At 40.6% G+C, this 72,089-nt stretch overlaps 2 pseudogenes; both read right to left on the bottom strand.

Moving 5' to 3' along the window:
• Positions 1-8,603: 8,603 nt before the first annotated feature.
• Positions 8,604-11,520, bottom strand: LOC149259977 (3-phosphoinositide-dependent protein kinase 2-like; annotated as a pseudogene).
• Positions 11,521-15,158: 3,638 nt separating this feature from the next.
• On the bottom strand, positions 15,159-52,483 carry LOC149259976 (3-phosphoinositide-dependent protein kinase 1-like; annotated as a pseudogene).
• Positions 52,484-72,089: the final 19,606 nt, after the last annotated feature.

Here is a 72,089-nt window from a genome sequence, read left to right as displayed (position 1 = left end):
ATAGCAGTTATCTCATCTTTATCTTTTCCTTCGGAATGACAACTCTTTGTTTTCACCCTTTCCTGCACAAAAGAATAACAATTATCAGTGATTAAGTCTTGCATATTAATTCACATGTTTTGTTATAATTCTTTATTGTTTTCCAGATTCATGATGCAAAAAGGTTTACAAATTCTACTGAAAAGCTATTGAAATGATCATCAAAAGCATACCTTTTTGGTACTCCACACACCCCCCTGCTTACCCTATTTCATGCCCTCATGAAAACATTGTAGTTGACATGCAAGGCAGTGAGAGAATAGGCTGGAGAAGGAATCTCATGCGGAGGCCTACAGCCATGATGAGTGACTAGATAGTCAAAGAACTGACCTGTTTGACCCTCAGGCATCTCATACAGGGCTTGATATCTGGGTGCAGGGTGCCAAATAATTGGACTGCGAAATCTATATCCTAACCAGGATGGCCCTGCTTTCAAAATGCTCTCGCCATAGAGGTTCAAACGGTTGGCAGCTAATTCAAAATTCTCATACTTAAATGGTTCCCTGAGCTGGATGTTTGGATTAGAGATTCGGTACCGAAATTTGGCTGCATCAATGGCGAGGTCTTTGATGGAAAGAAAATACTCTAAACTTTGTCGAATGAGTGCCTCATGCATAGGTCCTAACGTTTCAATGACACCCGGAGTTCTCATAAGGTTTCTATGTGCTTTCCATAACCGCAATGGGTCCCTAGGCTCAGCCCTTACCCACAAGTCTAGGCCATTTTCCTGCCTCTAGAAAGTGTTATAGGCTTTGAGCCATTTAATCTGATTAACCCCGAATGAGATGAATGCTTGCAACTGAATGTCCCCAACAAAAGGACCAGGGTTCAATTCAGTCTCCTGATCTAGCACGAGGTTATGCAAATAAAATTCACACAGCAATCTCTGGACCTTCACCCCATAATGTTTACAACAGTCTATAAAGTCATTGACAGTGTTGATTTGTATAGGGGTGCCTGCTTTAACAGCTTTTATTTTTAATTGTAAATATCGTTCTAGTAAAAACAAAGCATAGTTTTTGGCAGGGGCCCTACATGCTAAAACGTCATTGTATAAAGAACACAGGGTATCCATCTGCTTGATAACAATATCTAGCCTACGGGTTACCTTTGCAACTTTCTCTTGTTCCTTTTGCCACCCTTCAAAGGCCTGGCTTTCGGATTGATTGACGTTCCTTAGTTGCTGCTGTAACTCTTCATATTTCTCACGGGGGACCGTTTGCTCTCTAAGTTGTTCAGCTTCTTGCTGGGCTTGCTTCATCATCTTATGCAAGGTTCTTGTCTTCGGATCTCTTTTCCATAGGTCAGTGGAGGCCGGGAGTTTTACCTGAACTTTCTTATTACGCTGTTTGGAGTTCAGAACCCTTATTACCCCTGAGGGTGGTGCCTCTGTCTGGATTTCCTTGTTCTCCTTTTCTTTTTTAACACGAATATCAGCTTGTTGCTGTTCCTTTTCAAATGGAACAGCAGTCTGTTCCTCAACATCATTTGGAACAGCCGTCTGTTCTTCAGCATCATTTGGAGCAGCAGTCTGTTCTTCAGCAGGGTTTGGAACAGCAGGGCGATCGTTGGTCCTTCGCCTTTTTGCCTTGCGGGATTTTACTGCAGTGGCCCTCTTTTTCTTCCCTGCGGTCTTCCTTACCTTCTGGTTTGCTTTCAGAATTCTAATTTGCTGTCGGAGCTGGGCTATTGTATTCAATAATTTCTGTCGTTCCTTTTACAATTTCTTAATTTCCAGCGTTTCGTTAGAAGGGACAGCAGGCTGTCTACTGCGGTCTGGACTAGTCTCTAGATCTTTCTCCTTGAGTGCTTCTTCATTGTTCTGTTCTGGATGTTCTGGGGTAGGAACCTTAGCTGGTTCCGTCTCTTCCTAGAAAACTGCTTGTTCTGCTCCTACCCCCTCCGGAATTTCCTCTGGTGACTTGGGGACAAAGTGTTCCCGTTCAGTATCTCTTATCTCCGCTTCATCATGAACAGGCAGTTTTCCTTCTTCTGCCTCTACTGCATGTGATTTTTCAGATGCATTTTCTTCTTGGGGTTTGTCGTGGAGGTCTGCTGGACTGGAAGGTTGGCCATACTCACCCATATTGGCCAAAACTGCGGCCAATTCGTCTTCTCCCACTGGATCTTGTGGTGGGCTACCTTCCTGTTGTCCTATTTCCTCCTCCTGCTTAGATTGCTCAGTCTCTGTTTCTGTTTTGGAATGCTCGGCTGCTTCCTCATTTTCCTCTTCGGATTGCTCAGCCCTCTCTTCAGATTGCTCGGCCTCCTTTTCAGATTGTTCTATCTCTACTTCTAGTCGTGATGGTTGCTCGTCCTCGATTACCACTGGCTGGCTGGTGATCTCCTGGAGCTTTTCCAACCTTCCTCTTATTCGAGCTAACCGGGCTGATTTTCTGGGCCTCTCTGGCTATTCGGGTGTATCGGTGGCATGCTTACGCTTTGCCAATTCCTGGTGTATTTCTAGTTGTTTAGATGCACTAGCAACATGTTTTTGTTTTACCAATTCTCTGCATTTTTCCGGACGTTCTGGTGTGCTTGTAGAATGCTTTTGTTTTGGGGATGGTGCTATCACTCCCCCCTCAATCATTGCAATCAGTTCATCCCAGTGGCTCTGCTACTGGGTAAGACTATGACTAACTACTAATCGAATTAGTCCATGGTGACTGACGACTGACTCTACATGTTGTGCCCATTTTAGGCTTCGTGTAGCATCATGCAGTAATGAATTCAGAAGTGCAGGTAGATTTACAGTGCATTTTTGCTTTAAAACAGCTAAGAGTTTAAGATGTCATGGCCTTACCACGTCTTTCCTCCCTTTGCAGGTAATGTAACTCTGAACTTTTCTTGCTAATTCGATCCAGGGTTCTCCAAGGGTTGCTGGCAGAACTCCCTTCCCCTTAATTGTCAAGCTCTGGCCTTCGTCCTAGAAAATTTCCATGATCTTCTGTAATCTTTCCTTCTTTAGTGTCCATACTGGTTTGGTGGCTGGTAGTCCCGAGACTTCTGCAATTATATCATCGGTGACCGCTATCCGCTTCCCCCTTACTGTGGAGTGGTTCTCCTGCAGGTTCTGCAAAAATTCCATCGCTACTGTTTCATTAGACTCCTGCAGGCGACTGAGATAATTCAGCCACCCTGCTCTTTCCAGGATCTCCCGGGCAGCAGCGGAGACTGTCAACTTCTGAGGTTCGCTTCTAATTTCCCTTCCTCCCATGGTTTCACTGTAGATCCTCAATGGAACAGCAACTGCTTGTGCTGTTTGAAACATAGAGAGGGTGCTAATCACAAGCTTTGGAAAAAAACACAGAGTATGCAACAAAAACAACTTGCGTAAAAACAGAAATGTCATGCCGTTAAGCCATGCCATACCGTCGTACGCTATCTTTCCCGAATAGTGAGCTGACACGTAGTTCAGGGAATAATGAGGTTAACCTCCCCCCCCGCAATGTGATAGGCTGTCCCAGCCTTCAAATAAAGGAGCAGCACCCGATCTGCAACCAAGTCATAAAGGAACAACATATGAAATTATGCCATGTTTAGAAAGACAACGAATTACCGAAATCGAGGCGGAGAGTTGATCGCATATTACGTAAGAGGCTGCTGTGATATGATATGAGGCTGGGGGATAGGACGTCTGTCGTACTTGCCAAATCTCAAGTGGTCATTGTCACTTCCTTTGCCATGATTGGTGGTAATAAATGTTCATGCGATGTATAAATCGGGAAATAATATATGATTAGTTCCTTAGGATATAAGAAACAAAAGAGTATTAGTATCTTACCCATTGGAATAACTAATGTGACTTCAATACCATTAACAGTGCTCTACTGCCGACAGGTGTCCATAACCTTGGCAGAGTTGTTTTTTTCACCCCTGGAACCATGATCCTTTGTGTATACTTAGGAATGTTGTTATGTCAAAGTGTAGACCATTATGCTGGCTTGATGACCAGTTAACCATAATGCCATTCACGAGGAAGGAGTGAAACGTGGGCAGGTCGGCTCGTGATGAGACCTCCTGTTCCAAGGTTCGATTTTTTTGATATACCTTTTGGACCATATCCCTAGTGTGGTGGCCATAGTGGGAATGCCACTTCACTTTCATCCTCATGATCATGGTAGGCTGGCTCTTGATGAGACCCCCTATCCTGCATTTGACATCTCATAAATCATGTTCACACACATTTTTCTTTTTCATAGAGTCTTTTCCTTATTTATACACAAAGGGTGGTTCAACACTCCTTAAGAGTAGGAATGGTGGAAGAAGTCTTATCATCTCAATAGGAAGATATAAGCCCTTTGCTCTTATTCCTAAATAATAATCAAAGAGGGTTAAAGGGATCAGCATGATAAAGATAACCAATCAGAGCAAAATTAGTAAAACAATGACAACAAAAGATAAGAAATAAGTATATCCTTCCTTTTGTCCTCTTACTAATGCAGAGCCTTATAAATATAGCGATTTATTTTTTGTGGATTTCGGTATGTTGTGATTTTATATTCATTGCATAAGTGCATGGCTGTATTTTAAAGACTTGAAAGAATATGGGCAAGAAGCATCCTCTTATTGAGATCAGCAAAAGGAGTAAGCTGTTTCACAAGGAGAGCAAAAGTATGCTAGTGGTGTTCCTCTTGGAAAAAGACGAAGAATGCAAATGCAAATGCCGTTCCTTTTGAAAAAGGAACAACAAAAATAAAAAAATGCTATGAAAAAACACTCAAAATGTCGTTCCTTTGAAAAAGGAACAGCAGCAACCAAAAATGTTGTTCCTTTGAAAAAGGAACAGCAACAATCAAAAGTGTTGTTCCTTCGAAAAAGGAATAGCAAAAGAGGCAAAAATGTCGTTCCTTTGGAAAAGGAACAGCAGAAATCAAAATATGATGTGCCTTTGGAAAAGGGACAACAAACACACCACAGCGCCGTTCCTTTTGAAAAAGGAACAGCAAAAATCCAAAATGTTGTTCCTTTAGAAAAGGAACAACAGAACAAGCAAAGCCGTTCCTTTTGGAAAAGGAACAGCAGAAAATCAAAGATGTTGTTCCTTTGGAAAAGGAACAGCAGAAAATCAAAGATGTTGTTCCTTTGAAAAAGGAACAACAAAAATCGAAAGTGTTGTTCCTTTTGAAAAGGAACAGCAGAAATCAGAAAATCAAGAATGTTGTTCCTTTTGAAAAGGAACAGCAGAAAATCCAGAATGTTGTTCCTTTTGAAAAGGAACAGCAAAACACGCAAATGCCGTTCTTTTAGAAACGGAACGGCAAAAATCAAAATTTTGAGAAAGAAAAAAAAACATTGAGTTCAAACATATATACAAGAACGTCTTGAAAAAAAAGAACTTATGTACAGACTGTAAAAAAAAGGAATGAATTCCTTAATGAATTACAGGTGAGGAAGATTTCTCTTCCTCTCCTAAAATCTCCATATCAGTGTCTCGACGTAGCTGCTGGCAGAAGGACTCCCGAGTAAGTGGTTTGCAATAGAGACGAACTCGGTGGTCATTCACTTTGAAGGCGTATCCAGAACCATCAATGGTGATTAACGTGATGGTCCCATTGTCATGCACCTTCTGGATTTCATATGGTCCCAACCAACGAGTCTGGAGTTTCCCAGGGAAGTCCTGAAATCGAGAGTCATATAACAGAGCCCAGTCTCCCTCATGGAAGACTTTGTTTTTGATGAGCGCATCATGCCATTTAGCCCGCTGCTGTTGAATCAGTGCTGTATTTTGTAGTGCAGAGAGCCTAATTTCGTCCAATTCGTTGATCTGCTGTAGTCGATTGATTTGTGCCTCGCTTAGATCTAGGCCAACTTCCTGTGCGGTTCGTAAGGTTTGGATTTCAAATTCTATGGGAAAAATAGGTTGTTTTCCAAACACTAATTGATAAGGTGAGTAACCAGTGGTGCTTCTCCATGTTGTTCTGTAAGCCCACAGTGCTTCAGGTAGTCTAGCAGCCCAATCACGCCTATGTGACGCAATGGTTTTCGTTAGGATTGATTCTATTATCTTATTGTTGCTTTCTACCTGCCCATTCGCTTGTGGGTGATATGGAGTAGTAATTTTATGTTGGACGTGATAATTGTTGAGTGTTGCAGCTAATTTATTTCCAACAAATTGTGGTCCTCCATCTGTAATTATTTCCCTTGGAAGGCCATAACGTACAAATAGATGGAACAGGAACTGTATTACAGAGTCCTCTATGGCTCTTGGCAATGCTTCTGCCTCAACCCATTTGGTGACATATTCTGTTTCCACCAAGATATATGTTTTCTGATTTGATGATGGGTTGATGGGCCCAATGAAATCAAGAGCCCATCGCTCGAATGGTTCAATGACTAATTGTGGTTTCAGAGGCATCTCGTCGGCTTGACCAAGTCGTCCTGCTCGCTGGCAGCTGTCACAGGCTTGGACAAATTTCTTTGCATCTTTGAAAATCGTGGGCTAGTAGTATCCTGTCTGCAATACTTTATGTCCAGTTCTACGCTCAACGAAGTGTCCACCACACGGTCCATCATGACAGGCTTTTAGGATGTCAAAGATTTCATCTTCTCGAACACATCTCCTGATATGCATGTATGCCCCTATGTGAAACAAATAGCCCCCAATCCACGAAAATCGAGCACTCTTCTAAACAATCTGCTTGTGCTCATTAGGGGTTAAGTGTTTTGGTAGCTTACCTTCTACAAGGTAATTGGCAACATCAGCATACCAGGGTGTTTGAATAGCAACAGAAAACAAGTTCTCATCTGGAAATTGATCTTCAACTGCTGCTGCATCGATTGGCTTTAGTATTCTTGAGAGGAAATCGGCTACAGGGTTTTCTTTGCCAGGCCGATCCTTGATTGTGATGTCGAATTCTTGCAATAAAATCAACCATCTAGTTACTCTGGCATTTGTGACAGGCTTATTTGCTAAATATTTAATGGCAGAGTGATTTGTATATAAAATAATAGGATAGCCTATAATATAATGTCTAAACTTATTGACAGCATGTATCACAGCTAGGAATTCTTTTTCAGTAACAGTGTAATTTAATTCAGCAGGGGATAAATTTTTGCTGATGTAATAGATGGCATATGGTTTTTTATCCTCTTCCTGCCCAAGGACTGCGCCTGTTATCACAAAATCACTACTGAGGGCTGCAACCAAGCAAGATTTCATGTAACTCTTTCAACCTAGCTTTAGATCAAAGCTTAGCCTCTTTGATCAGAGAGGGCTCTCTCACAAACTCTTGATAAAAATCATTCACTACAATAGATGGCTAACTCTTTATTCATTCATGAAAGCAAAAGCTAGTTGGAAACATATCAAACTGGTTCTCATTGGGCTATGGAGTCTCATACACTAAGTAAACAAGAAAAACATAATCATTTCATAGAAGTCAAGGCTCTTTGCATTAAGTGTCAAACATACTCCATCAAAACCACAGCTTGCCAAACACATAGGAAGTCAGAGCATAAGATTATGAATTCTGAGTGATTGTGTTACAACAAGGCTGTAAAAGAACATAAAATATAAAATACCATCCTTATATTTGACCACAATAATCCATCGAGAATCTTGAGAAGAAATCAATACTGTTTTACTATTACTGTCACAAGTCTTACAATGGCCCAAAACAACTCTGTTTTTTCTATAAAATGTCCAACCCTTTCTACATTCTAATCTGATCCATATATAGGCAAGCAAACTAAATCACCTCGAGCTTCCTCCTCCAGCATAAGGGGAGCCTCCAAGATGGCTATTCACTATCCCTATCTATTGCATAACTAATTTATTAATTACATAATGGCTAAACTGAAATTACAAATAGTTTTCATTTAATCAAAATCCACAATCTTTGCTCCTCGTAGCATGATGCTTTTCTGGCTCTTGACACATGTCCTTTTTCTGCTTGAGTTGAGAAGGCTAAGCTACAGATACAATGAATACTGATTTTGGATACTTGAAAGCGCTGATGGCTCATTAATTGACCAAAAGATGTGCTCCTATTTTAACGGTCTCTGTTTCCCATTTTCCTTCATCATATAAATACCACGCTCCAAACTCTTTAAACCTTTAATGACAACACATAATAACCATATGCCATATGATCTGGATGCTTCATGGACCAAACAGGTGTACCAACCGAACATTCTGGTAACCCCACCAATACCCTAGTAGCTCGGTCATAAAGTGCCTTTGAGAAAACTTTATGAAAATAAACAAAATATTTTATTTTCCCTTCAAGACCTACACCTGTCACTGTTTGAGCTGTTATGAAATCCATGTATAATCTCCCTCCTGTGTTTGAGACCTTCTTTTACCATTAGCTGACCTCATCATCAAAATTCATTGTTTTTTCACAAAACAGCATTCTACAGCAGTTTCGTAGCGCGCTACGAAACTGCTGTAGATGTCAAAACAGAACCTATGTATCTTTGAAGCGTTTTCTGCTTAGATTCATGATCTCTTCAGACATTTGTACAACTATTAGGAACCTAAATAGTTTTAAGAAGATGAAGCTTGCTTCTGTCATTACATATCACAGCAAACTTGATTAGCATCAAACCAATAAAAAGCTTCATAAATCCCAACTGGAACATAAAGTCACTGTAGTATTCCTTGCTGTCTTCAAATCTTCAAATGAGGTGGTCTTTTTCAAAGTACAGATCTTAAAGTTGGAAGAATTCAACACTTGGACATTAAGCTCCTTAGGATTATCAGACCAAACTATCTCACCCTTCTGTACCAATTTGACTGGGTCTACATATATCAACTTCGGCTTGTCTGTCAGAATCAGCTGCATCTTTTTGTTGTAAAGTTTCCGAATTTTCTTAACCAATGAAACCATCACAATGAACTCCCCTGGATCTAGAAATTTCTCCCATTTAGAGTCAAAAGCATCGATAGTAGAAAATTTAGCCTTGTGCTCCTTATTCTCTACTGCCACTGATGATGAGGCCAACTCTTTCTCTTTGGGAGGTGCTTCATCATTAGTAGAACCACATCCAGCATGTGAAAGAAGCCACCCAGCATCTTCAGCTTCATCTTCCTTGTCAACAGTTAATGGTGGGGCTAACTTTGGAGCCAGCATACCCCTAACATTATCCCAGTCAACTCCTTTGAAGAAAGGATGGCTCTTGAGAGAAGCATACCCTTCAGGGCCAGAAGCCAATCTTTTAGATGGGTCCATATCCAGCAAAAAATCAATAAGGTGTCGTGCTTCAGAAGAAAAATATTCAGGAAATTTGAAATCTCTATCCATGATCCTTTGGAATGTGAGCCACTCACTGCCATTTTTAAAGGGTGATATGTCAGACAGCATCTGATACAAAGTGCAACCCAGTGCCCATAGATCGTTTCCAATTGTTGGAGGTGCATGCTTAAGGACCTCTGGCGGAACATAGGCAGCTGTACCAACAAATGTGCAGGCCTTCTCGTTTGACGTAGTCGGAATAATTGAAATTGAGGTGTTTTCCATTGGTTTTACACTGCCAAAATCTGCAAGTTTCACATGTCCATCTGCAGTAAGAAGTATATTCTCTTTACATCTCGGTGTATCAGTCCTACTTTGTGAAGGTACTCAAGGACATCCACAATCTCTGCAATATAGAAACGTACTTCATCCTCTGAAATACGAGATTTCTTAACAGCACGATTTGAATCCCATCCCAGGATAGGAAGCAACATTCCATGACAGTACTATGAAGATTGCAAACATGTTACAGATTGCAGATTGGTTAGCAAACAAATTTGTGAAGATGACACCTTCTCAATCAAGGAATAAGAAAGATGAAAGTTCTAAATCATATCCTAGCACGGTGACCTTCCATTCCATAAGTTGAAGTTATTCCTTCATAAATGTTGTACCTTCCCAACTTATTCCCAAGCATACCAGTGAATATGGCAGCTCAATGCAGAAATAGGGGAATGGTACAACGGCAATGGATTTCCCCGAGACCTGTCATTCCAATTAAATGTGGCTTCATGGCTTCAACAATTTAACCATGCAAACTCTAGCCTTCTGTTCCCTTGGGAGCGTTTGGGTTCCTGCTCACTGACCAACGATCCAAATCTTTATTGTAAATGTCAGAAGCATTTCCACTTCAAACCCACCATGTGGTAGCCAATCTACAAGATCAAAATTCACAACTTCTGCACGATTCAATCCACAATTGAAACCCCCAAAAACGAGCTTTATTTTTCCATATCTGAAAGAAATCTAATCATAGGCATTTCACAAGATTGAAGGACCTTAACAAAAACCCTCTGATCTGATTAACTTCCACAGAATGGAATGTACAGCGCGCACCTGAGCAACACCACGACAGCAGCGATTTTATGATACTCTCTTATCTGTCAAATATTCATCAATATTAACAGTTTGCCCGAAAGACGGATTCTGGAAAACCCTGAACTAATCCTTGCAAAATATAAAAGCGCCATTCTATCTCTCCTCCAAATCCAACCTTCCTTCTGTGTTTATTCAATGCGCACTCATCTTTTAACGACATCAGTCAATATCATTCCAGCCTTTATGCCACATCTCTATCCCAGTGTCACTAGCCATGGCGGCCTTGTGGCAATTAAATCTTTATAAAACTACTTGACACTTGGCATTAATCGCTGCATTTCATAAGAGCACCTTCATGTCTTCAATATGTACATTAATAATGAACCAACGTGCTTAATATTACTCACGACATTTTCATTTATATCAGTCATTTTAAAAGCTCGTGTGCCTTGGAAAAAGGACTGCAATGCATTTCGCATAAGCCAAGTAGTTACAATAGCTCCAGAACATTTTTATTTCAGAGAATAATACCAAGAAGGAGGTGCTGTGCATCCCAGTCTAAGAAAACGTGATCCCCTGCAGAAATAAACATAACGCTGCCTATTTGTAACACTGGCTGTAATTTCGTATATTCTGCATGCAGCATAGAATCTACAGGAGCAGAACGACCAATATGAAGAAGAACCCTCAATACAGCCTTGGATGCATTGGGGTTGTCATGCCTCAACTCCCATAACAGCTTCGGAAACAAATTGACCAATTCCCTTTGAAACACTAGAAGAAGACTATCTCGTACATCATGAAAAAACATGTTTTCAATTGAAGAGAGGTATGAGAGCTTCATTGTCGAACTTGAGTTACACTCTGCAAATGCTCGTGTAAAAGCCTTCAATAGCCTTTCTTTAATCTCCAAAGCGATCTCACAAATACCAGTATTTAAGGTGACAAATCGTTCTTCAACCTTATGTGAACACTGAAGTGATGGACTAAGAGGAAACAGAATAAGCAACCGGTGTATTAGGAAAGGCAGCAAAGCCTTGAACCACTAAACAGAATAAGCAACCGGTGTATTAGGAAAAGCAGCAAAGCCTTGAGCCACTTCTCCATTACCACCTTGATTTGTATTGCTGATGTAGTTCCAGTTGATAATTCACTTGAATCATACGCTTCCATCCTTCTCATGCATTAATACCAACACCTGCATGGCGCTTACCTACCTTAGAGGTCACCTATGACAGAAAAATCAATCATCCTCAGATTGAAACGCCGAAGTATTCTTATCTTTATGCTTGAACATGGTGTGAACATGAAGTTTATCATAAATATTTTTCCAATCTTTCAATCCATTGTGGCGTCCTGTTTTGTGAAAGAGGTTACAGATTGTGAAAAGACAATTCCAAATGTCAAACACTCTATGATTTATGGAATTTAATAGATTCTTTGTCTGGAGGATTCAACACAAAATATCTTGCAAATCTCCCACATTAGTATGTACATTCTTCACAATCACCCATGAGCCAGAATTCAGAGATAACTCCCTTAATGTACTTGATGCCAATCCCACAATAGCTGCACCATCATAGGGTGTCTCCTTGAATATACTGTCCCTGCTCTCATCAACATTCCTGGAGGGAAGTAGAACTCTGTACAATAAGCATGCTAGGATTCGGGCCTCCACTGAAAACTCGAACCAATTCCCAATTTCGTAGCATGCTACGAAACCACTCAAACAGGTAGCGCTGCGAAACTGCTAAAAAGAATTCTGGCGCTGCGAAACTGCTCTGACTTTAAGCTAGACTAAAAAATTTTGACAACAGCATTTTCAGTGATAACAGTGGCTCCCCTTGGGATAGTGTGCCCTTGTGGTGCACTAAGAACATGCAGCTCCAGTACCTTATCTATTTTGACAAACTGAAATTTGCTTGACAAGCATGACTGTAGGAGAATGAAAGCTACATCTACTGAAAAATGCTCAGTTAACCTTGAGCTTATTTGCAATTACCTACCTACCTACCCTAACAATTTAAACTTCCCTCAGCTCAATCAATATGAAACTTCCAATGCAGCCAATCATTTGTTTTATCTGACATTTGATTTCTTTGACTGTCCCGGAGTTCAGATCCAATATGACAGTGTAATGACCGCTGCCACTGAAATAGTCTCTGATCTTCATAGGAAAACTGAAACACTGGAGAGTAAAACTCTTCCATGTAATCAGCTATAGGATCCCAGAACACATGATCAGCTTGTCCTTCCTTGAAACTTTCCAGCTGTACAAACTGATCTTCAACCACAGTGTTCAGTTCCTCCATCGTGAAAGAGAAAGGAACCAGCATAGTCTCCTTGTGTTCTGTCATAGAAAGCTGCTGAAAATAATGATCATGATAACACTCTTCATTTTCAGGCCCCTGATTCTCAACCACACAAGACTCCTCTGATGTACTATCCACTTTTCTATTTGACAAGCTATCCAGTTGCTTTTCTGAATCATTCCAACAAACAATGGAATTTTCCTCACTATTATGATTATTATTTGGGGTAAGCTGCTGCAAGGAATTAGAAAATTGAGCAAGCTTTTCCTCTGCCTGAGGGTCATAAAAAATTTCCTCCAATATTTCTTCTTGCTGAGTGCAATCAATTTCATCTCCATCATGATCTGAAACCTGACAAATCTGCTGCATCTCTACATCAATATCTAAGGATAAAACATGGTTTTCACAGGTAAACTCTTGCTGCTCTTCATGCTGTGCTTCATGGAATGTTATACCTTCTCCTTGGTGCTGAACAACATTGTTATGAAGAGCCTCTAAAATTTCTTCATCTGTAAATTCATCATCACCATAACAATCCTCCAAGTACTGAATAAGATTTAAAGAATGCCTACAGCAATCTTTGAGCAGCAACAAAGAAGGATAATATTCTTTATACATTTCACAGAACACATCATGGAAATCAGCAAGAGAAGATAATAAACCATTTTCCAAACTTTTATACCAAGACCATGCTTCTCCTTCTAAAGTGGCCATAAACATCCTCATGAGACAATCTTCAGGGAAATGAACCTTAAGACTGTGTACATGCATGTGAAACCTAACCAAATGGAGAGCAGCATCATCCTTCTTTTCATCTTTGAATATTGGAAGATCATCTAACCAATCAACCTTTGGCATAGGATTTGGAAAACCAGGAATATGAGACCGATTCATAGGAGCATACCTGGCACTCATTCTTGCAGTGGAATCCATCTTGAAACTTCATCAAGCTACTGATCTTCTAGCAGTGGAGTCACCTTCTAATTTATTCTTTGATGTGTGGAGTCGCCAAGGTAGTTTTGCAGCCTTGAAAATCATTTGAACTCCTGCTACCTTCAGAAATTCAATCTTAAGCTCCCGGCAGACGCACCAAAATGTTATCACAAAATCACTACTGAGGGCTGCAACCAAGCAAGATTTCATGTAACTCTTTCAACCTAGCTTTAGATCAAAGCTTAGCCTCTTTGATCAGAGAGGGCTCTCTCACAAACTCTTGATAAAAATCATTCACTACAATAGATGGCTAACTCTTTATTCATTCATGAAAGCAAAAGCTGGTTGGAAACATATCAAACTGGTTCTCATTGGGCTATGGAGTCTCATACACTAAGTAAACAAGAAAAACATAATCATTTCATAGAAGTCAAGGCTCTTTGCATTAAGTGTCAAACATACTCCATCAAAACCACAGCTTGCCAAACACACAGGAAGTCAGAGCATAAGATTATGAATTCTGAGTGATTGTGTTACAACAAGGCTGTAAAAGAACATAAAATATAAAATACCATCCTTATATTTGACCACAATAATCCATCGAGAATCTTGAGAAGAAATCAATACTGTTTTACTATTACTGTCACAAGTCTTACAATGGCCCAAAACAACTCTGTTTTTTCTATGAAATGTCCAACCCTTTCTACATTCTAATCTGGTCCATATATAGGCAAGCAAACTAAATCACCTCGAGCTTCCTCCTCCAGCATGAGGGGAGCCTCCAAGATGGCTATTCACTATCCCTATCTATTGCATAACTAATTTATTAATTACATAATGGCTAAACTGAAATTACAAATAGTTTTCATTTAATCAAAATCCACAATCTTTGCTCCTCGTAGCATGATGCTTTTCTAGCTCTTGACACATGTCCTTTTGCTGCTTGAGTTGAGAAGGCTAAGCTACAGATACAATGAATACTGATTTTGGATACTTGAAAGCGCTGATGGCTCATTAATTGAACAAAAGATGTGCTCCTATTTTAACGGTCTCTGTTTCCCATTTTCCTTCATCATATAAGTTCCACGCTCCAAACTCTTTAAACCTTTAATGACAACACATAATAACCATATGCCATATGATCTGGATGCTTCATGGACCAAACAGGTGTACCAACCGAACATGCTGGTAACCCCACCAATACCCTAGTAGCTCGGTCATAAAGTGCCTTTGAGAAAACTTTATGAAAATAAACAAAATATTTTATTTTCCCTTCAAGACCTACACCTGTCACTGTTTGAGCTGTTATGAAATCCATGTATAATCTCCCTTCTGTGTTTGAGACCTTCTTTTACCATTAGCTGACCTCATCATCAAAATTCATTGTTTTTTCACAAAACAGCATTCTACAGCAGTTTCGTAGCGCGCTACGAAACTGCTATAGATGTCAAAACAGAACCTATGTATCTTTGAAGCATTTTCTGCTTAGATTCATGATCTCTTCAGACATTTGTACAGCTATTAGGAACCTAAATAGTTTTAAGAAGATGAAACTTGCTTCTGTCATTACATATCACAGCAAACTTGATTAGCATCAAACCAATAAAAAGCTTCATAAATCCCAACTGGAACGTAAAATCACTGTAGTATTCCTTGTTGTCTTCAAATCTTCAAATGAAGTGGTCTTTTTCAAAGTACAGATCTTAAAGTTGGAAGAATTCAACACTTGGACATTAATCTCCTCAGGATTATCAGACCAAACTATCTCACCCTTCTGTACCAATTTGACTGGGTCTACATATATCAACTTCAGCTTGTCTGTCAGAATCAGCTACATCTTTTTGTTGTACAGTTTCCGAATTTTCTTAACCAATGAAACCATCACAATGAACTCCCCTGGATCTAGAAATTTCTCCCATTTAGAGTCAAAAGCATCGATAGTAGAAAATTTAGCCTTGTGCTCCTTATTCTCTACTGCCACTGATGATGAGGCCAACTCTTTCTCTTTGGGAGGTGCTTCATCATTAGTAGAACCACATCCAGCATGTGAAAGAAGCCACCCAGCATCTTCAGCTTCATCTTCCTTGTCAACAGTTAATGGTGGGGCTAACTTTGGAGCCAGCATACCCCTAACATTATCCCAGTCAACTCCCTTGAAGAAAGGATGGCTCTTGAGAGAAGCATACCCTTCAGGGCCAGAAGCCAATCTTTTAGATGGGTCCATATCCAGCAAACAATCAATAAGGTGCCGTGCTTCAGAAGAAAAATATTCAGGAAATTTGAAATCTCTATCCATGATCCTTTGGAATGTGAGCCACTCACTGCCATCTTTAAAGGGTGATATGTCAGACAGCATCTGATACAAAGTGCAACCCAGTGCCCATAGATCGTTTCCAATTGTTGGAGGTGCATGCTTAAGGACCTCTGGCGGAACATAGGCAGCTGTACCAACAAATGTGCAGGCCTTCTCGTTTGACGTAGTCGGAATAATTGAAATTGAGGTGTTTTCCATTGGTTTTACACTGCCAAAATCTGCTAGTTTCACATGTCCATCTGCAGTAAGAAGTATATTCTCTTTACATCTCGGTGTATCAGTCCTACTTTGTGAAGGTACTCAAGGACATCCACAATCTCTGCAATATAGAAACGTACTTCATCCTCTGAAATACGAGATTTCTTAACAGCACGATTTGAATCCCATCCCAGGATAGGAAGCAACATTCCATGACAGTACTATGAAGATTGCAAACATGTTACAGATTGCAGATTGGTTAGCAAACAAATTTGTGAAGATGACACCCTCTCAATCAAGGAATAAGAAAGATGAAAGTTCTAAATCATATCCTAGCACGGTGACCTTCCATTCCATAAGTTGAAGTTATTCCTTCATAAATGTTGTACCTTCCCAACTTATTCCCAAGCATACCAGTGAATATGGCAGCTCAATGCAGAAATAGGGGAATGGTACAACGGCAATGGATTTCCCCGAGACCTGTCATTCCAATTAAATGTGGCTTCATGGCTTCAACAATTTAACCATGCAAACTCTAGCCTTCTGTTCCCTTGGGAGCGTTTGGGTTCCTGCTCACTGACCAACGATCCAAATCTTTATTGTAAATGTCAGAAGCATTTCCACTGCAAACCCACCATGTGGTAGCCAATCTACAAGATCAAAATTCACAACTTCTGCACGATTCAATCCACAATTGAAACCCCCAAAAACGAGCTTTATTTTTCCATATCTGAAAGAACTCTAATCATAGGCGTTTCACAAGATCGAAGGACCTTAACAAAAACCCTCTGATCTGATTAACTTCCACAGAATGGAATGTACAACGCACACCTGAGCAACACCACGACAGCAGCGATTTTATGATACTCTCTTATCTGTCAAATATTCATCAATATTAACAGTTTGCCCGAAAGACGGATTCTGGAAAACCCTGAACTAATCCTTGCAAACTATAAAAGCGCCATTCTATCTCTCCTCCAAATCCAACCTTCCTTCTGTGTTTATTCAATGCGCACTCATCTTTTAACGACATCAGTCAATATCATTCCAGCCTTTATGCCACATCTCTATCCCAGTGTCACTAGCCATGGCGGCCTTGTGGCAATTAAATCTTTATAAAACTACTTGAGACTTGGCATTAATCGCTGCATTTCATAAGAGCACCTTCATGTCTTCAATATGTACATTAATAATGAACCAACGTGCTTAATAATACTCACGACATTTTCATTTATATCAGTCATTTTAAAAGCCCGTGTGCCTTGGAAAAACGACTGCAATGCATTTCGCATAAGCCAAGTAGTTACAATAGCTCCAGAACATTTTTATTTCAGAGAATAATACCAAGAAGGAGGTGCTGTGCATCCCAGTCTAAGAAAACGTGATCCCCTGCAGAAATAAACATAACGCTGCCTATTTGTAACACTGGCTGTAATTTCGTATATTCTGCATGCAGCATAGAATCTACAGGAGTAGAACGACCAATATGAAGAAGAACCCTCAATACAGCCTTGGATGCATTGGGGTTGTCATGCCTCAACTCCCATAACAGCTTCGGAAACAAATTGACCAATTCCCTTTGAAACACTAGAAGAAGACTATCTCGTACATCATGAAAAAACATGTTTTCAATTGAAGAGAGGTATGAGAGCCTCATTGTCGAACTTGAGTTACACTCTGCAAATGCTTGTGTAAAAGCCTTCAATAGCCTTTCTTTAATCTCCAAAGCGATCTCACAAATACCAGTATTTAAGGTGACAAATCGTTCTTCAACCTTATGTGAACACTGAAGTGATGGACTAAGAGGAAACAAAATAAGCAACCGGTGTATTAGGAAAGGCAGCAAAGCCTTGAACCACTAAACAGAATAAGCAACCGGTGTATTAGGAAAAGCAGCAAAGCCTTGAGCCACTTCTCCATTACCACCTTGATTTGTATTGCTGATGTAGTTCCAGTTGATAATTCACTTGAATCATACGCTTCCATCCTTCTCATGCATTAATACCAACACCTGCATGGCGCTTACCTACCTTAGAGGTCACCTATGACAGAAAAATCAATCATCCTCAGATTGAAACGCCGAAGTATTCTTATCTTTATCCTTGAACATGGTGTGAACATGAACTTTATCATAAATATTTTTCCAATCTTTCAATCCATTGTGGCGCCCTGTTTTGTGAAAGAGGTTACAGATTGTGAAAAGACAATTCCAAATGTCAAACACTCTATGATTTATGGAATTTAATAGATTCTTTGTCTGGAGGATTCAACACAAAATATCTTGCAAATCTCCCACATTAGTATGTACATTCTTCACAATCACCCATGAGCCAGAATTCAGAGATAACTCCCTTAATGTACTTGATGCCAATCCCACAATAGCTGCACCATCATAGGGTGTCTCCTTGAATATACTATCCCTGCTCTCATCAACATTCCTGGAGGGAAGTAGAACTCTGTACAATAAGCATGCTAGGATTCGGGCCTCCACTGAAAACTCGAACCAATTCCCAATTTCGTAGCACGCTACGAAACCACTCAAACAGGTAGCGCTGCGAAACTGCTAAAAAGAATTCTGGCGCTGCGAAACTGCTCTGACTTTAAGCTAGACTAAAAAATTTTGACAACAGCATTTTCAGTGATAACAGCGCCAATGGCTGTATCTGAGGCATTAGATGATATCTAGAATGGTAAATCTCAGTTTGGTCCTCAAAGGACTAGGGCTGTCGATACGAGCTTCTTTAGATCCTTGAAAGCACGGTCACATTTTTCTATCCAAAGAAAATCAACGTTACCAGTTAGTGCATATAAAGGTGCAGCAATGTGCGAATAATGTTCTATAAATCGTCTATAATAACCAGAAAATCCAAGAAAGCTGCGTACCTCTGTTTGAGTAGTAGGAGTGGGAATAAGCAAAAGTATTTGAATTTTGGCCGGGTCTACCTGAATGCCGGCTGCTGAAACATAGTGTCCTAGGATAAGTCCTTCGGTCATCATCATGTAGCATTTTTCGTGGCTTAAGCAAAGCCTGGTAGCAATGCAGCGCTGTAGGACTTTTTCTAGGGTGTCTAGTGCTGGATCAAAATCATCTCCATATGGTGTAAAATCATCCATATATACTTCAAGTCCATCATTTATTAAATCTGCAAAAATGCTAAGGATAGCCCTTTGGAATGTGGCAGGAGCATTACATAGGCCAAAGGGTAGAACTCGATAGGCAAATGTTCCCCAAGGACAAGTAAAAGTAGTTTTGTCCTGGTCTTTAGGGGCAATCTGAATCTGATTGTATCCACTGAAGCCATCCAGGAAAGAAAAGAATTTCTTTCATGCTAAATTATCTAATACTTGGTCTATGAATGGGAGAGGAAAATGATCTTTTTGTGTTGATTTATTTAGTTCCTTGTAATCCACACAAATTCTCCATTTTCCATTCTTTTTTGGTACCACCACAAGCAGAGAGACCCATTTACTATCAGAAATAGGATAGATAAAATTGACATCTAAAAGTTTCTGAAGTTCAACTTTTACCACATCCTTTAGATGAGGATTAAGTCTTCTTTGCGGCTGACGAACAGGTCTGGCATCTTTTTCTATATAAATGTGGTGTGTACATAATTGGGGATCAATTCCTTTCATATCAAGGTAATCCCATGCAAATTCTTCTTGATATTTTGTTAACAGATGGATGAGCTTCGTTTCTTGTTCAGGTGTGAGATTGGCATTGATGTTTAAAGTTTTTCCCGGTTCAATTTCCACAATTTTACTATTTGTAACAGAAGTAACGGGTATCGTTTGGTCATGTGTATCTTTCAGAGGATCTTCTTCTAATTCATTATCAAATGCTGCTTCTATCATGTGACACTGTGCGCGGGATCTAGATTCAGTTTGACTGATAAAATTATTAATGGCATCATCTTCTGTTTGATCTTTAAAATCAAGTGCCTCTTGTATAGTCAATGGAGATCTAATGTTATCAGTAAGGTATGATACAGGGTGTTTATTAGTTTTGATTACTGTGACACTTGGCTGCGCTGGAGGATATAAAACTAAATTTTTGATATTCGGTCCTCTGGTTATAGTCATATTTCCCTGCCGGCAGCCAATGTAAGCATCGGCAGTGGCGAGCCAAGGTCTACCTAGAATTAGCGGGTGTCCATCAAGTCGGGTTTTTGGATTGATTATCAGGAAATTGGTTGGATATTCCCAGGAGTCTACAAAGACCATGACATCATGTAGAGTACCCTCTGGTCTCACCACAGATCGGTCAGCTAATTCTAATAGAGTAGAAGTGGGTTCTACAGCTGTAATGCCAAGCTTTTGGCAAGTAGCGGTTGTTAAAATATTAATTGCAGCTCCTAGATCAACTAAGGCATTAGACAGAGTCTAACCATAAATTTGAACAATTACAATTGGATTTCCTGGGTCTTCATATTTAATAGGTGTTTCTTTCCCGGACAGTAAATCAGATAAAGTACCGGCTACTTGGACCCTTGGATTAGTTGTTGTATTCCTCCTCGGTTTCTTGATGCACAATTCTTTGATAGTTTTTGCATATATAGGAATGTCTTGAATGGCTTGGAGGAATGGGATTTTTATGTACAGATTTTGTAATTCTCCCAGAATGTCAAAGTCGGGATATTGTATGGGTCGAGGTATGACTAATCGTTCTGGGAATGGAGGAGAGGATGTGGTTGCTTGATTATAAGTCTGCTGCTTGTTTACATCCTCTTGTTGTGACTGTTGTTCTCTAGGTAACTGATCTTCAATATGAACTGTTTTATCTCCCTCAGTTCCAATTATACGTCCAGATCTTAACTGAAGATCATTGCACTCCCTCAGGTCGGGTCCTATTTCTGGTGATTCGATGATTTGGAGAGATTGGACCGGTCTGTTATTTGGATTGGGATTGGGTTGAGCTGGGAGTTGCGGTCTCAGATTAGACTGGGGATTTTGTTGTAAGGCTGGCAGAGTAGGTTGAGGGAGCGGAATAGTTCCTACTGGCTGGTGCATCGGTCTTTGCCAGTTTGTCTGCCAGGGTGAACTTTGTGAAGTAGGGGGAGTCCATTGTGGAGGATATGGGCCATTTTGCCAATATGGTGGAGTGTAAGGAAAATTCGGCCAACCAGATTGGCTTGTCTGATTCAGCCATGGGTTTGAAGAAGGAAACGATTGTGGTGACCAGTTTGAAAATGGGGGTTGAGATTGATTTTGCCACATACCATATTGTTGAGCATTATACTGTGGAGGCTGAAAAGAAGAGGTTGGGTCTGGAAACATACCAGATTGTCTCGGCTGCCACTGGCGACGCTGGTTGATCAAGTACACTGATTCTGGTTCTTCTTCCGCTTCCTTATATACCGCTTTCAATCCAGGAAGTGAGGGGCAGCTCTCTGTAAGGTGATCTTTTGTACAGATGGCGCATGTTTGAACTGTATCCAATGGACATTCTTTGTGGCTATGTTTTTTCCTGCATCGGGGACAGAAGATTGCCAAATTTTGTTCTGCCTCCATCTGCTTCTGTTTAGCCTGCACAATATCAAGTTGTGTAGTTAGTGTCCCCAGAATATCAGTTTTAAAATTTTCTAATAAATTTCCAATTTCTACACGTGTTACTCCTTCTGTTGATACTTTGTTATCTCTTGCAAACCGATCATATTCTGCCGGTTTTATTCTTGTGTTGCCTCTCAAACTCCTGATACATAAGTCAATGATGTCAGCAAAATTCTCTTGATAAATATCCCCTTTTCCCATGATGTTTAATGTTTCTATCCATTGTTCCTTCATGCCCCTTATCAATGCAGTTTTTAATACATTATCAGGTAAAGGTAGTGATGCATAAGGGGATCTTTGTAGATTGTACTGAAAGCGTTCCACATATTCCTCTAATGTCTCATTCGGTTTGGCTGTCATTTGAAATATTTTGTCTTTTAATTCTCTGGACCTACAATAATCCTGATATTTCTTTAGGAAGGATTCTTTCATTTGATCCCAATTGTTGATAACCCCACCACCTAGTCCCATGAACCATCTTAAAGCAGCCCCTTTTAATGTAGAGGGAAATAGTTTCAATTTCTGGGGATCGGTGGTGTAATCATATCCCCTGCATAACACATCGAATTCGAATAAAAATGCATCCGGATCTTCTGATGTGAGACCGTGAAATGTAGGGATATGATGAAGAGGGATAGCTTTCATGGGCACATTTGCTGCAGAATCCACTATAGGATATTGTAATGTAGAGGTTTGAGCATTTGGCTGGTTCTGAGCCATAGGATCAAATATATGCCAATAACCTTCTGGGATATCTAGGAGGGTATTCCTAGGTTGAGAGGGAACGGTTTTGACAGGGGTAGTTTTAATAGCACTTCCTTTATTTGGGATAATGAGAATACCTGATGTCTGAGGAGATTGGATTCCTTCAACAATGATTTTTGCAGCACTCCCCTTATCCGGGCTATTTAATGGCTGATTTGTTTCAATAGGAGATTTTGGTTCCTCGGTTTCCCCTGTTTCTCCTTCTCCTTCACAAAAGTTGCTGAAATTCCCTTCCTGCAATAGTTCTGGAGTAGAATTTTCAATTTCTTGAAAGTCCTGCTCTTCAGTTTGACTATGCACCTCAGCAAAGGCTACAGATGGTGATCCTGTGGCCTGAAGGGAACTAGTAGGCTATTTAGAAATGATTTTCCTAGGGCCTACTGATGGCTGAGATTCTATTTTCTTATAGATTTCGTCTATGAAGGTCGTTCGGCCAAGGGTCACCGGCCCCTTAGCTTTTTCGGGTTTGGATGGAGGTTTGATATTCTTTTCTGTTTTTTTCTGCTTAGTCATGCACTCAAATGAACTACTATTCAAACAAAGCAAAAACAAATCTATTAGGAAAGCGGACAGTGGAGCAGGGCTTTTACATGCTCCGCACGCAGGTTCTTGCCTTCCATTTTTAATATCCAACTCTTCCCTAGCAGGTTCGTACACTACTCTGAAAAAAACAAATGGCTACACTCTTTCCTCGGCAACAGCGCCAAAATGTAGAGCTATAAAAAGGGTCTCTTTCACCTCTAATTATCTCACATTAATATGTCAATCCGGGAGCGTTTGGTTATTACAAAGAGTGACTCAATCCGAGGCTATTTGTCAGAGTAATGCTAGTAGTACAGCGTTCTTACAAAAATACAAGAGTAAATGGATGCTTGCCTATAACTAAGTTACTTCAAATGACTAAAGCACACACTCTTAAAACTAGGCAACTGATCAGTCAAGGGTTCGGTGACGATAACCCATCCCTTTGGAAACTGACGGAAAGGAAATAAAAGCAAGGAAAATCACACATTCAGAAAACCAGGTAACTTACCAGTCAAGGGTTCGGCAGCAATAGCCCATCCCTTTGGAAACTGATGGAAAGGAAATTAGAGCATGGATCACGGGTCTGGGAGCGAGGCAGTGAATGCCGAGGCTCACTACAGCCTTGGATCGTCTCTCACACCAAAATAACAAATGCAAGTAAATGGAATGGCAAGTAGCAAAATGGAACAGCAAATAAAGAATTGAACGACAAATTTGGAATGGAACATCAATAATAAAATGGAACAGCAAATAAACAACTAAGTCTCGCGAGTCATAACCAAACTTAATCTATTAACCCAAATGCACTCTTCACAATCAAATATCAATCTCTCACTCTTAAGGCAAATCAAGCAGAACTCACTAATGGAACAGCACTAACTATTGATAAATTATGGAACAGCACCAATAGATCATACACACGTAACACGCTGGAATAGTAATCTGATCAATCTTAATTTAACAGCATTATTCCAGAATACAACTTCGAATGAATCTATGACGTAAATGTTCAGTACAAGAGCTATGTAACGAGACAGTAATAATATTCAGCCAAGACTAATAATCATTCAATCAACTCTAAAAGGATCAGTAATATAATGCAGAGTCAATACACAATTCTATCTGTAAAAACCTTAATGGATTAATCTTAACAGAGCATGTAATGGTGATTCATAAAGCATATCAGATTACCAGATAACAATGATAAGCAAACCATGCAGAAATCAAATTGTAGTGGTACAGAAGCAAGTGTCCTCTGGGGTCGGGCCCTTAGCCTCAAGGGTACACCACTTTGAGTCAATCCAGATGCAGAGATACGGTAATCACCAAGTTTATATTAACGCATAAGACAAAAGTACAATGAACCAGTTCTCAACGAGACTCGATGATCAAAGTTGATCTTTTACAAAAAATTACATAAAAGTATATATGTTCCCCTTAGGTTAACAGTGTTGTCCCTTTATATAAAGGTGATAGCAGAGATGTCTAAGTAACAAGATAAATAAAGCAACGATCCTTCAGGATCAAAGATCCTGAGTGATTTGCCAAACTATCAATCCTTAATCTTTTCTTTTCTTTTCCGCCGAGCTGGTGTCTTCTCCTCCTTTTCTGGGACGATTTGCTTTGATCTGCTTAGCCTTGTTTGCATTCGGTTTCCCTTCAAAGGGACAGCAGTTATCTCGTCTTTATCTTTTCCTTTGGAACGACAACTCTTCATTTTCACCCTTTCCTGCACAGAAGAATAACAATTATCAGTGATTAAGTCTTGCATATTAATTCACATGTTTTGTTATAATTCTTTATTGTTTTCCAGATTCATGATGCAAAAAGGTTTACAAGTTCTACTGAAAAGCTATTGAAATGATCATCAAAAGCATACCTTTTTGGTACTCCACAATTGCCATCCCTACGAATGTGTTTAAGGGTGACTGCTCTGTGAGTTGACAACCATTGTTCAATATGCTCTAATAATTCTGCCAATCTCCAACTGCTGCCAACTTTGTATGATGGAGTCCCCTGTAGAATCTGATTAACCATGTTGATAAGAATCTGAGAATCCCCTTCAATTATAAGTGCAAAGAAACCATGGAGTTGAGCAAGGAGAAGCCCTTGCCATATCCCTTCTAATTTGGCTGAATTATTTGTATCCCAACCAATTGAGCCCATGAAAGTTAGAAGAGGAATGTCGTTGTGATTTTTGAAGACACCTCCATATCTTGCTTTGCCTGGATTACCTTTAGATGCTCCGTTGAAGTTAAGTTGTATCATATGTTGGGGTGGAGGAATCCATCTGTCTGGTGTCTTTCCTTGTGGTGAAGTTTTACCCTGATTTACTTGCATCTGGTTCCACTGAAGATTCTGGTTTGCCCATATATTCTATCCCTGTGGAATGCAGGGAAAGTCTTCTTCATACCAAGTTTGTTGCATTAAAGTTTCTCGCAGGTTTTGACATATATTATTCCATAGGACTTCTAAAGGGGAGGAATGTCCTTAAAGATTCGACTATTTCTTTCTTTCCAGACTGTCCACATGAGGAAACCTGGTATAAGTTTCCATAGATCATTTAACAGTTTGCTTTTGTATGGACTTATTGCCCAAGTGCGTATAGTGTTGGTGATATCCTCCTTAATTCATCCATCTTTTTGGCATCTGAAGCTAACTTTTTCCTAAAGTCAGTGTTATCACTCAAGCTTTTCCCAAAAGTTGTGAGAAAGAGAATACTGCCGAGGTAACCACAGACCAATCCTTTAGATACAGAATCTAGCCAATCTATATCCAGAGAGGGCTCTCTCTTTTTTATTTAGCTTTGGTTTTTAAAGGTATTAGGCTAGTTATGAAGTTCAAGGGTTTTGTTTTGGGTTTGGGTGGTGAGATTCAGTAGAAAAGAGAGGTAAAACTGAGTAGTTCAGTCCATTGGGCATGATGGAGTCAAAGAAGATGGCTTTCTGGACTTGGTTTCTTAACAGAGGATTGCTTCACAGAGCAAGGTAGTCAAACAGGGAACAAATAAAGGATTGAAAAACAGATGGAATGGCCTCAAATGGGTGAAGGACAGTTAAGAATCCTTCAGCATATTGAAAGAGGGAAAATGGATGATTACTGAAAAATAACAGTTAAGAATTCTTTAACAAATAATCAACATGAAAGAATCAGGAAATTAAGAGTTCACTGTTTATTCTAATTCTGAAGAAAACACAGAGAATAATAAAGACTGAATACAGAGTGCAATCAAGCAAATTCTGAAATTAACCTTTTTCTTTATCATTCAGATTATGAAACACAGTTGATATAATAAACTCAAAAAACTGTAAAACACAATATAGAGGGGACTTATTGATCCAGAGTTTGATTCAGGAATTCTGTGACAAGTCCTCTGCGTCAATTCTTCATTCAGTAGGCTAGACAACAGATGTTTCCAACAGCTTTTTTATTCCAAAAGTTCAGTGTTATAGCAGAGTCTAGGAAATCCACACGTCACAGACCACCCCAAAACTCTAATGGAGGGGGTATTTATACAACAAAATATGTACAACCTATCTCTCATAACAGCTATGAGATAATATCTACTTTTAACCTAAAATAGTTTATAAGTAAAAATAGAAGCGGCTAGAGAAAGATGACTGATGTTGTGTTGGAGGCAGGATTTTAGGGTTCGGCCTGCAGCTGTCTTCTGTAGTAGCTCTGTGCCAACTGCCTATCTTAACTATGTATCAATTCTGATGTGATTTTCTTCAATGTTGTCCTGATACTCTTTAACTCTGCTCTGACAGTATTTATTGTTGATCTGCTTTGCCTTTAATTTTTCTCTGATACTCTTTGACTTATTTTGTGATTTACCTTTAATGCTGATCTGATAAAACTACTAACGTGTCCTCAGATCATCTTTCCTCTGGCAACTTGCATCTTTTGAAGGTCTACTGGTTAAGGTAGTAAATATCCTTGTTCATTCCTTTATTTCTTTTTCCGCGAGCCTGAATGTCCCTTGGCGCTGGTTCGAACTGTATTAAAAGGAAGAAAACTGTAAAAGGGCAACTTGGTTGAGGCTGCAAGCTCGTTGCTGGAGCTTTTCTAGTCGGAGGCGGTCTGAAACTAGAAAATTTGATTTCAACTGATTTTACACCTGGAGCGCTTGGGGTGCTATATGCAGAAAAACATAACAAAAATGACCTTTTTCCCTTTTATTGAACAAAAGTGAAATTTTGGCAGGAATTTTGAATTGAAGGACGGATGATGTAAGCGGAAGTACAGGGTAGATGACGTGGCAGTGACGTGGTGGGTGATGTCAACAAAGGACAGTTGACGTTAGCGGATGACGTCAGCAAGAGGATGGTGGTAAGTGGTTTGGCCCGCACCACTTTTGGGGCTGGGCGGTTTCGGGCAGGGAGGGAGCGATCACAGCGGGAGCGCAACGTGTGTCCTTGGTACGGCGGCAAAACCACCGACCGATCATGTGTTAACCATTGGCGATGAGGGGGGTCACAAAATGGATGCAGTCCGTCGGATGGTCAAGGGTTGATCGGACGGCAGACGCACTGCGAAGATGGAGGAGAGTTAATTGCTGTGGGCCCAACCTATTAAAGCATGTTTTAATCATATCAGGGCTGTTTTTATTGGTTGGCAGGGTTGGATGGTTATTAATTAACCGGAGGTTAATTAATCCTTTATGCGCGTGGGGAGAAAGGTTATTAATAAATTTTGAATAAATCTATTAATCCCTGACAAACATGTATATGGTTATATTTCAACCGGGGGCGGGAATATTAATATTTCGGGGTTTTCAACATATATTTACATAATACGGGGAAGGGTGATAAAGCGAGATTTAAATAATATAAATTAAAGTTAATATGAATTTTGAAGTGGAAAGCGCTAAGTTATATGGTTAAAAACTTAGGCTAAAAGGGAAAAGTGGTTTTATATGAGAAATATGGCTATTCTCCTAAGTAAAATGGGGTTTTACTTAGGCAATTGATGAAATGGAAAGAGTGTTTTTTAGGGATATTAAGCAGATCTTAATATCTTTGGGGAAGTTAGTGAATGATTTTTTAGGGAAAAGTATGAAGGGGAGTTAGTTATGTAATCTGCCTCGCTTGAGCTGCATCAAAAAATATCTGCCATGGCACTTTTGATAAAGATAAGATTAACACATTTTTTAGAGACAAAATCAATCACAAGTATGTTTCTGCAACACCATCTTCCTACCTTGCCTACTTTTCCTAACATTTTTTCTTCTTTTTACTTGGGTGCACTTGGACTAGCAAACCCTTTTCAACTTTTCTTTTCTTTTCATGGTAATCCTACCTAAGTCTGCACTTATTACATCCAAGGGTTCAGATTAAACTGTTGAGCTCCTTTGCTTCTCTACCTATCTACTTATCTACCAAGTTTAAACAGTTTGGTCAGATTTTTATTCTCTATCTCTAAAACAAGAAATTCAAACATGAACTAGCCAAGATTATGTTGTTTGCCCATTCATCAATTGTGGCAAAAGTTTAGCAAGCTGCACACTATATTTTATTTTTAGAAAATGGAAAAGTAGTGGCATTTTGGACTTGCACACTTTCCCGGTCATTCTTTGATTGGGGTTCATTTTTTCACTTTTTTTTTATCATTTTATTCGTTTTACCCTTTGATTTTTATTTTAGGGTATACCCTCTTTACATTTTTTAAATTTTTTGATTCTTTGATAATATGGAAAACCTTTGCAACAAGAAAATGAATGAACATATTACAGAGCTCAATAAGTCAATCATGAAATATGACACCTATTGGTATAGGAGTATAACAGTTAGTTTGCCAAGGGGAAGGAGTTAATGAGATGCTCAGTAGTTTCTTCTTCCTACTTGCAGCTGGGACACATAAAAGGCCCGTGAAAGATTCTTTTCTGAAGGTTGTCCCAAGTGAAGATTTTATTTTGGCAAAGCAACCAGAGGAAGGTGGATATTTTTGGCCATATGGAGGGGGCCGATACTTTGTTCCATATAGGGTCCTTGATTATATGATTTCTTATAATTATATTATAAGCCTCTTGTGAAGTGAAGGTTCCTCTTGCCTCGTAACCCCATCTAATTATATCCTTCTGGTCAGAGTAGCGTATTTTCCTATTTGAAAGCTCTGTTTCCATATTTTCCTTGATGAGCTGCATACCTTGCCTGATGATGTGGTCCGAGCTTATCCATTGCCTGTATCCTTTGGTGTGAGTGGGACTCAAGTGTTGATTTACCTTGACCATTGGTTGCCCTTCCTAGTCCTATATTTGGTGGGGTTTGATCAGGTCCTTTAGTTTGGGTCTTTGCTACAAAGAATCTTCCCAGAACCTCGCATTATTACCATTCCTAATTTCCCAGAAGCTGTGTTGTTGAATTAAATCCTTATGTTGTTTAGTTGCATTCCAGATTAGGGAACCTAGTCCAACTTCTGTGAGTCGAATTAAGTTGTCTACTAGTCGATTATTGGCATATTTCGCTGTCCAAAGAATAGCACAGGGAGTATACAGTTCTGAGATCCACTTCCACTAGATGCGTGTGCCCATGACCACATTATTCTGTTGAGGATCATGTAGCTAGTACCTCCGGAGCTTTTCGGAAGGCATACTGTATCCCATTTTACCAATGCCCATTTTCACTTTTGTTCCATGTTTCCCCACATATAGGCTCTTTGAAGATGTTTGATATCCTTGAGAACCCACCTGGGCACTGCTAGAATTGAAAAAAGATAGAGCGGCATGGATTGTAGCACAACTTTGATTAAGACTAGATGGCTTGCCATGTTGAGGGCTTTGAAAGTCCGAGAAGAGAGATGGATTTCCAATTTTTCCAAGAGCAGTTACCAAGATGAGTGCTTTAAAGCAGTATCTGTCATAGGAGCACCCAGGTATTTGGAGGGGAGAGCCGCTATCGTAAAACCCAGGATCCTAGCAATTGAGGATTGGGTTATAGCAAGGGTATGAAAGAAAAAGATTTGGGATTTAGCCTTGTTAATGCAAGCTCCAGAGGCATCCGAAAATTCAGTCAAAATGGAATTAACTTTGAGGGATTCTTGAACCAAGGGATGGGAAAATAGCATGTTATCATTCACCAATTGTTGTTGGGTGAAAGCAGGGGTGTTAGGAAAGGAGAGACCTCTCAATTTCTGGGAATGAATAGCTTCTTTGATGCTTCGTCCAAGCCCTTCCACCATTATGATGAATAGAAAGGGGGAGAGGGGATCACCTTGTCAGATTCCTCTGGAGGGGTGAAAGGGGGTGGAAGGGTTCCCATTGACCAGAATGGAGAAGAAGGTAGACGTTATAAGACTCATGACCCATCTGTCCCAAGGGGGGGTGAAGACAAAGGCTATCAACATTTTTTGAATATACTTCCAGCTTAAACTATCAAAAGCTTTAGAGAGATCGATTTTTAGGAGAATACCTACTTTTTTGAATTGATTTAAAGAGTGAATGATCTCATGAGTGAAAATGATGCCATTTGTGATTTGCCTTCCTTCCACATAGCCTAATTTCTTTGGCAATATAAGTAATGGAAGCAAGGGTTTTAGTCGTGAAGCAATAACTTTGGAGATGATTTTGTATATGACATTACATAAAGCAATAGGCCAGAATTTTTCCAGTTGGGGATAAGGGCAATAAAGGTTGAGTTCAATGAGGGAAGCAACCATCTATTAGTCCTGGATTCCTCAACTACTTGCTAGACCTCCTCCTTGATTAAATCCCGGAAGGTTTGGAAGAAATTGGACGTGAAGCCATCTAGGCCAGGCGCTTTTCCTACTTTGAGTTTTCGCATGGTTGTCTCCACTTCCTGTAAAGATATTGGCCTGAGGAGGAGCTGAATGTGTTCCTCCATTATGATCTTTGGGACATTCTTGGTAATTTTCTCTATAGCTGGTAGTCGATCTATCTGAGGTTCTTGGTGTACCTGCTAAAAATGAGTAAGGAGCTCTTGTTCTACATCCTCATGTTTTTCCAACCGTTCCCCTTACCGATTTTGGATGTAAGTGATGTTGTTATGCATTCTTCTCTAGATAGTAGTGCAATGAAAGAACTTTGTGTTTCTTTCACCCTCTTTAAACTCTTGACTTTTGTTTCCAAAGTATTTCTTCTTGCTTTGCTCTTTCTGATATTTGCATTTGTAGGTGTTTTTCCTACTCTGTGAGGACTTTAGATCTTCCTTCTGCGATGATTCTCTGTTGTAGTTTTTTCATTTCTTGATTGAGAGTGATTTGTGCTTGGAAGATATTGCCAAAGGTAAGTTGATTCCATTATTTGATGTTATTCTTGAGACTTTTGAGTTTTTGTTGGAATTGATACATTTTTGTGCCCTCTGGAGGTTTGAAATTTTTCCAAACCGCATTAATCAGGTTGTGAAAGTCTGGATGTGTCAACCAGAAAGCTTCAAAGTGAAAGGGCCTGTGTGTATTGTTTCTCGGCCTTTGCCATTGAAGTGCAATAGGCCAATGATCTGAGCCTGAGAGTGGTAATATTGAAGCCAAGAAGTCCCCTCCAAGATGGATTGCATTGTCAGATAGTAGGAATCATTCCAATTGAGAGGCGATTTGATGTGAACCTACTCATTTGTTATTCCATGCGAAGATTCCATTGTTTAATGAAATATCTATGAGCCAGTTGTATTGGATGAATTTTTTGAAGTGAATGCTTTCATTGTCCAGCTTGGCCTTGCCCCCTCTTTTTTCTTCCAATTTTGTTATCATATTAAAATCTCCTCATGTAATCTAGAGTGGATGAGTTCTTTCAGAGTTGATCAAAGCTAAAGTATTCAGTATGTCTATCTTGTTTATCGCTTCCTGGGGGAAGTAGACATTGGTTAGGTGACCATGCACATTTGTCCCTGTAATATGGAAGGTGGCCTGGATGAAATGCTTACTAGCATGAATGTTAGTAAGTGTGATAGTGCATTCATCCCAGATTATTGCTAGTCCTCCTGATGCTCCTGAGGCATCCACTGCAACCGCTTTGCTGCCTGTCCATGCTTTTGCAAGGGTCTGATCCAACATTGTAGAGTTACATTTGGTTTCTTGCAAGAAAAATACTTGAGGTTTCTCCTATTGAAACATGTTTTTTATTAGTCTATATTTCCCAGGGTTGTTGAGCCCTCTGATGTTCTATGAAATGAGCTTCATGATGCACTATTGGGTAGGGGATTGTAATACTTTGTAAGCTTGGAATATCTTCCAGATTCCACCAACATCTCCCCAATGTGGATGCTTCTCTAAAGATCCGTTTTCCTTCCTCTTTTTTTATTTCCTTTAAATATGTTTTTCCCATCCCATTGACTCCCAAGTTGGATGCCTAGAGATCTTTGCTACTGTGCTCTAGAGAGAATGACTTCTAAGTTTTCCAGTCGCTTTTCTGGGATCTTGTTGCATTATTTTTTCTTGCAGGCTTGTTCTAATCCTAGTATGTCTAGATCTCCTATGTCGAAGCTCTCTGGCTCCTCTTCCATGTGTTGGGCCTCTCCTCATTCCACTGTTGTGTCCGCTACAGTTGTGGTTTCCTGTTACACGCTATTAACATCCATGCCCTGAGCATTCCATTTTGGGGATTTACTCGGAGGGGATGATTTAACATCTGTGGATTACACAGACTTTTGGGCCTTCTTAGAGCTTGAGGGAGTGGATTGAGGAGTCATCTTGGGTATTTCTTCAGAATGGCCAGGGTTTTCGAAGTTATTTAGCTCCAGCTAATCAGGGTTTCAAAGCTATTGCTGGTAGATGGCATGGAGGCATTGGCAACAGGTTTTTTAAGGAATGAAGGGGGTTTTTTGTGGCTCTTTTTCCGATTGGTAACTTTGGTAAACCCATTCGAGTCAGGTTTGTCCAGTGTGGGAAAGGTCGAGGTTTTCATATTTGAAATGCAGTCACGAAATAAATGGCCAAAGGCATTTCATTTTCTACATCGGAATGTAACATGCTCATAATCTATTAACTGTATCCATTCGAAATCATCATGATATAGGCTTACCGTGTTCAGGAGAGCTCTGCTAAGGTGCATGTAGACACATATTCGTGCATAGGAGGTGTATCGCCTAAGTTTCTTCTCCTCTGCAATTTTGATGAATTACCCTAAACCGTTCCCAATATCTTGCAGCGAGTCTTCATCCCAGTAATCCAAAGGGAGGGAGTAAAGGTGGATCCATACCGGTGCCTAGCTTAAATCTTCCTTGTCTAGATTGAAACATTCAATCCGGTCTCTCAAATATAGTCCCGCTGCATTGAAAAAGTATGGTACTCCATCCAAAACCTTGTTTCAGTGTTCTATACAGTTGAAGATTGCAATGAAGAAGCCTTTAGGCCCCAACTGCAGAAAAATGTGCCCTTTTAGTTTCCATTGGCTACTATCTAGCCATGCAATGCTTTCTCTATGGGCCAAAAGCCTATAAACTTTCCAATAAATGTGTGATCCTTCATGTACTGGATTTGAGTGTTAATCCAGTGACTTGGGAGCTCAATATTAGGTCTTTAAGCTACTACAGTCTTGCAGGTTGCCGATGTTGCTTTGGGAGCTTCATTCCTGTTAATATTCTCTGGCAATGTTTCAAGATCTATTCCCACATCTTCCTAGTGTTCCTTCCTGACATCTTCTATGTGTAGCAAAATGTTTTTGGCATCAGTGGGGGGAGGCACCATATCCTCCCCCTGGGGGGGTTCCATTGCTAGCATACTATTCCTTGTCATGTAGTGGTTGTCTTTTTACTGGAGAGCGATGGAAGATTGTTGTTGTCTATGCAGGTCTACCATTTACAGGTTTGTTCCAAACCCTAATTGCCCATGGTCCGTCGCTCCAGCTCAATTGTCATGTAGCATCCTCCGAAGCCATACCAAATTAGTTAGCAAAAAAATTTATGTTGTCATACTGTTGCTGCATCTCACATGCTTTTGTATCCAAGCACTATATTTTTGGGTCCTCCTGTAGAGTGGTGAGAAGCTTGAATGATTCTTCCAACATTTTAGTGTTGTCCTTCACTACACTATTGATCTCTTCGATGCCCGTTGTGATGGCACTGGCACGTTGTTCCATTAACTCTCAACGAGTTGAAGGTTGCGCCTTCAACCGAAGCTTTGTTATCTGGAGAATCAGCTCCAGCTGAACCTTTGCGATTCTTCTCATGCCTCACGCATCCCTGCTACTAACCTCTAGATGCACACCTCTACTGGTGCTTTTGATGGGATGGATAGCTCAGGGACCATCTGGTAGGCTTCTTCAATTACCTTTACCATCTGCTTATTCTAAGACATGATGTCGTCGTGCTGCAAGCTCAACTGCTCCATGTTGATCCTTTGTTCACTCAACACCTGCAGCGCGTAGCTCTTCCTAGCCCGCAGTTCTACAGTAATCCCATCCTGCAAAACATAGAGCATCTCCCAAGGGATCACAACCATGTTGATCCCTATTCCTTTCAATGCACTGACCATATGCCTGTCAGCCTCATTTGCTATAACCAGTGCCCCCTCTGGCAACACTATTGTGTTGGTCATACAAGTGTGCAACATTTTCTTGGCTGTGGCTATTCCTACTGCGAGGCTGGTTGAGAGAGTACCAGCCTAAGGAGTGTGCACATGCAACTCCTGAATCTATGTTCAGAAGGCCCCCAACACAATCTGATTCTCCTCCACAAAGTTATGGAGGGCCTCTATGGTGACGTCATGCACTGTCTCTCCTATATCGTACAGATCCATCTCAGTAAGTGTGATTGGGTTGATAGACATCTTAGAAATTTTTACCTTCTTGCACAACCCCACCTGCTCTCTCGGGTAGTGGTGCTACAATTGTATCGACATTGTATATGGGTTCGCACCACCCTCCTCTATCTCTGTCTCCATCTCTTGCTCTTGCTTAGGAGAAGGTGACTTATGGCCCTTGTGCTTCATTTCTACTGCCTTCTGTGTGTCTGTTGTGGCCTTCTATTATTTTGCTACTATTTGTGCAATGTCCCACGCCTCTTGTGCCTTCACTGCTGCTGCCTCTTTTCTTCTCTTTTCCACCAACTCTGCCATGCACAATTTTGCGTCCTTCTTTTTCTACACAGCAGACTTCTTTGCTTCCACCGTGGAGATGTTTGGAGCATGCCATTCCGGTGGCCACATCCCAAGTACGTCGAAGATCACATCATCTGTGGCCATATATGGCAGTTCATTCCACTTCTTTGCAGGGTCCTTGAGTGCCCTAAGGTAGATGTGATGAAATTCCACTTTAAACTCTACAAAACTATGTAGGTTGTTGTAGACAGTGGGTGATAACCATAGCTTGTGGTTAATCCCCATCCTGATGTTCATCTCCATGAACACCTAGAATATTTTACTATTGTGGATGCAGTGCACATCTTTAGTAGCCCACAGAAAAGCGTATTTGGCGGTCTCCGGAAGATCCCTCGCAATTGTGGGGAATTGGTTGTCCCTAGGAAATTCGCGAGCCACCAACACTATGGATAGCAGGAGCCATGCATAGTGGAAGGTTTTCCCCTATTCCTATGCCTCGCGTAAATTCTCCAGGACCTCCTTGCATATATATTTGGACCAGTTAAACTGGACCCCCTCTCTGCGCTTCTCAGCAAGTGCAACTACCGGTGCGGACACCTCATCCGCGTGGCACTTCTACATGACCTTACCCACCAGTATCTGAGTCGCAACTCTGATTGCCTTGTTTTTAATATTGGATATCACGTAACTCCTCTTTTTCTTCTCCAACTTATATTTCTTTTTCATGGCCTCTGCGATGGCCAAATCACTGCTTTTACCCTCTGAAATGTCTTAGGGGTCTTCTCCTTCACATGGGAGTTGGGTAATTCGATGGATCAGGTGGTCCGTGATGGGGACGGGCTCCTACAGCCACAAACACCCATCATGCACCAGGCAGAGAAGTTTCCCGATGACAAAGATAGTCACTGGGGCACGATGGTAATGTGGCCCGGCTCCATCTCTATAACTCCCACCATGGTGTGTTTCTTTGCCTTCATGAGGTGCGCGGTTGCAAGTGAGAGAACTTCTCGTGGTGAGTAGGATCCCGGTCTTTGAACTTTAAACTAGGTACCCTTCCCAAGTGCACTCCTTCGAAAATGATATCATCAGGTAACAACGGAGTCTACAGATGCCTTTTACTATTGTCCAGGTCCTTGGGCACCTTTGCCTTCCCCTTCCACGGAGGGACATATACGGGCAGCTTGGTTAGAGAGACTGAGCCGTCAGTTTCTTCCTCCATGCCCTCATCCTCCTCCTCTCCTATTATGACATCCTCAAGGTTTTCTTCCTCCTCATCAGTTTCTAGGTTAACCGCTTTCCCTTTTTCCTTCATTGTTAATTTAGTTCATAGCGGGTTTCGAGGGGACACACGCACCGGAATCATGGGCTGTTTATCTTTCTTTAGTCTCGGCATGCGTGGTGATTTAGGGATTTCCTCAACAATCCCAGCACTCTCAGGGGAATATTCTATGGTCATGGCCTATGTGGCTTCTTCGATGGTCATTTCTGTGATTTCCTTGGCTTCTTCAGATGCTGCCATCTTGTTTGTCCAGAAATATCTTAATTGTTCAATCAGGTGCTCAAACAATGCTCTCCATAGGGCAAACATATCTCGGTTCAGAATACTCAGGGCACTTAATAGCTCAGTTCTCAAATGACCAAGTGTTGTGTGCTGGGCAGTCCTTTGTAATTTATAGCACCTTTTGAATTTGAATTCGACCGTTCCCTCAAATTTGGTCCATTAATGCTCCCTTGGTGGTAGATTTTCCCAAATCTTGCCCATAAAACTCACTGTAAATGCCTGCCGCCCACTTCATTTGGTCTGAAACAAAGCATCACATCATGAGTAGTGACTATAACGGTCACTTTCTAGCCAACCCGCGTGGTAGTGCAACTACCCTTGAATTGTCACGGACCTTGTGACACTTCGCTCCCATGCGCAGTCCTGACAGTGCGCAAATCTTAGGTAGACTAGTTTATTGTCCCATGCCTCCTTCCAACTACCTGGAGCACTAATATTGTGCTTCATACGGCTAATCAGGTGGTCGTCCCACCTATATAGGGTTTTGCATGATCATCAACTACTTTTTCTGGGAAAACTTCACCTTTTGACTCTACTACCTACATTGCACACTTTACCATTTGCATCATGTCACCATCTGTGATCTTCTTAGTAACATATGACCAAATTCACAGTACCAAACTGATTAGTTCGTGACAGTAGTCTCCAAATTTGTCACTGTAGTTGTGTGTATCCCATTTTATCCCCACCATCCTTTTATCAAGAAAATCCCTTTTCATTCCTTCCTCTAGCTTCTTGACTTCCTCTTCCACCCCTGGCACTTTTCTTTCTCAACCAGACTCTTTCATTCATGAGATGTCAGAGCCTAAGATAACCTTGCTAAATCTCTTCATTAGGTCCCAAGCACTCTTCTGCAATCTCTACTAATTGCATGATCCCTTCTTCCAAGGCTTCACGATCCTTTATGTCTGTAGGTGAAGCTATGCGCGGACTAGGCCTTCGATACTCCATCGTAAGTACAACGTTTATTCCACAAACCAGCCTAGAAGGTGTCTGTTCCGTCAGTTTCTTGCACATCATCCTATAGGCCCATAGGACTTTGGATACGCATAGGCCCCAATCATTTTGCGACGTACCACATACCTTATTCAGTGCCATGCATACTTTGTTATAGGCTTTCGCGCAGGTACCATTCTACATGATCATTCTTTTCATACACTTATGTTCCATCTAGAGGAACCTTTTGTATTTCCCCCCCAACACATGCTTATAGACCGTATCTCCCTTTTTGAACCTCATGTGTATCCATGCAAGTTGTTTACCATACGCCTGTACCCCTCTGCACAGGTGCATACATGGACCATCCTATCCACCATATTTATCAGTGAATCATACTCGAGGCTTTCCAAACTATGTGCGCATCATCCTTCTATGTGAATGCCAGTCATCAAAGTTTCCTTTGTGCATACCGCACCATCTCGTAGTCATAGCACATAGTACCCAATTCAAGGCTTCGAAACATTGTTTCTCCTGCACCTATCTCTCAAATTTTTCCAAGAAATAATCTACCTCACCTAATCCATCATAAGTAGGTAAATCTCTCATTTTCGTTGAAACACAGCACATCGACCTTGTCATTATGTTACAGTTCAGCATCGTTACCTCATGTAACCTATTCAACCATCGCTCTATATCCTCATCTGAGTCTTAAGTATAGGAGCTTTCGCTCTCCCATGAAATTTGCCCATCTTCAGTGGGATTTACCCAGTCTTGCTCTCGTGTAGTTATCTTCTAGAATCTAGATGAATTCTAAGTCATCATCGCTTTCATAGTCACACACTAGCTCAGCGTAGTGTGATCCCTCAGCAGGGTCCGAAGGTATCACTACGCACAGAGACTTTCTCAAAAATCATCTTGTGCTTTTTTAGCTTAATCACCCCATTCATGTCAGTGGCCCAATTGATTCCTAAGAGGCGGGGTAGGGATTGTTGTCATCGACAATCTTTATCACCTCAAAGTTGTCTAGCACGCTCTCTCCTTCAATATCCACTATGATTCCCTGCAATTGCCCCAGGGTTATTATCTTTTGTTGGTTTGCCATGTGTAGCTAAATAGGAGACCACTGTAGCATAGGCCTCCCCATGTGCTCCCATGTTTTCTTTGGCAGAAAGTTCACGTTTGATCCTAGATCCAAAATTACTTGATCCATCTCATATTTGCCAATCTATGCAATTAGCCTCATTTCTTTTCCTGTTCTTGCCTTGTGTTTTCCAATCTTCTGGACCACGCACGGGTCTCCTGGCACAGTCCCAACGCATATGTTAATGAGTTCATGTAGTCCCTTTACCACCTTACTATCGTGTAGTAACTTCATACATGTTTCCAAGAACATTGTGAGCATCGATGGGTCCATTTCTGGCTCTGGTCTATCTTTTCTTCCTAAAGTGGAGGCATCAGTGAAGCTCTTCTTAGCTTCCATAAAAGTTTCTCAAGAGCGCTTCAAATCAAATTCTGCTTCCTTTGCTAGAGCTTTGTGAACCCAAGTGCTTTCTTTGGGTTGTTTGCCTGTATCATCTCCTGCCGTAATTCCACTTCTGAGCATGGTATTTACATTAGGTTCTTTCTCGCGTGGCTCAGACCTCGTCATTTGCAGGTTCTGAGTTAGGGTAGGTTGTAACCCTCCTTTGTCACATATCTTGGCTATCAGTGTAGGACAATCCTCCATCTCATGATCAAACAAGGTATAGTAAAAACATGATGGACACGTCAAATTCGTACAATCACAGGCATAATGCCCTGGCCCTCTGCAATTGTAGCATATCAATTGTTCGTGACCTCTCCCAGGTCCTCCTCCACCTCAGCCTCATTTGCGCCCTTGGAATCTTTCCCGCACCATTCTTGCGCCCTGGTCTAGGGGCCGCATTTTGGCCTGAATCTTGGAGGTAGGAGTTCTATCCATCATTAGCTCATAACTTCTACAGGTGCGCTTATCATGTCCCAATGATCTACAGAAATTATAGAACAACTGTTGCGAATTCTGTGTGTACTTCTACAACAAATGGCAGTTTTCCATAACATGATTTCCTCCTATTTGACAAATCACGCACCATAAAGCAAGCACCACGCTCGGTCTTGCTTGCGCTTCTGGCCTTATTGGCATCAGTCCTCCTCATGCGTGATAAGTCACAAGTACCAGGTAATGGTCCTTATCATGTCCCTGAGCCTTGCATTTTATGCACCACACTTCTTCGCGCACTTCTGGTCAAACTATCCTATCCTGTTTCAGACCCTGCATGTCCAGGCATAGGTTCTTCAACTATGTGTGGATCTACTGAATTCCAAGGTTAGGATCCTGTATGGGGCTCTCATGTAGCCTCATCATGGCCTCTAAGGCTTCATCCTGATTTGTCAACCTTTACTGCAACACCGCGTTCCTCAAATGCGGTGATAGTGATGCTACAAACCATTCACGTGTTATCCATCTGTCAGGGTCATATTAGCTTCGTGAATCATGCACTTCAGCCTTTCATTGAACTCCCAAGGAGTCTCACCTGGTAGCATTGATTGTAATTTCTTTCAACCCAATGATTGACTACGCTTCTGACTTCAGTTTTCTAAATTCCCTAGTTAGCGCAGCTTGTATAGCCACGATTCCCGCATTCGGGTTATCACTAGAGTGCTTAATGTGCCAGGTTAGCGCGTAATTCTACAAAGTGCTAACCAATGTTGCTTTCTTGATATTATCATCCATCACTCCTTGTACTTCCCATATAGCTTTTACCACGAACCAAAACTGGTCTAGATCTTCATTTCCCACTCCTTTGAAAACAGGCAACTCTATCGAGCTCACCATATTCAAATGCTAGGGTGGCAGAGGTGGTACGAGCGAAGATGAAGGTGATGTCGCTGAAATAGGTGATGGCATGGGTGGAGGTGGTATGTGTAGAATCCTCTGTCTTATCAAACGGATCACACTTCGTGGAGGGACCTTCGCGAGCTCTTCCTCGTCCCCTCACGGAGGTGAAATCAAGGGGCTAGTTTCTTATTCTACACTACCTTCATTTCTATAAATTCTCCCACTTCGCGTAGCCCCGAACATCAACATATTCACATAATCTTCTTTTCACACAATAGCATTTTAATCCAAGTGTTCAGAGACTTAACGTACGTACCTTGTGGTCCTTTGAGAAAGCAACACTTGGCCTCGCTATAGCTTATTATAGTGTCTACCATGAACTCAGTAATGAATCCTCCTATAATCTGATCAAGCCAGTGATCAATAGCACGCATGATCTTATCCCTTGATGCTTCCTGTTAGCCTCCTATTACGACAGGTGTTCATTTTTCATGATTGACATTTTTCATGCCAAATATGTCATACTTTGCATGCTGCAATGTTCCATATTTCCAGAAGAGACCAAAGAAGAAGCCATGAAGTGTGCTAGTCCAAATGTCACTGCTACCTTCCAATTTTGATGAGTTTTTCCATTTTTGAAGAGTTCTTTAGGTTAAGGGAAGGCCAAACAGCTTAATCCTGGCCTCCCCAGGTTTCAATTTCCTGTTTTAGAATATAGAGAATGATATCTGTCCAAACAGCTTAATCTTGGCAGATTTGTAGATAGGTAGAGAATCAAAGGAGCCCAACTGCTTAATCTGGGCCCTTGGCAGAAATAAGTGTAGACTTAGATAGTAGAACAGAAAAAAGAAAAAATTGTAAAGCTGGGTCTGCAAGTCTAAGTGCACCCAAACCAAAAAGAAGAAAAAATGTTAGGAAAGTAGGCTGGGTAGGTAGCTTTTGAGGTTGCAGAATAATGATTCATGATCAATTTTGTGTTCTAAAGTGTTATATCTTTTCAGATCACAACCATGATGCAGTTTTTCATCTAGAAAAGCTCAAGCTGGACATAACTAACTCCCCTTTCTCCTTACTCCCCAAATCACTCACTAATTTCCCCAAAGAGGTCAAGATCTGCTTGAGCCTCTTAGTTTCATCATGTTCCATAACATTGGCCTTGGTGAAGATCTGCCTCACTCAAGGATTTCCATTCTTCTTTTACAAAGTTCTATTCCCCCAAAATAGCCTAAGGTTCCTTACCTTAGCGCTTTCTCATCATCTCCATATTGACTACTAATTCTATTATCTAACTCCCTAGATTCTTCCCTTTCCCCTACTAAAACTATGTATAAAAATCCCTAAAAAAATATTAAATATCCCCTCCCTGGCACTATAGCCCTATTCTTCTAAGTCTGGGAAAAAACAGTCCATCTGGGGCCGTTTTTAACCCATCCGTGTCCTAGCAGGAGTTACTCTGACACCTGGTCAGAATAACAACCTTCACCGCCCCTTTACCCCTTAAAACCCCACATTTTACCCCTCCGCAGTCTTTTTTCAAAGATTAATCTTCAAAAGCTTGATTAAATGTTAAGTTATGTCCCCCCCGCCTAAACTAATCCACAAAAACCCACATTTCCTAAGTTTTTACCCTCCCCGCCGCGCTATATCAAAATCTGAATATTCGCTTGCCCATCCATTATTCCCCCACCGATTCACCTGTTCCGTCCATCGTCGGATCGGGCCCTCCCCATCCGACGGCTCTCGATGATTTCGGAGGCGCCCCGCTGCTCGGGCGTTAGCTTCCGATGGCGAGGCGGTTTCTCCGCCATACAAAAGACACCTATCCGCCTTCTATTGCAGCAGAAGGGCTCTGACAGATACCACTCTCGTACAGAAAGCGGTCTGATGAACCACTTTCCGCCTTCCGTACACGCGCCCCATGTCACTTGTCCTGTTCTACACGCCTGCCGAGTCACCGCACCACATCATCTGCACACGTCAACCTCCTGCCGAGTCACCCTTGCCACATCATCCACCATACATGCCGACGTCACCCTGCTAATTTCATCCTACCACGTCATCCGCCGTACCATGGTCCCACCCGCTAACGTCATCATCAATTTTTGGAGCGAGAGGCGAAAATCGTGCTTAGGATGCCCAGATTCAAATTCTGCGGCAGTTTTTCATGCGCGATCAGCGCCTAGCGCTAATCGCACATGGCTACGGGAAATGGGCCAAAATGGAAAACCCCTCATTGCGCAGCCCCCAGCAAGCCCAAAAAGCACCAAATGACCCGTTTTTTTTTCGCGAGGCATTCAGAATGGAGCAAAAGACAGTTCTAAAGGAAACAGAGGGCCGAACAGCGGCCATTAAATTTTGATTTGACCCACAGCAAAGGAGAGAACCAGCACGATTCATTTGTCAAAGAGTATCAGAGGAAAGATGAAGCAGCAAAGAGTATCAGTTAAATTTTTAATGGAAATCTTCAGTTCCCAAAGCAGGTCAACATTGAATGGCCTCCAACAAAGTCAAATCAGATGGTGTAAGCCCATCCCAGCTCTCAAATCACAGTTAAAGCACTTAAAGCCACCGAACTACAATGGAGCAGAAGTCCATGCACAGTTATTGCAGAAGCACTGCACCAAGCCACCGAGGACAACACATTAATTCAATTTTGATACGGCTGCCCTCAGCGCAGCCCATAGATATTTTCTTGCATTTATTCCTGATAGATTTAGTTTAAAGTAATCTTTTACTTTCAGACCTGTTTAGGTCACAGCTGTAATAAACAATTTTGGAGAATTTTTCCTATATATACCACCCTCTGCATTGTTTCAAGGGTTGGTCGATTGATAATTTTCACTAGAGACTCGCACTGTATACCTGATATGTTTTACTTAATCAAAGACTGCTGAAGAGATTGGAGGAACGACTGTCTGCTCTGTGTCTAATGATCTGAGGAAGTGAATGTGGAATCCTTGTGCTGCCACATGACTCAATAAGTGCTTCTTACCTCTGTTTTCATCTTTCACCCTCTAAATAGCAGAAAGAAAGATTAGCTTAGAACTTGTTTAACCGCACTCTAGGCTCAATTTCTGCTATTTCTTTATGTTTTTTCATCTAAACTGAACTGGACATGAATATGAATTCCCTGTGGCTCATATTTACTCTAATTCACATGTGTTTGACAGTTATTTAGGGATTCTTTACTGCCCCTAGATAGAGCTCATTCACCCTTCTCTGTTAAGCTGATTGAGAGATTCTTAATTGCCTCTCCTTCTTTAGCACTATTTCCATCCTTTAAACTTGAAAAATTGTTCCATGTGCAGCTACCTTGCTCCTTATTCCTCTTATGACGAAGAAAATGCACCAGCAGTCCTATTCTTTGACTCCATGCCCAATGGTTCGAAACTTTCAGACTATACCTGCCTCTTTACCTGAAAAACATCAATCTTCCCACCAAAACACAAACAAAACCCCTGAAATCAATAACTAACCTAAAATCATCATCAACAAAGCTAAATCAGAAAGAGAGAGCCCTCTCTGACTGCAGGTGGGCTAGAACCTGCAGTCCAAAGTTGGTTTGTGGTTACCTCATCCGTATCCTTTCTGGAGCTTAAGGACAACATAAGTGATAACATAATGGCGACTCTGCTGGGGACCAATCCTCAGATAAGTTCATAAGTCAAGTTGGAAAGCCCCGCTGGGGAACTCCTCAGTTAAAATCACAAAACAGGTTGGAAGAATCCACTGAGAAATCAATTTTCTAATTGTTGTATATTCCCTAAAACTACAGATGAAGCCTGAATGTCAGCCAGGTAGCCTTTGAAACTGTCTTTGCTTTGCATTAACATAAGTAAATAAAAGCTGCTTCAGTCAGTCTTCATGCTAGTTTTAGGCTATACACAGCCATTCCAAAATTTGATCAGTACCTTGCCAATTCTAAAAACATTCCCAGAAAAATACCAAAACAGTTCGGAAGCTGGCTCCCAAGAAGAATCCATGATATATAAGGTCAAATCCCGACCCAAATCCCCTAGATGCTTTTGAAAATCCAAACTTAATCCCAAATATCCTTAGGAAGCAAGAGAAAAGAGAAGATTTTGCCGATTTGAGTCTTGAAGCAGCTCTCCCAAGCTGTGTTCCAACTCCTGTTAAGGTTTTATTTCGTTCAACCCCTACTTCCCCTTGTTCATCATCCACATCTCAAAGCACTCCATCCACACCTCCATTCACTGCACATACTACAACTACCACTACTGTTGTTCCAGTTACTCCTGTTATCCCTATTGTCCCTGTTGTTCCAGTTATCCCCATTGTTCCACTTATCCCTGCCAATATGGCTAATAGATATGCACCCCTGCAACTGCCTGCTAATCCTGGGGCTTTACCTCAAGATTACCAATCTAAAATCATATATTTTGATTCCACCGGTCCTTTCACAGCCCTTCAGCATACCAAAAAGATGCAAGACTATTTTGAAAACTACGATATAGACGATGATAGCGTGAGAATGAGAATTTTTGTTCAAAGTTTAACCGGTGATGTAAGAACTTGGTTTAGATCACTTGCTGCAAATTCTATAACCACTCCTGATGAGCTTTACCAATCCTTTACCAACAGATGGGAGAAAAAGAAAGACCCCTTGCACATACTAGCTGAATATGATACAATCAAAAGAGGTCCCCAGGAGACTGTTTTGGAGTATTGTGCAAGATTCAATAATGTCTATAATGCAATACCACAGAACTTAAGACCCCCACCTGACCTTGCCTTGTATAAATTCCCTGATGGATTCAACCCGGATATGGCATACCAGTTAAAAGAAAGAGCTCCTCAGACCCTTGCAGATATGAAAAATGTTGTTGTTAGCGTAGAGGCCAACCTAATTGCCAAAGAAACAGAGCTAGAATGGAAAGAAGAACCACCTTCAAGGAAGAACCCTCAGCCTTAGAACAAAAGCTTGATGATATTATCAGTGGAATGCAAAGGCTGGGAGACAGAGTAGAAAGTGTTGAGAGGAGATCATCATGGGAAGGACAGCAGTCCAATACCATAAGGAACCCAAATTTTAGGAAAATGTAGAACACAAATGTTGGTAGGTCAAGCCCAGATCATGACATAAGACCCCCTTTTCAAGAAAACTATGCTGAGGCATCCACTTCTAGTGAACCCATAGAAGACACTCACATGAACCTGATGGATCTAAAGGGTGAGCATCAAACTTTCCTGAGCCAAGAAGACCAAGATGAGCATAACTTTAGTCAATTTCAGACTAAGTCTGGTGAGTCTTTTGATTTTAAACAAGGTTATGATACTGCTGTGTATGAAGTACACAAACAATATAAGCTGAGAACTAGAACCATTGACATTTCTAAACCTAGCAAAACAAAGGATGGCAAACAACCTAACAAGATTAAGAGCAAGGCTGTCATAACAGAACCAGCTGATATACCTGTCCCAAACCCGCATCAAGTGACTGTAGAAGACATAACAGAAATGCAGCCTTCTATTGATCAGCCTCCGTCACCTCCCTCCTCTGAAGAAAACTCGAACAACGTTCCAAAAAGCCCTCCTGAAGTTGAAAAACCGCAAGCAGTAAATCCCCATAACGCTAACAAAAAAGAGCAAATAGTAGATAATTCAAATGAAACAGAAAAAACTGCCATTATCAACACCAAGACTCCATTGGAAAAGCCATTTAATTTAGAGGTAGAAATAGCTAAGTTGAAGATATCCATCCCCCTCTCAGAACTTGCCAAACATGATGTATACAGGCAACAAATTCAAAGATCACTTCAAATCCCAGAGAATAAGGATGATGTAAATGTTCTGGATGATACCCCTGAACTGTTGTTTGGCCCAGAAGTTAATTGAAAATCAACATATGGACCTGTTCCACCCTTTTATGTCAGTTTGCATATACATGAAAAAGTTTTGCACAACGCTATGTTTGATTCAAGAGCATCACATAATCTGATGCCCAAAGCAGTTATGGAAAAGATGAACCTTGATATTACAAGACCCTACAAAGATTTGTACTCCTTTGACTCAAGTCAAGTCAAGTGTTTAGTCCTCATCAAAGACTTGTGTGTCTCCATAGTTCAATATCCCAACAAGACCATCCTCACGGATGTGGTGGTGGCTGACATCCCACCAAAATATGGTATGCTCCTGTCAAGATCCTGGGGAACAAAGCTCCAAGGATCCCTTCAACTAGACCTCTCCTATGCCACTATTTCAGTCTTTGGGCAATCAAAGAGACTGTACAGAGAAACACTCATGAAATATGTGGTAAGTAGTGAGAGCAAGCCTGAAAATTTTCCCATTTACTCAATCCATTCTGATATGGATTCCTTTATTTTATTTAATGATGATACAAATTCTCCAACTAATGATGAGCCTTTGGCTCTAGAACAACAAGCACAAATCAATGAAGAATCGGTTGCACATACCCATGAGACTGTCACAACAATTAATGCAACCAGCATGCTAGAAGAAACTCCCCAAACAGAAATTTCAAATCTGCCCAATCCTAGCATAGCTAAAACTCTTAGCACAAACCACAACCAAGAAATCAAATGGTATTTAGAGTTTGATGGCTCTGTCAACAAGTTAGGAGTAGGGGCAGGTGTATGGATTCACAATACATATAATAATCATGCAGAAGGTCATGCCTACAGACTGAATTTCAAATGCACAAATAACATGGCAGAGTATGAGGCTCTGCTTTTAGGCTTTAAACTGCTCAAAGCTCTAGGAGCTGCAAAAGTGTCTATTCTAGGTGACTCTGATTTAATCATACAACAAATGAAAGGTAATTTTGTTACCAATGACAATAGAATGAGAGCTTATAGGACTGCTGCCACTAATATACTCAATGCATTCACTAAATTCAGCCTGGCTAAGATTTCAAGAGAGCATAACATTCATGCACACAGCCTAGCCACCTTTGCTAGTACATGTAAGCTTCCTTTTGAGCCAAACCATCACTTTACTATTGAGATAAAACATAGGCTTGTTGTCCCAAATAACTTTAAAGATTGGCAAGTTTTTGAAAATGATGCCCAGATCAACAATTTCCTCACCCTTGAGCATGAGTTTTCGAATATTAACATTGACATGGATGTTATCAATGATGCCCAACAGTAAACAAATGAAAATCAGCAGGCTGTAACAGCTGCAATAGCCAAACAAATCTTAAACCCTGCTGTTTTTGACAAAACAAACATAGAACAGCTGAAACAAATGCATTTGGAAGAAATTTCCAAAACAGAGGCTGAGATCATTGACTTAAAGGACAATTTTCTGCCTGCTGGCCTAACCCCATTAGAAGACATGTTTGACGCCAATGATGTTCCCAGAAAGCCAAAATTACAACCATTGAACGCTGCTATAGAAGAACACAACATTGGGACAGCAGAGAATCCCAAAATGATCAAATTGTCCAGAAATTTACCACCTGATCAAAAGCCCAAGTACATTGATTTGTTCAAAGAATTTCAAGATGTATTTGCGTGGAGTTATGAAGATTTGAAATCCTATGACACCTCGGTGATCCAACACACAATTCCCTTAAAACCAAACGAGAAATCTTTCAAACAGAAACTTAGAAGAATTAACCCTATGCTTCTTCCCATGATTGAGAAGGAAGTAAAGAGGATGTTTGAAGCAGGCATAATAGCACCCATCAGATTTTCTGAATGGGTATCAAACCTCGTTCCTACAAGAAAAAAGACAGGTGAAATTAGACTTTTTGTAGATCTAAGAAATTTAAACCAAGTCTCGCTAAAAGACCACTATCCTTTGCCCAAAATGGATCACATCCTATAAAGGGTAGTGGGGTCATCTAGAATCTCTTTGCTAGATGGCTTTTCAGGTTTCAATCAAATACTTACTCACCCGGATGACCAAGACAAGACAACCTTTACCACACTGTGGGGAACATTTAAGTATGTTAAGATGCCATTCGGACTTAAAAACGCTGGTGCAACCTTTCAAAGAGCAATGGATATTGCATTTGCCAAAGAAATACATGACTTCCTAGTTTTCTATCTTGATGATCTTACCCCATTTTCCAAATCTGATAAAGAGCACCTCAAGCATCTTAGGCAAATATTCATGACATGCAGGAAATATGGCATTTCCTTGAACCCCAAGAAGTCTCTCTTTGGCCTTGAAGAAGGCAAATTACTTGGCCACATCATATCAAAAGATGGGATTAGAATAGATCCTAAAAGAGTCCAAGCCATTCTCCAAATCCCATATCCCAGAAACATAAAAGAGCTGCAAGCATTCCTTGGAAAAATCAACTTCTTAAAAATATTTATCCCAAATCTAGCTGAACTGATACAACTGTTAAGCAATATGTTAAAAAAGGATGCCAAGGTAAAATGGTCTCTTGAAACCAAGCAAGCATTTGAGAGTATCAAAACGGCCTTAACCCAAACCCCTGTCCTCACCAGCCCATAGTTTGACAAAGATTTTATCACATTTTCGTTTGCATCTGATCATACTATAGCTGCTGTCCTTTTGCAAAAGGATGAACAACGAGCTGAAAAGCCGATTGCATTTTTCAGTCAAGCCTTAAGAGATGCCCCTTTGAAGTACCCAATCATGGAAAAGCAGGCCTATGCACTTGTTAAGGCCATCAATGATTTCAGAGTGTACATTTTATATTCACATGTGATTTCCTATGTCCCACACGCTACTGTAAAAGACATATTGACCCAATAGAGATTAGAAGGCAAAAGAGGCAAGTGGATAGCAAACATCCTTGAGTATGACATAGAAATAAAACCAACCAAGCTGATAAAGGGACAAGGTTTAGCCAAACTGATGTCCAAAACAAACTTTCAAGCCTTAGACATTAACCAACTGGACAATGAATAGGAGCTGGCGACTCCAAAAATCAGTGAGACCTTTTTGCAATCTCCGTGGTATGCTGATATATGTTTTGTACTGTTAAACCTGTTTGCTCCCCCAGGATTGTCCAAAACCAAGAAAAGATTTTTGAAAATGAAGGCTTTAAAGTTTTGTGTCATAGATGGTGCATTATTTTGGAGAAATCATGAAGGTATATTGCTTAATTGTTTAACCATGAATGAAACTAATAATGTCATGAAAGAATTCCATGTAGGTGACTGTGGAGGAAATCTATATTGGAAGTCCACTACTGATAAAATTTTAAGAGCCGGTTTTTACTAGCCCTCTCTTTTTGTAGATGTAAAGAAGTTTGCCATGTCATGTCACAAATGCCAAATCTTTGAGGGCAAGAGAAAGCTGTTACCTTTGCCCCTGAAACCCATCTCAACCGAAAAACCTTTTCAACAATGGGGTCTTGACTTCATTGGAGAAATCCATCCCTCTTCCTCAGGCCAGCACAAATGGATCCTAACAGCCACCGACTATTTCACCAAATGGATTGAAGCCATTCCCTGTAGGCAAGAAAATGACACCATCATCATCCAATTCCTTGAGTGCAATATCCTTTCTAGATTTGGCTGCCCTGAGAAAATCATCACTAACAATTCCGCTGCCTTTAAGTCCAAAAAAATGATCAATTTTTGCCACCAATTTCATATTACCTTGGGCCACTCTACAACCTATTACCCTCAAGGCAATGTCTTGGCCAAATCATCCAACAAAAGCCTCATCAACATCATAAAGAAAGTGCTAGAAGAAAACAAGAAGAACTGGCACAAAAAACTGGTAAATGTCCTATGGGCAGACAGACTTTCCAGCAAAAGATCCATTGGAATGAGCCCTTATGAGTTGGTATATGGCATGGAGGCCAGATTTCCTTCATCCCTGGGTATTCCTACTATTAAGCTATTACAGGAGATTCAGGCTGAACCAAATGACATTCAAAGAAGGATTAATCAGACCATTCATCTTCAGCAAACCAAAGAACAAGTTTATGACAGAGCTCAAATTCTGCAAGAAAAGCTCAAAAAGATGTTTGATAAGAGAGTTAAAGCTAAAGATTTCTACATTGGTGACAAATTTCTAAGGTGGGACTCAAGAAAAGAAGACAAGGGAAAACATGCAAAGTTTGATTTTTTATGGAAAGGGCCATTTGTTATTTCTGCTGTTCAGGGAAATAACACTTATTTTCTCAAATCTATAGAGGATATTTCTGCTAAAGAAGGCCCTGTGAATGGCCGTATGCTGAAACATTAGCATGATCCCTTTTAAGGGATAGAGTGCAGCTTTGTATATATCTTTTGTACAGTAATATTTGTATATATCAACGGTTTGTTTTATTTTTCTGAATGTTAGATGAGCAGCAATAAATCTTGTGAAGACACAGCCAATACAAGTGTTCCAGTTCTAAAAGCTCTGTCTCTGTACTAATTTTAACAAAATAGCAAGAGTGGCACAGTCACATCACAGCCATCCATGGTAAAGAGGAGCTGTCTGCAGTCTTCAGTCAAAAATATCAAAACAGAGGATTGGTCTAGTTTCATATCAGCACCCTTGGTCAAAGCAAAAGTAAAGCAAACACATCAGTTTTGATCCATGTGTTGAGAATGTTTCAAAGGTACAATGCTCAAGCAACATTCTACATAATAGCAAGCATGCAGAAGAAAGCAGGCAGTGCTATGCATTTCACAATATTTCGGTTGAGGAGGAGGTTGTTCATATTACAAAGTTTCAATTACCTAACAACCAACACCAAGAAGTTTCTCCAATTAACAACAACAACAGAAAATCAGGCATTTTGACCTATTGTTCTTGGCTTTTCACAAGGAAAGCCATCCCCAAGTGGAGCCACTGTTAGCCTCCTGTTGCGACAGGTGTTCATTTTTCATGATTGACATTTTTCATGCCAAATATGTCATACTTTGCATGCTGCAATGTTCCATATTTCCAGAAGAGACCAAAGAAGAAGCCATGAAGTGTGCTAGTCTAAATGTCACTGCTATCTTCCAATTTTGATGAGTTGTTCCATTTTTGAAGAGTTCTTTAGGTTAAGGGAAGGCCAAACAGCTTAATCTTGGCCTCCCCAGGTTTCAATTTCCTGTTTTAGAATATAGAGAATGATATCTGTCCAAACAGCTTAATCTTGGGATATTTGTAGATAGGTAGAGAATCAAAGGAGCCCAACTGCTTAATCTGAGCCCTTGGCAGAAATAAGTGTAGACTTAGATAGTAGAACAGAAAAAAATAAAAAATTGTAAAGCTGGGTCTGCAAGTCTAAGTGCACCCAAACCAAAAAGAAGAAAAAATGTTAGGAAAGTAGGCTGGGTAGGTAGCTTTTGAGGTTGCAGAATAATGATTCATGATCAATTTTGTGTTCTAAAGTGTTATATCTTTTCAGATCACATCCATGATGTAGTTTTTCATCTGGAAAAGCTCAAGATGGACATAACTAACTCCCCTTTCTCCTTACTCCCCAAATCACTCACTAATTTCCCCAAAGAGGTCAAGATCTGTTTGAGCCTCTTAGTTTCATCATGTTCCATAACATTGGCCTTGGTGAAGATCTGCCTCACTCAAGGATTTCCATTCTTCTTTTACAAAGTTCTATTCCCCCAAAATAGCCTAAGGTTCCTTACCTTATCGCTTTCTCATCATCTCCATATTGACTACTAATTCTATTATCTAACTCCCTAGATTCTTCCCTTTCCCCTACTAAAACTATGTATAAAAATCCCCAAAAAAATATTAAATATCCCCTCCCTGGCACTATAGCCCTATTCTCCTAAGTCTGGGAAAAAATAGTTCATCTGGGGCCGTTTTTAACCCATCTGTGTCCTAGCAGGAGTTACTCTGACACCTGGTCAGAATAACAACCTTCACCGCCCCTTTACCCCTTAAAACCCCACATTTTACCCCTCCGCAGTCTTTTTCCAAAGATTAATGTTCAAAAGCTTGATTAAACGTTAAGTTATGTCCCCCCCGCCTAAACTAACCCACGAAAACCTGCATTTCCTAAGTTTTTACCCTCCCCGCCGCGCTATATCAAAATCTGAATATTCACGCACCCGTCCATTATTCCCCCGCCAATTCACCTGTTCCATCCACCGTCGGATCGGGTCCTCCCCATCCGACGGCTCTCGGTGATTTTGAAGGCGCCCCGCTGCTCGGTCGTTAGCTTCCGATGGCGAGGCGGTTTCTCCGCCGTACAAAAGACACCTGTCCGCCTTCTATTGCATCGGAAGGGCTCTGACGGATACCACTCCTGTACAGAAAGCGGTCTGATGAAACCGCTTTCCGCCTTCTGTACGCGCGCCCCATGTCACCTGTCCTATTCTACGTGCCTGCCGAGTCACCGCACCACATCATCTGCACACGTCGACCTCCTGCCAAGTCACCCTTGCCACGTCATCCACCATACATGCTGATGTCACCTTGCTGACATCATCCTGCCACATCATCCATCGTACCATGGTCCCACCCGCTGATGTCATGCTGACATCATCATCAATTTTTGGAGCGAGAGGCGAAAATCATGCTTAGGAAGCCTGGATTCAAATTCTGAGGCAATTTTTCATGCGCGAATCGCGCATGGCTACGGGAAATGGATCGAAATGGAAAACCTCTCATTGCGCAGCCCCGAGCAAGCCCAAAAAGCACCGAATGACCCGTTTTTTTTCACGAGGCATTCAGAATGGAGCAAAAGACAGTTCTAAAGGAAACAGAGGGCCGAACAGCGGCCATTAAATTTTGATTTGACCCACAGAAAAGGAGAGAACCGGCCCGATTCATTTGTCAAAGAGTATCAGAGGAAAGATGAAGTGGCAAAGAGTATCAGTTAAATTTTTAATGGAAATCTTCAGTTCCCAAAGCAGGTCAACATTGAATGGCCTCCAACAAAGTCAAATCAGATGGTGTAAGCCCATCCAAGCTCTCAAATCACAGTTAAAGCACTTAAAGCCACCAAACTACAATGGAGCAGAAGTCCATGAACAGTTATTGCAGAAGCACTGCACCAAGCCACTGAGGACAATGCATTAATTCAATTTTGATACGGCTGCCCTCAGCGCAGCCCATAGATATTTTCTTGCATTTATTCTTGATAGATTTAGTTTAAAGTAATCTTTTACTTTCAGACCTGTTTAGGTCGCAACTGTAATAAACAATTTTGGATAATTTTTCCTACATATACCACCCTCTGCATTGTTTCAGGGTTGGTCGATTGATAATTTTCGCTAGAGACTCGCACTGTATACCTGATATGTTTTACTTAATCAAAGACTGCTGAAGAGATTGGAGGAACGACTATCTGCTCTGTGTCTAATGATATGAGGAAGTGAATGTGGAATCCTTGTGCTGCCACATGACTCAATAAGTGCTTCTTACCTCTGTTTTCATCTTTCACCCTCTAAATAGCAGAAAGAAAGATTAGCTTAGAGCTTGTTTAACCACACTCTAGGATCAATTTCTGCTATTTCTTTATGTTTTTTCATCTAAACTGAACTGGACATGAATATGAATTCCCTGCGGCTCATATTTACTCTAATTTACATGTGTTTGACAGTTATTTAGGGATTCTTTACTGCCCCTAGATAGAGCTCATTCACCCTTCTCTATTAAGCTGATTGAGAGATTCTTAATTGCCTCTCCTTCTTTAGCATTCTTTCCATCCTTTAAACTTTAAAAATTGTTCCATGTGCAGCTACCTTGCTCCTTATTCCTCTTGTGACCAAGAAAATGCACCAGCAGTCCTATTCTTTGACTCCATGCCCAATGGTTCGAAACTTTCACACAATACCTACCTCTTTACCTGAAAAACATCAATCTTCCCACCAAAACACAAACAAAACCCCTGAACTAAATAACTAGCCTAAAATCATCATCAACAAAGCTAAATCAGAAAGAGAGAGCCCTCTCTGACTATAGGTGGGCTAGAACCTGCAGTCCAAAGTTGGTTTGTGGTTACCTCGGCCGTATCCTTTCTGGAGCTTAAGGACAACCTGAGTGATAACACTTCCAATATGTGCACTAATTCGGGGGTCCACACAATAGGACTATTGAGCTTGCACCTTCCTTGGCTATCTGCTAGCTTCACGATCCACTCGTACAGCTCAGTAGGGAAGGATGCAAAGAAAATTTCGTGGGTTTTTGTTTATAGGTAGCAGTCTAACCACTCTTCTTTTGTTATTCGCAGATTCCTATTCTCCTATGTCGCGAATTCATGAATTCTCCTGTCAATCCAGCCTTTGATTTCCCTTTTAGTTGGAAGTATCTATTTATGTGAGTTTAACTAAATCTTATAAGAAAGAAAAGTAATATTTGTGATGTAACTTGGTGAATTAGCACAAAGCATTGCCTTAGTAGCATGAAAGGACTGCAATCCCTGAGTAGAGTTGTGTGAAGATAATTATAACAAATTGTGGAAGCATCACAGGTCAGATGAGTGCGTGAAGTGACTTGCGAAGCTGGTTCATAGTTGGACTAAAGAAACACCTCAGACATCTCAAGGGTGTGGAAACCTAGTTCCAGCATCCCCCCATACTGCTTCGGGTGAGACCTCAGTCCGTGCTCTGTGGGCTATTGCTGAAAGGGCCAGTAGTACAGGGATTTGTTTGGCTAATTAACTCCAAACCTGGGTCAGGCCCCATCAAGCCAACAAATGGTTCTATTGTTGGGACTAGAATCTGCATACAGGTGTCTGATGTCACATCACTGGAATCTAACTAAAATGGAGATCGAAGGCTAGATTGAAAGGAGAATTCTCGAATTCACAACACAAGAGAACAAGAATCTACAACTAATAAAAGAAAAGTGGTTAGACTGCTACCTATACATAGAAACCCATGAAATTTTCTTCGCATCCTTCTGTACTGAGTTGTACGAGTGGATTGCGAAGCTAGTAGATAGCCAAGGAAGGTGCAAGCTCGACAGTCCTATTATGTGGACCCTCAAATTAGTGCGTATATTGGAAGCATCGGGGGATAAGATCACGTGTGTTGTTGATCACTCGCTTGATTAGATTATAGGAGGATTCATTACTGAGTTCGTGGTAGACACTACAGTAAGCTACATCGAGGCTGAGCGACACTTTCTCAAAGGACTGTGAGGTAAGTACGTTAAGTCTCTAAACACTTGGAGTAAAATGCTATTCTATGAAAAACGGATTATGCGAATACATTGATGTTGGGGGCTACGTGAAGTGGGAGAATTTACAGAAATGAAGGTAGTGAAAAACAGGAAACTGTCCCCTTGATTTCACCTCGACGAGGGGTCGAGGAAGAGCTCACAGAGGGCTCTTCGTGAAGTGTGGTCCATTTGATAAGACAGGGGATTCCACGCATACCACCTCCACCCACGCCACCACCCGTTTCACCAACATCACGTCCATCTTCACTCGTACCACCTCCACCACCCCCGCGGTTTAATATGGTGAGCTCGATAAAGTTGCTTGTGTTTAAAGGAGTGGGAAATGAAGATCTGGACCAATTTTGGTTCATGGTAAAAGTTGTATGGGAAGTGCAAGGAGTGACAGATGATAATATCAAGAAAACAATTTTGGTTAGCACTCTGCAGGATCATGCACTGAACTGGTACATTAAGCACTCTAGTGCTAACCCGAGAGTGGGAATCACGACTATCCAAGTTGTGCTAACTGGGGAGTTTAGAAAACCGAAGTTAGAAGTGTAGTCAATCATTGGGTTCAAAGAAATTACAATGCTACCAGGTGAGACTCCTTGGGAGTTGGATCAAAGGCTGAAGTGCACAATTCGCGAAGCTAATATTACCCTGACAGTTGGACATCACTGCGAATGGTTTGTAGCATCACCATCACCGCATTTGAGGAACGTGTTGTCGTAGCAAAGGTTGACAACTCAAGCCGAAGCATTAGAGACCGTGATGAGGCTGCATGAAACTCCCATAGAGGATCTTAACCTAGGAATTCAGTAGATCCACACGCAGTTGGAGAACCTAGGCCTTGAGATGCAGAGTTTGAAACACGATAGGACAGTTTGACCAGAAGTGCGTGAAGAAGTGTGGTGCATAAAATGTAAGGCTCAGGGACATGACAAGGACCACTACCCAGTATTCGCGAATTATCTCTTTTGAGGACGACCGATGCTAGTAAGCGTAGAAGTGCAAGTAGGACCGAGCACGGTGCCTACTTTGTGGTGCACCATTTTTCAAATAGGAGGAAATCATGTTACAGACAACTGTCATCTGTTGCAGAAGTACATGCAGAATTCACAACAATTGTTCTGTAATTTTTGTAGATCAGTAGGACATGATGAGCACACCTGTAGAAGTTATGAGCTAATGATGGATAGAACTCCTACCTACAGGGTTCAGGCCGAAATGTGGCCCCTAAACCAGGGTGTACGGATGGCGCAGGCCAGATTCTAGGGGCGTGGACAAGGCCAAGGTGGAGGAGGACCTGGGAGAGGTTGCGGACAGTTGATATGTTATAATTGTGGAGGGAAAGGGTATTACGCCTTTGATTGTATGAATCTAATGCGTCCATCATGTTTGTACTGTAACTTGTTTTATCATGAGACGGATGATTGTCCTACGCTAATAGCCAGGATATGCGACAAAGGAGGGTTACAACCTCCCTTGACTCAAAACCTGTAAATGATGAGGTTTGAGATGCACGAGGAAGAACCTAATGTAAATATCGTGCTCATAAGTGGAATTATGACAGGAGATGATAAAGGAAAATACCCTGAAGAAAGCACTTGGGTTTGGAAAGCTTTGGTGAAGGAAGTAACATTTCATTTGGAGTGCACCCAAGAAAATTCTATGGAAGCTAAGAAGAGCCTCATTGATGCCTCTACTTCAGGAAGAAAAGACATACCAGAGCCAGAAATGGACCCATCGATGCTCATGACGTTCATGGAAACATGTATGAAGTTACTGTGTGACAATAAGGTGGTAGAGGGACTACAAGAACTCATTAACAGATGTGCTAGGACCACGCCAGGAGACCCGCGTGTGGCCCAGAATATTGGAAAACACAAGGTAAGAACAGGAAGAGAAATGAGGCTAACTGCACAGATTGGAAAATATGAGATGGACCAAGTAATTCTAGATCTAGGTTCGGATGCAAATGTTCTACCAAAGTAGACATGGGAGTGCATGGGGAGGCCTATGCTAGGGTTGTCTCCTATTCAGCTGCGCATGGTGAACCAACAAAAGGTAATACCCCTGGGGTGATTGTAGGGAATCGTAGTGGATATTGAAGGAGCCAGCACGCTAGCTAAGTTTGAGGTGATAGAGATTGTCGATGGCAACAATCCCTACCCCACGCTCTTAGGAACCGATTAGGACAGTTACATGAATGGGGTGATTAACCTGAAAAAAGCACAAGATGATTTTTGAGAAGAAGTCTCTGCGCGTAGTGATACCTTTGGACCTTGTTGAGGAATCGCACTACACTGACCCAATGTGGGACTATGAAAGTGATGATGACTTAGACTGCATCTACAAGATAACTGCATGAGAGCAAGACTGGGTAAATCCCATTGAAAACAAGAAAATTTCATGGGAGTGAGAAAGCTCCTTTACTTCATACTCGGATGAGGAGATAGCACGATGGCAGAATATTTTACATGAGGTAACCACACTGAACTGTAACATAATGACAAGGTCACTACAGTGTGTTTCAATAGAAATGAGAGATTTACCTACTTATGATGTATTAGGTGAGGTAGATGGTTTCTTCGACAGATTTGAGAGAGAGGTGCCAGAGAAACAATGTTTTGAAGCCTTGAATTAGGTACTCCGCGCTACACCTGTGAAATGGTGGGGTATGCACAAAGGAAACTTTGAATATTGACGCACATGTAGAAGGATGATGCGCACACAGTTTGGAAAGCCTCAAGTACGATTCACAAATAAATATGATGGACATGATGGTCTGTGTATGCACCTGTGCTAATGGGTACAGGCGTATGGTAAACAACCTATGCGGATACACATGAGGTTTGCGACGAGAGATACGATCTATAAGCATGTGTTGGGGGGGGGGGAATTGCAAAAGGCTCCTCCAGATGGAACGACAATGTATGAAAAGAATAATCGCGCAAAAGGGTATCTACACGAAAGCCTATAATGAAGTATGCATGGAACTGAATAAGGTATGTGGTACGTCGCGAAATGATTGGGACTTGCACGTACCCGCAATCCTATGGGACTATAGGATGACGTGCAAGAAACCCATGGAACAAACACCTTCTAGGCTAGTTTGTGGAATAAACATTGTACTTTCGATGGAGTATTAAAGGCCTAGTCCACGCATACCTACATCTATGGATGTAGAGGATCGCAAAACCTTGGAAGAAGGGATCACATAGTTAGAAGAGATTGCAGAAGAGCACTTGGGACCTGATGAAGAGATTCAAAAAGGTGATCTTAGGCTTCAGGATCTCAAGAATGAAAGAGTCTGGTTGAGAGAGAAAAGCACCAGGGCAAAAGAGGAAGTCAAGAAGCTAGAGGAAGGAATGAAAAGGGATTTTCTTGATAAAAGGATGGTGAGGATAAAATGGGATATGCACGACTACGGTGACAAATTTGGAGACTACCGCCGAGAACTAATCAGTTTGGTACCATCGATTCAGCCATATGTTACCAAGAATATCACAGATGGTGACATCATGCAAATGGTAAAGTGCGCAATGCAGGTAGTAGAGTCAAAAGTTGAACTTTGCCCAAAAAAGTTGTTGATGATTGCACAAAACCCTATACAGGTGGTGCGCCCACCTGACTAGATGTAGGAAGCGTAGTATTAGTGCTCCAAGGAGTTGGAAGGAGGTGTGGGACTATAAACTACTCTGCCTAACATCTGTGAGCTGTCAGGCCTGCGCGCAGGAACGAAGTGTCATAGGGTCTGTGACAACGTAAGGGTAGCTGCGCTGCCGCGTGGGTCGACTGGAAAGTGACCATTATAGTCACTATTCATGATGTGATGCTTGGTTTGAGACCAAATGGAGTGGGTGGTAGGCATTTAAGGTGAGTGTTATGGGCAAGATTTGGGAAAATCTGCCACCAAGGGAGCATTAATGGACTGTATTTGGGGGGAACAGTCGAATTAAAATTCAAAAGTCTCTACAAATTACAAAGGACTACCCAGCACACAACACTTGGTCATTTGAGAACAAAGTTATTGTGCGTCCCGAGTATTCTGAACGGAGATTTGTTTGCCCTGTGGAGAACATTTTTTGAGCACCCAATTGAATAGTTGAGAGATTTCTAGATGAACAAGATGGCAACATCTGAAGAGGCTAGGGAAATCATAGAAATGACCATAAAAGAAGCCGCACAGGCCATGACTATAGAAGATGCCCCTAAGAGTGCCAGGATTATTGTGGAAATCCCTAAATCACCACGCACACAGAGACCAAAGAAAGAAAAACTGCCCATGATTCTGGTGTGTGTGTCCCCTCGAAACCCGCTGTGAACTAAATTAACAATGGAGGAAAAAGGGAAAGCGGTTAACCTGGAAACCGATGAGGAGGAAGAAGACCTTGAGGATATCATAATAGGAGAGGAGGAGGATGAGGGCATGGAGAAAGAAACTGAGGTCACGGTCCCTCTAACCATGCTGCCTGCATATGTCCCTCTGTGGAAGGGGAACGAAAAGGTACCCAAGGACTTGGACTATAGTAAAAGACCTCTCCAGACTCCACTATTACCTGATGATATCATTTTCAAAGGAGAGCGCTTGGGAAGGGTGTTGAGCTTAAAGTTAGAAGACTGGGATCTCGCTAACCATGAGAAATTACCTCACTTGGTGAATGTGCAACTCATGAAGCCAAAGAAACAAACCATGATGGGAGTTATAGAGTTGGAGATGTGCAAAAGGTTACATGGTGTCGAAAAGGCAGGGTTGTTGAACTTGCTCTGGGTGTCGCATTACCATCACGCCTGAGTGACTATCTTCGTCATCAGGTAGCTGCTCTTCCTAGTGTATGATGAGTGTTTGTGGCTAGAGGAGTGCGTCCCCATCACGGACGACCTGATCCATTGAATTACCCGACTCCTGTGTAAAGGAGAAGACCCCGCAGATATTTGGAGAGTAAAAGTAGCGATTTGGCCGTCATGGAGGCCATGAAAAAGAAATATAAGGTGGAGAAGAAAAAGAGGGGCTACGTGATATCCAGTATCAACAACAAGGCAGTCAGAGTTATGACTCAGATAATGGTGGGTAAGGTCATTCAGAAGTGTCACACAGATGAGGTGCCCGTGCTAGTAGTTGCACTTGCCGAGTAGTGCGCAGAGGGGGCCCAGTTCAAATGGTCCGAATATCTGTGCAAGGAGTTCTTCGAGAATTTCCGTGAGACACAGGAACAGGGGAAAACCTTCCACTATGCATGACTCCTGATGTCCATAGTGTTGGTGGCTGGCGAATTGCCTGAGGACAGCCAATTCCCCATAATTGTGAGGGATCTTCCGGTTGCCACGAAGTATGCTTCTCTGTGGGCTACTAAATACATGCACCGCATTTGTGACAATAAAATATTCCACATGTTCATGGAGATGAACATCAGGATGGGGATTAACCACAAGCTATATTTATCACCCATTTTCTACAACAGCCTACAAAGTTTCGCAGAGTTTAAAGCACACTTTCATCACATCTACCTCAGGGCACGCAAAGACCCTGCAAAGAAGTGGAACAAACTGCCATATATGGCCATAGATGATGTGATCTTCGACGTACTTGATACGTGGCTACCAGAATGGCACGGTCTAGACATCTTTGGAGTGGAAGCAAAGAAGTCTGTTGTGAAAAAAAAGGAGTAGGGAAAACTGCGTGTGGCACAGTTGGTGGAAAAGAGAAGAAAAGAGGCAGCAGCAACAAAGGCACATGAGGCATGGGATGTTGTGCAGATAGCAAAAAAATGTCAGAAGGCCACAAAAGAAGCACAGAAGGCAGCACAAATGAAGCACAAGGGCCGTAAGTCACCTTCACCTAAGTAAGAGCAAGAGATGGAGATAGAGATACAGGATTGTGACGCAGACCCACAGACAACATTGACATAATTGAAGCACCAGCGTCTGAGAGAGCAGGTGGGGTCGTGCAAGAAGGTAAAAGCATCTAAGATGTCTATCGACCTAATCACCCTTACTGATGGGGATCTACACGATATAGGAGAGACGGTGCACGAAGTCACCAAAGAGGCCCTCCAGAACCTTGCGGAGGAGAATCAAATTGTGTTGGGGGCCCTTTGAGCACAAATTCAGGAGTTTCAAGTTTGCACTCCTCAAGCTAGTACTCTCTCGACTAGCCTCGCAGTAGGAATAGCTGCAGCCGAGGAAATGCTACGTGCTCATATGACCAACACAATAGTGTTGCCATAGGGGGGCACTAGTTACAAAAAATGAGGCGGACAGTACTATGGTCAGTGCTTTGAAAGGAATAGGGATGAACATGGCTGCGCTCCGTTAGGAGATGCTCTATGTTTTACAGGATGGGATTACTGCAGAACTGTGGGCTAGGAAGAGCCGCATGCTATAGGTGTTGAGTGAAAAGAGGATCAACATGGAGCAGTTGAGCTTGCAGTGCGATGAGGTCATGTCTCAGAACAGGCAGATGGTACAGGTAATTGAAGAAGCCTGTTAGATTGTCCCTGAGCTGGCCATCCCAGCAGAAGCACTAGCCGAGGTGTGGATCTATAGGTTAGCAGCAGGGGCACATGAGGGGCGAGAAGAGCAGAGTTATTATTGAAGGCGCAGCCTTCAACTCCTCAAGAGGTAAGGGAATAGCGTGCCAGCGCCATCAGAATAGGCATCGAAGAGATCAACAGTGCAGTGAAGGACTGCACCAAAATGTTGGAAGAATCATTCGAGGTTCTCACCACTCTATAGGAGGACCCAAACATACAGCACTTGGAGACAGAGGCACGCGAGCTTCACCAATCGTATGACAACATAAAAGGGACCATGTAGACGGTGACCCTTACACTGAGGCTCGTGTGGATGCAACAGGCCAAGGCACTCAAGGAGCAGGTGGATGCGGCATGGCACAAAGAAGCGTTTTGAAGGCATGCTTCAAACCATGGATTGATGAAGCCTTCATCATCATAGCAACAATTGAAGGTAAGCTCACACAAATGCAGGGGATGCAGGTGCAAATGCAGGAAAGCAATTCTGCAGTTTTCGAATAGTGTGTCCAAGAGATACAACAGGCAATGGCTCAGTGCACTACTGACCTCGCAATAGTCAGAGAAAAATTGGTAGGTCTTTGCGTAAAGATCTTGGCACCAGCTAAGTGACTCAAGGATGAGTCACGATGTTTGTGTTGGGGGCCTGTTGGGCACGGGATCCCCCAAGGCAAGTTTTGGGGCTTAGAGCCCAAGTTTTGACTAAGTCTAATGTAAAGACTCTGCGATGTGTGGGCATGGAGTGCAAAGATTGTAAATGAGTCACAGGGTTGTCCACCCTCATTTTTGTAATGTAATGTCGTCTTGAGAGATCTACCCATGGTCCGCAGACCATGGGATTGTATAAATAGAGCGAGGCTCTAAGTTGTAAAGGGACATCAATGGAATGGAATGAATAACAAGGAATTGAGTTGGATCTAAGTATAGGGTGAGTCGTTGGGTTGTAGAGTAGGAGAAGGCTCTACAGCTGAGTGCACAGAGGCCTAGTAGTCTGCAGCTGAGTGCGTAGGGAAAGTCGAGTCTGTAACCATTGGGGATCTAATGAAGAGAAGTTTCTTGTCATTCTATGTATCTTTTTCCTATTTGGTATATTGGTTATGAATTGCAAGTTTACTCTTTATATGTTGCGTGAAATTACATGGATGTGTTGAATAAGTGAACATAAGATAAGTATCTGTTTATGCGAAGTTGACTAACTCTTATAAGTAAGACAAGTAAGATCTGTAGTGTAACTTGGGGAATTAGCATAGATCATTGCCTTAGCAGCGGTAGTCTCCAAATTCCATTGTATTCTAGTTGGTTAGGATACTCGGCTCTCACCCGAGAGACCCGAGTTCAAGTCCTAGCAACGGAACCATTTTTTGGTTTGATGGGGCCTGACCAAGGTTCGAAGTTAATTAACCAAAAAAATCCCTGTATTACTGGCCCTTTTGGCAATAGCCCATGGAGCACAGACTGAGATCTCACCTGAAACAGTATGGGGGGATGCTGGAACCAAGTTTCCGCACCCTTGAGATGTCTGACGTGTTGCTTTATTCCAACTGTGAACCAGTTTTGCGCAGGTCACTTTGCGCACTCTTCTAACCTGCAATGCTTCGCCCTTTGTTATAATTATCTTTGCGCAACCCTACCTAGGGACTACAATACTTTCACACTACTAAGGCAACGATCTGTGCTAATTCCCCAAGTTAAACTGCAGATCTTACTTGTCTTCCTTATAAGACTTAGTTAACTTTGCATAAACAGATACTTATCTTATGTTCACTTATTCAACACATTCATATAAGTTTGCACAACATATAAATAGTGAAATTGCGATCCACACCCAATATACCAAATAGGAAAAAGATACACAGATTGATAAGAAACTTCTCTTTATTAATTATCCAATGGTTATAAACTCAACTCGCCCTACGCACTCAGCTGCAGACTACTTGGCTTCTACGCACGTAGCTGTAGAGCCTTCTCCTACTCTACGACCCAACGACTCACCCTATACTTAGATCCCACTCAATTCATTGTTATTCATTCCATTCAATTGATGTCCCTTTACAACTTAGAGCCTCTCTCTTTTTATACAATCCCATGGTCCACAGACATGGGTAGATCTCTCAAGCCGACATTACATTACAAAAATGAGGGCGGACAACCCTCTAACTCATTTACAATCTTCGTGCTTCGTGCCCACACATCGTGGAGTCTTTACATTAGACTTAGTCAAAACTTGGGCTCTAAGCCCCAAAACTTGCCTTGGGGGATCCCGTGCCCAACAAGTTCACAATACAATCAAACAATAAAGAGAGGATATCATCGAATGAGCACTGCATTTATAAAAAGTATTTTTACCTGTGCACCAGTGTTTGGCATTCCTAAAATTTCTTGCCCAAAATAACCATGAGGTGAAAGAATTACAAAATTAAAAAACATAGGAATCCTTCCTAAAAACATTTCCAATGTTGATGGATCAGGTCCTAAAGGATCTCCAACAACAAATGAATCATATCCAAGACATTCTCTGCATTTTCTTCCCATCCTTTTTCCAATCCCATTTCTTGTAATATGCCCACACCAAAGTCCAGTAACATTCAAATGAAAGATTTTATATTTTTGTAGAAAAAATTGGAGACTTGTCAAGCATGCTAAATGCATGGTACATATACTCATAAATACTTGCAGAAAATAATATTCAAAGATTTTATATTTTTGTTAAAAAAATTGAAGGTTTGTCAAGTAGGCTAACTGCATGGTATAAAAATTGTTTCTGCAAATATATCCATAAATACGGTGGATCTTACTCATAAATATTTGCAGAAGATTTTTCAAGCAGGAAACAGGTACAACTTTGGAGTCCTAGTTGTGTGAGTCATTTAGATGGACCAAGTATTCCATATCTGGACATTAGTTGTTTCATTAACATCTTTTGTTATATCTAAAATAATTTCTTTTATAAAACCTATTTCACCTATCAAATTACCACACAAACATCCGAGTACATCAAAAATACAAGAGGAAATGGATATATAAAGCTAACAATGATAACCCAAAGCATTATTTTGTGATTAAATCACATTTTTTTTGTAAGAAAATTGCTTCCAACTATTACAAAATATAATTCTTGTTAAAGAATCATAGAACTGCCACCACACAAACATAAATGAAAAGGCCAAACTCAAAAAAAGTATGTATGCGTTTGAAAGCTAAATAGAGCAGGTACAACATGTGTGGTCGGTCTTCATAATCCCATAGGAAATAAGATAGCCTATTATGTAGCCATAGTCTATCTATTAGAAATTTTGGATGTTTTTCTAAGGCCTATTTTTCGATCTCATTTGCCCAAAATATGGGAAGGATTTGTTGGAATCACAATTTTGAGTTCTGAAATATCCACAATCCAAGTGCCCGTGGTGGTTTTCATGGTGTTGATCCATATATGTAGTCAAAAACCTAGTCTAAACAGCATAATTCAATATTTGACCAACAATATTTTCGTTAGATTCTGGTCAAAAACTCAAAAACATCTAATAGAAAACATCTAATACACATAGGATCTTCAAAATATTTTGAATAATCTTGTCATAAAAGCAAAAATTAACCAATCCAGTCAAGAAAATTATATATGAAAGACTCTGCTTCTGTTGGGAACGGGTCCCCTAGGGTCATATTTTGGGTTAAAAGCCCAAGTTTTTGTATAAAGAATGTAAAGTATCCGCATTTTGTGTTCGTGGAGTGCGAAGATGTAAAGAGTCATCAAGGGTTTCCACCCCTAGTTCATGTAAGTCATGTCGGCTTTAAGAGATCCACCCATCGTTCACGGACCATGGGATTGTATAAAATGAGAGTGTTAGAGGAGTCTAAGGCAGTTCAGCTCTAAGTATGTTTTGAGTCATTGATGGATGTAATTGGTCTGTGAGAGGCTCTATAGCTGTGTGCGCAGAGGCCTAGGGTAGAATTCCGCAGCTAAGTGCATGGACCCCTGCAGCTATGTGCATAGGGTGATTTGAGTATGTAAAGAAGACACTAGTAGAAAATGATGAAATTAGTCACCACAATTATTTCAAGTGAATTACTACTAAGTTTGAGCAATTTTAAGTGACCGAATTAAAAATGACTAACTTAAACAACCAATTTAGTTTAGGATAAAATATATGACTAGATAATAAGTGACCAAACTAGAAATGACTAACTCAAATGACTAATTTAGTCTAGCACTAAAATATATGACTAGATAATAAGTGAAAAAATTAATAATGATTAACGTAAATGACTACTTAGTCCAAGAATAAAAATATGACCAAATAAAAAGCACAACAAGTATATGAATTAGTCATTTATGTTAATAATTTTTAATTTTGTCACTCTGGAAATGGAAAATTGCAATTTTGACACTGAAGTGTTTCATTTCACTACAGTGGTTTCTAAATCTGTTTTCAATGTTAAAATTTAACTTGGTAGATTCAATGATTCCCTTAAAGGGGTATATGAATCCATCTATAATGCTAAATTTATAACAATTTTATACAATATAGAGTATAAGTTTACAATATATATTAGTTTTATAAGGGAAAAAAGAGAGAGTTTGAAACTAATATAGAAGGGTTTTAAGGGTTAAATATATAAGGAATTTGTTCCTCACATCTTAATGAGATGACACACTATTCGTTGTGGAGTTTTTGTGGTGTTATTACATGCCATGGTTGATTATTGCACTAGATTCATAGAGAATGATTTTATTAATTTGAATTCAAAGCATGTTGATTTAAACGTGGTTAATTAATATAAATCTAGATTACTCTTAAAGCCATATTATTCTATAAATAATTCTACAAATACATGCATTACAAAAATGTGTACAAATTCAAATAGTACATTCACATTTTTAGAATGTGCACAAACTATTATTAGAAAACCATACATACTAACGATTATTTTGGTTCTTTATGTAGAATAACATGTCATGGCTCCCATATCCAAGTTGGAATTCAAATATCCCTTAGAGAGTATCTATGTGGTTGTTTGAGGGTTACTTCATGTTCCTTGAACTCTAAAAGCTTTATTTAGGGCCTAAGGCCCTATTTTATCCTCCCCTCGAGATATTACATTCCCCAAGATCCATTCTTGTCATGTAAACCATACCAATGGTGAAAAAGATCCCCCACAGACGCCAAATATCCACTAGAGATGTCCTATGTGGTAATTCAAATACTTGTTCAAGAATATTGATCATGGGAAGATTAAAATATGACCCAAGCACCTTATGATCCTTCCTTCACAAGGATTAAGTCCCCAAGTTCCATACATGGTGTAAAAAACCTGCTAATGATATTGAGGCCAAACTTATAGGCCCCAAGAACCAACTATGGCACAAAAAACCTTCAAATATTAACACCCATAATGTACCTGAAGGCTAGCAATATCTTATAAGATAGGATATGTGTGGTGGTTTGAGGCCTTATTCATATCCATTGAACTACTAGATAATTTTTTATTAGGGACTAAAAATCTTGTTTTCTTTCCCTATCTGTCGTAGAGGCCATTAAACCCAATCTTATTATGAAAAACATGCTAATTGTGCCAATATTCCCATTCTAATATCTTGTTCAATATGGATATTAAACATGAGAACTAATTGTTTTAGGCATAGGGCCCTTTTTCATTCCTTGGCCAAGATATAAGCCCTAAATCCCATATATGACGTGGAAAACCTCATAATGAAACCCTTGTCCTAGATGTCAATTCACATCATGATAGAACCCTTTATAATTTCCTGAACCTCACCATTTAAGTTGTCATGTTTTCATTTGATTTTCTTTCCAGAGTTATGGTTAAGTTTCTCACATATAGATATATAATAATACCATAAACTATCTCTATCAAACTCATAATTGAAAATAAGAAACATAAAAAAAAAAATAATAATAAAATAAAATAAAATTATATCTATCATAATCTTTATAATTTATATTTTCAAAAATAGAATCATATTTATTAAAATATAGTATGATATACTAATATAAGATTCAATAAATAAAATATTCCACCATTAATTTTAATATATTCTTCAAAATATAATTAATCGATTGAGTCTGGAGTATGCCTTAAAATAACTTTCTTTTGCTTGGCTAAGAGCTCGTCTTCCTCAAAAGTAAGGAAGCTGGCTAACCACCCAAGACATAGAGGCATCTACTAACAATGAAGGCATACCTATTTATAGACCACCAATGGTTCATTTTAAGTTGCCTGATTTTCCTTAAATAACTAAAAAGAGTTGTCCTCAGTACTAATTTAACAACTAAATTAGAATATTTTTTTCTACTATTAAAATATATAAATTAATCAATTTACACATGCTTTAGCTTTTATTAAAATTATTTTTTCTAAGTTTTTATTAATATTAAGTTAATCAAATTGAAAAAGTACATGTTTCAAAATAAAATTAAAATTAAAATTTACAAAAAATTATTGTTATTACATACTTTTAGAAAATTACAGGATTTTAATGACTTTAATGAGGAGATAGATTCATCCAGCGAAAATGTGATCCCTCCAAAAAAAATCCATGTAACATTGACAACGCTTCCTTCTGAGTTAAGTTCTTCTCTTTTTTCCCAAAACCTCATTGATCTGTTTTTAGGGTCTTCAATGGGTTCAATCTGCAAGTAGTCAGAGTCTTTGGTATTCATTAATCTAATTAAGCATTATGGTATTGCTTAGAAGAGGTAGGCAACCCGTTTCACCTATAGGTAGAAACCACCAACAACATTAGCAAGGCAGGGTGGTGTGGGGCAAGGGAGGGTAGACATGGTTTGCACTTTTGAGAATGGTCGTCTTCTAGTACTTCGCCATGTAGATGATCTCCTTGAAGAAGCCCATTGATCTGGTGCTTCATATGCTTTGTAAATACATCGTAAAGCTTGGTCATGCTCAAGGTTTGATTCTGTGTTCGTACCCTATTTTTATGCCCTTTAGATTTTTAATCATAGGAGTTTTGAACCCTGGTGAAATTCATCAAGACACTTTAACAATATTGCAAGGAAATTAAAAGGTGATATTGGTTCGCCACTGAAACAAATTGGAAATTGATCTTTTAGGTTGATCTGATTCGGAATCCGTATGGGAAATGTGCACAATTGTTTATTATACTAGACATATTCTAAATATCGATCGAAACTAATGACTAATGAATCACTCAAGCACTCAACCATTAAATCAAATGAGTGAATGAATCAACTTAGGTCAAAGTTTAGAGCTTACGAACACAGATACGAAAGAACAAGGGGGACCATTTCGACTCACATGATTACTGGGTTTCCTTTGGGTTCAAAGTTAATATGAATTTTTTATTGGTACATTTCACTTTTTTATTGATCAGTGATATGCAAGAAATCTTTCACATGGTTGGAGAGATTTCGAGATTTTTGAACTTGCACTTTCATTAACAACGCGTTTTCCAATACACTATTAGATCATCCATCGGTTTAGGGTGTTTTTGTGGCCACAACCACCACCCTATCAATTATTGTTGTTTTTAAAACCTATTTCTATTGGAGATATAACTTTGACTTAGCTCTCATTTGGTGAATCACTCGAATCAGACCAGAAACAAAGGAATTGTGATTAAAATACTGCTGGTTAGTATGGTCGACCACTGCTCTCTCCCAGGGAATAGTTGTTGTTCCCTAAAGGCGACAACACCTTTTTGGAGTGTTTTTTGCTGTTCGCTCTAGGGAAAAACACCTTTTTGGAGTGTTTTTTGTTGTTCCCTCTAGGGAACAACACTTTCAGAGTTTGTTGTGGCCACAACCACCACCCTATTAAAACTTGCTCTGGGGAAAATTTGAATGGGTCCCTTGAGAAGTTTGATCTTTCGTCTCTCTGAATGATAACCATAGTTGTCAGATGGAATTATGTCCTCAAAGAATGGTTCAATGGTTTAATAATTATTGTTGCAATGCATTTTGAGATTAAAATGGGAACTGTGACTATGCATGCCTGAAGAGTGTCATGAAATGCTTGATACTATAATTCGTGGAATCAACCTAAAGGTTCCTGAAGGTTGAATCGTGTCTGGCATTGAAACCTTGCCTAAGATAGTAGGAGTCCGAGATCATCGTGTGATCACTTCCCCTGATGCCTCCCCTAATGCTTGAACTCTATATTTAGGGGAAATTCCTTGAGGGCTCTCAGTTCACAGTACCGAATGTGAATAAGTGAAAACAAAATTCGAAAGAGATGCATCCCCACCATGCTGAAAGAATTTAACCATTTCATGGCATGGCTATCCATTTTACATTAATCATCAGTTCCCCATTGCCTAACAAGTTTAGAGCCATCATTGTGCCATGACCAAATAAAGATCACTGCACCCTCTTGAGACTTAGAGCCTGAAGGACTCACAGAGTTCCCAGTTACAGAGTCTGTCTCTTTATGAAAGTTTTAATGAAGGCAAGGTTTGTTTTTGGTTGTTTCTATCATATCTCTCATAATCATAGCTAATGTTAATTATTTCTGCAGGTGAGGACCAAGAGAAGAAAAGCAAGGTTGGCAAGCTGGTGCATAAGCATCATGAAGGGTTGCAACGAAAGATGCAAAGGGATCGTGAGGTGGTAATAAAATTCGAGAAAGTAACGCAGCCTTTGAATGATCATCGTAGGAACAACATGCCTAGTCCACATGATACCTCTACCAGCTGGATTTTCACTGCCATGTGTCATGGCTTTGGGATAGGATGGGGTAGGCTGTCCTAAAATTTTGAGAAGACGAGAAGTATAACAGATGTTGGTATAAGAGTTCTTTTTTCACTCCAGGGACTCTAGATGACACCTCTACACCAGCGATGTCGATATTGCAAAGACATACTCAACAAGAAAGGGATATGGAACCGCCACTGTGCATAATGGAGGCACACTCTATGTTAAGTGGAGGTACTCCTGACAGTGCAGATCCATCAAGCTGTTGTTACCTCCACATACACCTTAAATCATGCCAGATGTTCGATGATGAGCGTAGTTTCTTCATTTTCCTTCGGGAAATTATGGGGAATAATGTTCAGTCAATACAGGTGTGAACAGATGGCTTGCAGTCATTCTTCTTTCCTTCGGCATCCATTCATTTCCTCCAGGAAATAAAACGCTCCAGCAAATGTGGCCTCGACGTGTCAATGTTTTCATTGACTGTTCTATGTTTTTATATTTTAATTTCTATATTGAAAAGAATAGGAAGGTGGAAATTCATCAAAGACTGAGGGCAGTTGTCTTGCTACATAAGTATTACCTCTGGATATGGGTAATTGACTTTTTTTTGGTAGAAGAGGGGTCAATTTTATTATTCTAATAAAGAAGACTGTTTCGGTCAAGAAGAAGCCTTTTTCAGATTCATTTTCCTTTTTCTTTTATGTTTGGAATCAGGGTGTTGTAACTGGCATGAGGATATATATGTTTTGTTTTTGTGCACAGTGATAATAGACAACTTATGACTAGTCTTGGTTATTTGAATATAATTCGTTATCATGGTTCACTCATGAGCGGTCTCTGATTTGAAGCTACATTAAACATCAGTTGCAAGTTTTATTTGTAGAAACAGGAATGCGTATTCTTGTATGAATAATTAGAATGCAAGTAAGCTTAAATATAGCCTTGTTCATCAGTGAACTCATTAATTGATTCATTTGGACTTGGAATCTATATGATGTTTAATCTCTTTTATTATGCTCTTGCAGGATAGATTAGAATAGTTAGGACTAGCATAAGTAGGTAGAATCAGTGTAGATAGGACTTGATACATATAGGTTAGCTATTCCTTTTGTTGATTTAATGGAAGTATTCCTCTAGGGAGCAATCTTTCAACACCTATAATAGTTTACGAGATCCTTTGAAACCCGTTGGAACTAACCATTCCAAACGAAAGCAAATCTAATCGAGGTCTGCAATCGGGTTAGTTCCCCTTTGTTGGCATAGCGAAAATTCGTCGTGTCAACAAATTTGATGCTAGAAGGAGGGCCTGAACCACTGTCCACAACTTTCAAGATTTTATCTATAAATGTCACGCATGGATTCAAAAAGATTGATGTATGGATCATAAAGGTCAAAAAGATCCTTTCGCCCATTTGGAAGAGCCTCATTTCAAAGAACGAGAGGTCCCTCTAAGTCCTGTGTTTGGGTCACCCAAGGAAGAGAGATTGTGGGAGTATCCTGTCACTTAGGAACAACCAGTCAGAGTACTTACTCATGCTTACACTTGTTCCCTATCTTAGCTCCCCATCTTTCATTCTT

This window comes from Pinus tabuliformis, chromosome 6, assembly GCF_031772625.1.
Source record: "Pinus tabuliformis cultivar Carrire ecotype Pingquan chromosome 6, CPIR1, whole genome shotgun sequence".
NCBI classification, from domain to species: Eukaryota; Viridiplantae; Streptophyta; class Pinopsida; order Pinales; family Pinaceae; genus Pinus; species Pinus tabuliformis.
Note: the sequence above shows the minus strand (reverse complement) of the source record. Positions and strands in the feature narration are given on the sequence as shown.